The following is a 72,089-nucleotide window of genomic DNA, read 5'->3' as shown; positions in this document are numbered from 1 at the left end:
AGGCTGGGCTGTGTGTTATCACCCACACCCACTACTGTTTCTTGCTCCAACTCATCGTGTTCCGCCTGCAATGCATCATGTTTGGTTTTGAGCAGAGACCGTTTTAGAAGGCAGAGAAGCGGTATGGTGACGCTAATAATGGCGTCATCGCCGCTCACCATCTTGGTGGAGTCCTCAAAGTTTTGGAGGATGGTACATAGGTCGGACATCCATCTCCACTCCTCAGGTGTTATGTGTGGAGTTTGACCCATTTCCCGATGGCTTAGGTGATGCAGGTACTCAACAACTGCCCTCTTCTGCTCACATATCCTGATCAACATGTGCAGAGTTGAATTCCAATGCGTGGGGACATCACACACCAGTCTGTGAGCCGGAAGATGCAAATGACGCTGAAAGCCGGCAAGGCCGGCTGAAGCAGTAGGTGACTTTCGAAAATGTGCAGACAGGCGGCGAACTTTTACCAGCAGATCAGACAGCTCTGGGTATGAGTTTAGAAACCGCTGAACCACGAGGTTGAGCACATGGGCCACGCATGGAACATGTGTCAGCTGGCCTCGCCTCAAAGCCGCCACCAGGTTCCGGCCATTGTCACACACAACCTTTCCTGGCTTTAGGTTCAGAGGTGTGAGCCAGTGATCTGCATGCTGTTTTAGAGCTGTCCACACCTCTTCTGCATTGTGGGGTTTGTCACCTATGCAGATTAGCTGCAGCACAGCCTGTTGCCGCTTCGCCGAGGCAGTGCTGCAGTGCTTCCAGCTTGGGACTGGTGTGGAGGGTAAAGTGGATGAGGATGCGCAGGAGGAGGAGGAGGCTGAAGAGCATGACATTCCGGAGCTGTAGAGTGTGGGTGAAACCCTGACTGAGGTAGGGCCTGCAAACCTTGGTGTGGGAAGGACTTGTTCCGTTCCTCGCTCAAACTGGGTCCCAGCTGGGCTGGGCTGGGTCCCTACCCGGCTGGGTAGGGCGTTGTGGGGGGTTTGTCTATCTCCGTTTGAGGTGAGTTTGTTTAAGTTAGCCTTTTCTTTGGCGTTTTTTGGAGCCCTGCGGGTTGGGGAGTTGGTATCGCCCAGTAAGGCGTTCCCCGGGGGCTTGGATTGGGGTGACATTATGTCAGTGGAAAACGGAGTTGAATTTTGGATTAGGAAATCGAAAACTGATCAGAGAGGTGTGGGTAGACTAGTCCGTTTGGGGATGGTTGTGGCATCTGATATGTGCCCGTTCAAGTGTCTCGGGAATTTTCAACAGATCCGTCCGAAGGTGGATGGCCCCTTATTACATATATCTTTTTATCGAGATACCAATTTGTGAGTGTTTTTAGGGCATGTTTGAAGTCGTTGGGGTTAGATCCGAAGTCTTTCGGATTGGGGCAGCGACGGAGGCCTCTATATGCGGCCTACCGGAGGAGACAGTTAAGCAGATTGGTAGGTGGAAGTCGCAGCGCTTTAAGTCGTATGTACGTCCCCAGGTGGTTGTTGGCAATTGAGGGGAAAAGGGGGGGGGTATTAGGGTATTAGGGTAGCAATGGGGGGGGTGAGAGTGTGTGTTTTTTGTCAATTTGGTTTGGTGAGGCAATAAAATGGTGTCGTCTGTACATTTTGTATTGCAGAAGCACCCCCCCTTCCTTCCCTGGTCTGGATCCTTGGCCACTCTTATGTGTATTGGGGAGCCCGACGAGCGGACGCGAGATGGAACTGGAGACAGCTAGGTTTTAAGAAGGACCTGGCTCTCGTGCGATGGCTCGGTGTTCGGGGGTTAGGGTGCAGGAGGTGCATAGATACGCCCGGTTGGACAGACCTCCTGACATCTTAGTGTTGCATGCCGGGGGGAATGATTTGGGTGGGCGTCCTTTTCGAATCTTGATAAAGGACATCAAACATGATTTGTTACGGTTATGGGCGTCGTTTCCAGGTCTAACGATAGTCTGGTCAGAGATAGTAGCGAGAAAGAGTTGGCAGAAAGCGCGGTCAGTTGACAGGTTGAACAAGGCGCGGGCGAAGGTTAATAGGGCGATCTCGAAGTTTGTTAGTCGGAACGGGGGTATAGCAATACGGCATGTTGAGTTGGAAAGGACGGAAGAGGAATTTTGGTTGGCTGACGGGGTACACCTTAATGCGGTGGGAACTGACTTATGGGCTCTTGGCTTGCAGGGAGGTATTGAGAGGGCCCTTTGCTTGCGGTGGGTCTCAGGCACTTGAAGGGTTTCAAGGTGCCTTCGTTGTGGTGTTGTTTATTGGTGGGTCCTTGAAGTTGGTTTAAAATTGGTTCGGGGATTCATCCGGGTATGGATCCCCTCATTGGCAGAATTGATGGTCCCCTGGTGATTTTGGGGGGGAACCCCGACGGGGTATGTCGGGGCCCCTGGGGGTGTGGTTGGGGTTGACGGAGGATTAACCCTTATAATTTGGTGCTCCTGAGCCAGTGTGGGTAACGGCTGGGAGCAAGTTGAGGTTTTTTATTGCTCGGTTATGGGAATCACCAGGGTTTTGGTAGCTTCAAGGACCTTACCACATTGCAAATTTAATTGGTTATGTATTCTTGTTAATAAAATGGCTGCTATGGCCAAAATTATCCAAAGATAAATTTGTGTCTGTGTAATTACTTTTAAATAAGAAATGGGAATGGAGGTGTGGGGTATGAAAGGAAGACCGGAGTCAACAATTCCAGGGTCAAGCATGTTTATTTGCGTAAGCTTCGTTCCAGGGTAGAAAGGGTAAGAGTGCCTTTCAGAATTCGAAGTGGTCAGACTGTACGGACCACCAAGAACTGCAGGAGAGCTTGAACATCTTCCCATGGATTTGCGACATCCTCCCTCATCAGTTACGTAGGTAAGCAGGTTCTCAGCATTGCAGCCCATTTGTTGTCTTAAGTTAGTTAAGCGGGGTTAACTAACCTGTCAGTTCAGCCTCAGGTCTAAAGCAGAGGCCTGGACTCCACTCCTTACTCCTCACTCCACAACTCTCCTTAAAAACAACTGACTCCTTTTTCCTGCCCCGGGGTCTCCAGACCCCTAGGTGGGCGTTTCCTTCCGTCTGGTCCTGCCCACTGGTGTGCCTGTCTTTCCCTAGGGGAGGTGACTAGGGTTTTCTGGTTGGCTTTGTGTGACTTAGGTGAGGGAAGTTGTTATGCGGGGGCCTATGTGTGACTATCTGCAGTGTCAGGGCGTCACATATGTATGTGTGTATGTCTGCTAAAGGAATCCGCACCGTCATATTTACAAACACAAAATTTTGCAGACACCTCATGTGACTCAGGGAACGTTGTAGACTATGTTTTAACAGGAATATTTAACCTTTACAGTTACTCTCCAAAAAACCTGCCTCCATTAAACTGAATGGAGGTGGGAGCTGCAAGTTATTAATAGCAGCTGTGATTGGTTGCTATAGGAACAAAGGACATTCATAGTATAAGAAGCTTATGTGTGAGATAATATGATGTCAGTGGGGAGACAGATAGAGAGAGACAGACACAGACTGAGAGACAAACAGACAGAGACAGATAGGCATAGACAGACAGGGAAAGAGACAGAGACAAACAGACAGAGGCAGACAGGGAAAGAGACAGACAGAGATAGACAGGGAAAAAAGGCAGACAGACAGAGACAGAGAAAGAGACAGAGGCAGATAGGGAAACAGACAAAGACAAACATACAGAGACAGGCAGGAGAAAAGGCAGACCGACAGGGAAACAGACAGACAGGGGAAGAGACAGACAGAGAGAGACAGACAGATAGAGACAGACAAAGAAATACAGAGATAGACAGGGAAAGAGACAAACGGGGAATGAGTCAGACAGAGAGAGACAAAGAGAGACAGGCAGAGAGAGACAGGGAAAGAGACAGACAGGGGAAGAGACAGACAGAGACAGACAAAGAAATACAGAGACAGACAGGGGAAGAGACAGACAGGGGAAGAGACAGACAGGGGAAGAGACAGACAGACAGGGAAAGAGACAGACCTGGAAAAGAGACAGACCTGGAAAAGAGACAGACAGACATAGAAACAGACAGCCACAAAGAGAGAAAGACAGACAGACACAGAGAGACAGACAGAGATAGAGAGACAGAGAGACATGGATAGAGATAGAGACACACAGAGACAGACAGATGACAGAGACTGGGAGAGAGACAGACAGAAGCATAAATCCCTAACTAAAACTTAACATTTAATGATAGTTTTAAAAGGTAAAAAAACACAAATCATGTAAATAGCATGACTCTCTTCTGTGCATAGAGTCAAAATTTTGTGTTTGTAAATATGACGGTGCGGATTCCTTTAGCAGACATACACACATACATATGTGACGCCCTGACACTGCAGGTAGTCACACATAGGCCCCCGCATAACAACTTCCCTCACCTAAGTCACACAAAGCCAACCAGAAAACCCTAGTCACCTCCCCCAGGGAAAGACAGGCACACCAGTGGGCAGGACCAGACGGAAGGAAACGCCCACCTAAGGGTCTGGAGACCCCGGGGCAGGAAAAAGGAGTCAGTTGTTTTTAAGGAGAGTTGTGGAGTGAGGAGTAAGGAGTGGAGTCCAGGCCTCTGCTTTAGACCTGAGGCTGAACTGACAGGTTAGTTAACCCCGCTTAACTAACTTAAGACAACAAATGGGCTGCAATGCTGAGAACCTGCTTACCTACGTAACTGATGAGGGAGGATGTCGCACATCCATGGGAAGATGTTCAAGCTCTCCTGCAGTTCTTGGTGGTCCGTACAGTCCGACCACTTCGAATTCTGAAAGGCACTCTTACCCTTTCTACCCTGGAACGAAGCTTACGCAAATAAACATGCTTGACCCTGGAATTGTTGACTCCGGTCTTCCTTTCATACCCCACACCTCCATTCCCATTTCTTATTTAAAAGTAATTACACAGACACAAATTTATCTTTGGATAATTTTGGCCATAGCAGCCATTTTATTAACAAGAATACATAACCAATAAAATTTGCAATGTGGTAAGGTCCTTGAAGCTACCAAAACCCTGGTGATTCCCATAACCGAGCAATAAAAAACCTCAACTTGCTCCCAGCCGTTACCCACACTGACTCAGTAGCACCAAATGGTTAGGGTTAATCCTCCGTCAACCCCAACCACACCCCCAGGGGCCCCGACATACCCCGTCGGGGTTCCCCCCCAAAATCACTAGGGGACCATCAATTCTGCCAATGAGGGGATCCATACCCGGATGAATCCCCGAACCAATTTTAAACCAACTTCAAGGACCCACCAATAAACAACACCACAACGAAGGCACCTTGAAACCCTTCAAGTGCCTGAGACCCCCCGCAAGCAAAGGGCCCTCTCAATACCTCCCTGCAAGCCAAGAGCCCATAAGTCAGTTCCCACCGCATTAAGGTGTACCCCGTCAGCCAACCAAAATTCCTCTTCCGTCCTTTCCAACTCAACATGCCGTATTGCTATACCCCCGTTCCGACTAACAAACTTCGAGATCGCCCTATTAACCTTCGCCCGCGCCTTGTTCAACCTGTCAACTGACCGCGCTTTCTGCCAACTCTTTCTCGCTACTATCTCCGACCAGACTATCGTTAGACCTGGAAACGACACCCATAACCGTAACAAATCATGTTTGATGTCCGTTATCAAGATTCGAAAAGGACGCCCACCCAAATCATTCCCCCCGGCATGCAACACTAAGATGTCAGGAGGTCTGTCCAACCGGGCGTATCTATGCACCTCCTGCAACACCCTGTTCCACCCTAACCCCCGAACACCGAGCCATCGCACGAGAGCCAGGTCCTTCTCAAAACCTAGCTGTCTCCCGTTCCATCTCGCGTCCGCTCGTCGGGCTCCCCAATACACATAAGAGTGGCCAAGGATCCAGACCAGGGAAGGAAGGGGGGGTGCTTCTGCAATACAAAATGTACAGACGACACCATTTTATTGCCTCACCAAACCAAATTGACAAAAAACACACACTCTCACCCCCCCCATTGCTACCCTAATACCCCCCCCTTTTCCCCTCAATTGCCAACAACCACCTGGGGACGTACATACGACTTAAAGCGCTGCGACTTCCACCTACCAATCTGCTTAACTGTCTCCTCCGGTAGGCCGCATATAGAGGCCTCCTTCGCTGCCCCAATCCGAAAGACTTCGGATCTAACCCCAACGACTTCAAACATGCCCTAAAAACACTCACAAATTGGTATCTCGATAAAAAGGACCCATCCTCGTGACATAATAAGGGGCCATCCACCTTCGGACGGATCTGTTGAAAATTCCCGAGACACTTGAACGGGCACATATCAGCAATGCGTGGGGACATCACACACCAGTCTGTGAGCCGGAAGATGCAAATGACGCTGAAAGCCGGCAAGGCCGGCTGAAGCAGTAGGTGACTTTCGAAAATGTGCAGACAGGCGGCGAACTTTTACCAGCAGATCAGACAGCTCTGGGTATGAGTTTAGAAACCGCTGAACCACGAGGTTGAGCACATGGGCCACGCATGGAACATGTGTCAGCTGGCCTCGCCTCAAAGCCGCCACCAGGTTCCGGCCATTGTCACACACAACCTTTCCTGGCTTTAGGTTCAGAGGTGTGAGCCAGTGATCTGCATGCTGTTTTAGAGCTGTCCACACCTCTTCTGCATTGTGGGGTTTGTCACCTATGCAGATTAGCTGCAGCACAGCCTGTTGCCGCTTCGCCGAGGCAGTGCTGCAGTGCTTCCAGCTTGGGACTGGTGTGGAGGGTAAAGTACTGATGGGGTGGGTGTCTGTGTGGCCCAATTTTTGGAAAAAAGGGAGACTCCGCTTGGAGTAACCCTTGCTTGCTGTGTTTTTAAAAGAAGCCAAGATGAACAGAGCTGGGATCAGGAAAGACTTTGCTACCTACCCCGGTGTCATCCTGGGGACGGTTAATTATGGCGTATTTTTGAATTTGCTTGATGCAAATCAAAACATCCTGTTTGCAACTAGGGCCCAAGTGCTGCCACTGATGGGGTGGGTGTCTGTGTGGCCCAATTTTTGGAAAAAAGGGAGACTCCGCTTGGAGTAACCCTTGCTTGCTGTGTTTTTAAAATAAGCCAAGATGAACAGAGCTGGGATCAGGAAAGACTTTGCTACCTACCCCGGTGTCATCCTGGGGACGGTTAAGAATAGCGTATTTTTGAATGTGCTTGATGCAAATGTAGCTGTGAAGTGTACAACTGGGGCACAACTGCTGCCACTGAAGGGGTGGGTGTGTGTGGGGCCCAATTTTTGGAAAAAAGGGAGACTCCTCTTGGAGTCACCTTGCGGTGTTTTACATGATTTTAGAATGGCGTGCCATGCCTATATCTGTGTGTCCTCCTCTTTTTCCTTGTCCAGCTGTTTTGTTTTCGCATGAGTATATGTCCTTGTCACTTTCCCATGTGTTTGTGTTGTGTTGTGAGTTGTTTGTCACCTTTTGGACACCTTTGAGGGTGTTTTCTAGGTGTTTTACTGTGTTTGTGATTGCCTGCCATTGTTTCCTATTGGCTCGAGTTCGGTTCGTCGAACGTTCGACGAGCCGAACTCGAACGGGAGCTCCGTTCGGCGAACCGACCTCGAGCCGAACCTGGACCGGTTCGCTCATCTCTACTCCTGGACATACCTACCCCGGTGTCATCCTGGGGACGGTTAAGAATAGCGTATTTTTGAATGTGCTTGATGCAAATGTAGCTGTGAAGTGTACAACTGGGGCACAACTGCTGCCACTGAAGGGGTGGGTGTGTGTGGGGCCCAATTTTTGGAAAAAAGGGAGACTCCGCTTGGAGTAACCCTTGCTTGCTGTGTTTTTAAAAGAAGCCAAGATGAACAGAGCTGGGATCAGGAAAGACTTTGCTACCTACCCCGGTGTCATCCTGGGGACGGTTAATTATGGCGTATTTTTGAATGTGCTTGATGCAAATCAAAACATCCTGTTTGCAACTAGGGCCCAAGTGCTGCCACTGATGGGGTGGGTGTCTGTGTGGCCCAATTTTTGGAAAAAAGGGAGACTCCGCTTGGAGTAACCCTTGCTTGCTGTGTTTTTAAAAGAAGCCAAGATGAACAGAGCTGGGATCAGGAAAGACTTTGCTACCTACCCCGGTGTCATCCTGGGGACGGTTAAGAATAGCGTATTTTTGAATGTGCTTGATGCAAATGTAGCTGTGAAGTGTACAACTGGGGCACAACTGCTGCCACTGAAGGGGTGGGTGTGTGTGGGGCCCAATTTTTGGAAAAAAGGGAGACTCCGCTTGGAGTAACCCTTGCTTGCTGTGTTTTTAAAAGAAGCCAAGATGAACAGAGCTGGGATCAGGAAAGACTTTGCTACCTACCCCGGTGTCATCCTGGGGACGGTTAATTATGGCGTATTTTTGAATGTGCTTGATGCAAATCAAAACATCCTGTTTGCAACTAGGGCCCAAGTGCTGCCACTGATGGGGTGGGTGTCTGTGTGGCCCAATTTTTGGAAAAAAGGGAGACTCCGCTTGGAGTAACCCTTGCTTGCTGTGTTTTTAAAAGAAGCCAAGATGAACAGAGCTGGGATCAGGAAAGACTTTGCTACCTACCCCGGTGTCATCCTGGGGACGGTTAATTATGGCGTATTTTTGAATGTGCTTGATGCAAATCAAAACATCCTGTTTGCAACTAGGGCCCAAGTGCTGCCACTGATGGGGTGGGTGTCTGTGTGGCCCAATTTTTGGAAAAAAGGGAGACTCCGCTTGGAGTAACCCTTGCTTGCTGTGTTTTTAAAAGAAGCCAAGATGAACAGAGCTGGGATCAGGAAAGACTTTGCTACCTACCCCGGTGTCATCCTGGGGACGTTTAAGAATAGCGTATTTTTGAATGTGCTTGATGCAAATGTAGCTGTGAAGTGTACAACTGGGGCACAACTGCTGCCACTGAAGGGGTGGGTGTGTGTGGGGCCCAATTTTTGGAAAAAAGGGAGACTCCGCTTGGAGTAACCCTTGCTTGCTGTGTTTTTAAAAGAAGCCAAGATGAACAGAGCTGGGATCAGGAAAGACTTTGCTACCTACCCCGGTGTCATCCTGGGGACGGTTAATTATGGCGTATTTTTGAATGTGCTTGATGCAAATCAAAACATCCTGTTTGCAACTAGGGCCCAAGTGCTGCCACTGATGGGGTGGGTGTCTGTGTGGCCCAATTTTTGGAAAAAAGGGAGACTCCGCTTGGAGTAACCCTTGCTTGCTGTGTTTTTAAAAGAAGCCAAGATGAACAGAGCTGGGATCAGGAAAGACTTTGCTACCTACCCCGGTGTCATCCTGGGGACGGTTAATTATGGCGTATTTTTGAATGTGCTTGATGCAAATCAAAACATCCTGTTTGCAACTAGGGCCCAAGTGCTGCCACTGATGGGGTGGGTGTCTGTGTGGCCCAATTTTTGGAAAAAAGGGAGACTCCGCTTGGAGTAACCCTTGCTTGCTGTGTTTTTAAAAGAAGCCAAGATGAACAGAGCTGGGATCAGGAAAGACTTTGCTACCTACCCCGGTGTCATCCTGGGGACGGTTAATTATGGCGAATTTTGGAATGTGCTTGATGCAAATCAAAACATCCTGTTTGCAACTAGGGCCCAAGTGCTGCCACTGATGGGGTGGGTGTCTGTGTGGCCCAATTTTTGGAAAAAAGGGAGACTCCGCTTGGAGTAACCCTTGCTTGCTGTGTTTTTAAAAGAAGCCAAGATGAACAAGTCATGGGTCAGCAAAGACTTTATCTACCTACCCCGGTGTCATCCTGGGGACGGATAAGAATGGCGTATTTTTGAATGTGCTTGATGCAAATCAAAACATCCTGTTTGCAACTAGGGCCCAAGTGCTGCCACTGATGGGGTGGGTGTCTGTGTGGCCCAATTTTTGGAAAAAAGGGAGACTCCGCTTGGAGTAACCCTTGCTTGCTGTGTTTTTAAAAGAAGCCAAGATGAACAGAGCTGGGATCAGGAAAGACTTTGCTACCTACCCCGGTGTCATCCTGGGGACGGTTAATTATGGCGTATTTTTGAATGTGCTTGATGCAAATCAAAACATCCTGTTTGCAACTAGGGCCCAAGTGCTGCCACTGATGGGGTGGGTGTCTGTGTGGCCCAATTTTTGGAAAAAAGGGAGACTCCGCTTGGAGTAACCCTTGCTTGCTGTGTTTTTAAAAGAAGCCAAGATGAACAGAGCTGGGATCAGGAAAGACTTTGCTACCTACCCCGGTGTCATCCTGGGGACGGTTAATTATGGCGTATTTTTGAATGTGCTTGATGCAAATCAAAACATCCTGTTTGCAACTAGGGCCCAAGTGCTGCCACTGATGGGGTGGGTGTCTGTGTGGCCCAATTTTTGGAAAAAAGGGAGACTCCGCTTGGAGTAACCCTTGCTTGCTGTGTTTTTAAAAGAAGCCAAGATGAACAAGTCATGGTCAGCAAAAACTTTATCTACCTACCCCGGTGTCATCCTGGGGACGGATAAGAATGGCGTATTTTTGAATGTGCTTGAAGCCAAGATGAACAGAGCTGGGATCAGGAAAGACTTTGCTACCTACCCCGGTGTCATCCTGGGGACGGTTAAGAATAGCGTATTTTTGAATGTGCTTGATGCAAATGTAGCTGTGAAGTGTACAACTGGGGCACAACTGCTGCCACTGAATGGGTGGGTGTGTGTGGGGCCCAATTTTTGGAAAAAAGGGAGACTCCGCTTGGAGTCACCTTGCGGTGTTTTACATGATTTTAGAATGGCGTGCCATGCCTATATCTGTGTGTCCTCCTCTTTTTCCTTGTCCAGCTGTTTTGTTTTCGCATGAGTATATGTCCTTGTCACTTTCCCATGTGTTTGTGTTGTGTTGTGAGTTGTTTGTCACCTTTTGGACACCTTTGAGGGTGTTTTCTAGGTGTTTTACTGTGTTTGTGATTGCCTGCCATTGTTTCCTATTGGCTCGAGTTCGGTTCGTCGAACGTTCGACGAGCCGAACTCGAACGGGAGCTCCGTTCGGCGAACCGACCTCGAGCCGAACCGGGACCGGTTCGCTCATCTCTACTCCTGGACATAGCATTCGAATTACCAGGTCCCTGAAGGCTGAAATGCGTAGTGGCCGGAAATCATGAACAATTACAATGGGCGTATGTGCTGTAGATCCTGCGTCAGTTGTAGCTTGGAACTTTGTCTTTTCACGGATTTGCCCGTCTCTCATGGTGTTGGGCTATTTTCGGATCAAAATGGTGTGTCCCTCCTTGGCCCGTATCATGGGTTATTTCAGGGGCAAATTTAACTCTCTTAGCACTTTTCTCCTTAATTGTGGCCGTTGAATTGTTGGGTCAAGGTCTATCCAACCAGCATATTTGTTGTTTTTCAGACAATTTAGGGCTCGTGCATAGTAATAATAACACAGGTTTCCAAGGGTAAAAATTTTTGAAAGATGTGATTTTTTTCATACTTTTGATCATTGGACTCAGTAAAAATATTGAAAAAATATCATCACGTACAGTTTTTTCACAAACACTGATTCTATAGGTGTTAGGGCCAGGTGGACGGGCAGACCCAGGAGGTGGATCCACTGGGCCGAACACCTTAATGAAGGCAAGGGGTCCGGTAGCCGGAGCACTACGGGTAGCAGGACAGTCCGTGCAAAAGAGTGGAATGGAGAAGTCCCTGGGACCACGGAGTCACTGATGGTAGTCCGGGTGACGGAGCTCAGGTTCGGAGGCCGAGATGTCAGGCAGAGTCCGGAACCGATGGAGCGAGAGGACGGGTCACCACAGGGATCAGAGATGGTACGGACTGACGGGATGGCAGATAGTCAGCGTTCGGGGTTCGGGAATCGGCAGGACCGGATGGCGAGGCAGGAGCGGCTCTAGAAGAGAGATAGGTAAGTATATCACAGAGACACAAGGAGACCTGACTCCTAGCTTAGGAAACACGAAGAACAGGCCCCGCCCACTTGGACATTAAACCCCTTTATACCCTGTACCTGTGTGTTCAATTTCCTGTCAGTGGACGCTGGCCCTTTAAGAGAGGGTCAATGACCGCGCGCGCGCCCTAATGCGCATGCGCGAGGCCCGGGTGCCAGAAGCCAGGGCAGGGAGCGGTGTATAGGAAGCAGGGGAGCCGGCCTGGAGCAGGGCTGCCGACGGGCGCCGGGAGTGGGGACCGGGCCGCCTGGGGACCACAGGTGGTGGAGGCTGGAGACCGTGGAGCGGGGGATGTCTGCCAGAGGAGCCGGGGAGCGAAGCAGGGAAGCCGGGGAGCGTGGCAGGTGAGCCGGGGGGCAGAGCAGGGGACCCGGAGAGCGTGACAATAGGTTTCCAAAAGGTTAGAATTCTGAAAAGATTCCCTCCATACTTTTCTGAAGATGGTGCTCTAGTGTATTCAAGCGATGTTCCTGTGCTGATGGAAAATGTAACATTAAGTACAATGTGAGCGAGTGGAGACACGTCATTGTTTCATCCAAAAAGTCTGAAAGCTGTGCTACTGCTCAATGGCAGTAAGTATTCTTCAGTGTGTGTAGGGCATGTGTCGCGGGCAGAGGGGCCACGCACGCTACGCTCGGGTTCGGGGACTTCTGCTGCTGCTGCTGCTCGGTGGCTCGAGCGGAGGGCCAGATCCGGGGACTCGAGCAGCGCTCCTCGCCCACGAGTGAAAAGGGGGTGGTTTGTTTGGGGAGATAGTTAGTGACGTCACCCACAGGTCGTGGTGATAATGGGCACCACCACTGCTGGTGACGGGGATCCCGGGAGCGATGGCAGGGAGCAGCTAGGATGTTGGTTCCCCCTCCGTGGGTAGGGGTTGGTGATCCCGGGGCCCGGTGGCGGTACGGGGAGGCTGGATGGCTGGGGTGTACATACCGAGGGAGCCCGTTTGCCCGCAGGCGCTGGCCCTTGGATCTCTAGCCTATGGCGGTGGCTTTTTATCCTCACGGTGTGGACGGTTGCCTTCTGTCGGGTCTTGGGTGTTAGGGAACCCCTGGGATTCCGGTCACTCTCGGATTTGACCATTGTCGGCGGCTCCTAGCCTGGTCAGGGTCCAATGGCCCTGCCTTTGTGCTTGGTACAGATCCGCTCACCGGTTCAGTTCCCTTCGGGTCACCGCCCGTCCCCGGTCCTACGGTTCAGCTGACTTGTACCACCTCCTGCAGACGGCCACCACCGTCTGCCGACCTTGCTGACAGTGCCTGGGCTCCTACCCAGACACTAACAGTTTCTGTCCTCTCACTTTCCACTACAAAACTAAACTAACTGCTTTTTCCCGCCTCCAGGCCTGTGAACTCCTCGGTGGGTGGGGCCAACCGCCTGGCTCCGCCCCACCTGGTGTGGACATCAGACCCTGGAGGAGGCAACAAGGATTTTGTGTGACTGATGTAGACTATCCAGGGGAGGGGGTGTGTGTGATTTTGTGTTTGTGACTACCTGGCTAGTCCAGGGCGTCACACATGCTATGCACTTGGAAGAAAGCTGTGAGAATTTAGACTTTATTCTCAAGAAACTTAACTACAAGGAGCATGGATGGTCAATATGTGGTGGTCTAAAAATGTTCTCATTGCTTCTTGGGCAGCAAGGAGGATATATTAAATACCCATGCTGTTCTGCCTCATGGCAGCCTGCTAATAGTCATTCATTAAAATTTCTGTTACAACCCCTAGAGGTCATTGTTATTCTTTTGAATTGCTGAGTTTCCCTTTAAGCTAAATGTATTCTGGGTAAGGAATGCCTCCCTGAGCTGAGAAGAAGCCTGCAGCCATTTTCTCTTTGGATTTGTCAGGAAAGGACATGCCGACTTACCTCTCTGTACATTCACCCCTGCCTAGTGTAATCCGGTGAGCAAAGCAAATACATGTGTTAGTGATAGAATCCTAGATGGAAGAGTGTAGTAAATGCATTGTACATTGTACTTCTACACCTTTAGTGTCATCCCTGTCTTGTTTGTCTAGATAAGATTTCTATGTATTGCAGATGCAGTGACCTTTCACCTACATTCTCGTAAGAACTGCATCTCATGTACTGTTATGCTATGTTAACTCTGTATTAACACTGTACTGACTGTAATCATTTTCTTGTTATAGTTTTTACCCGTATAAAACAGTATCTTGGATATACCGTATTCTGTCTTCAACTGCATCTTGGATATTCCTATATTCACTGTATATTCCATGTATACTGCAATCAAGTTCACGTTACCAGCTAATAAATCAAGGCTATTGAACTCCACAGTCTGTTTATTTGAAATGTGAACTAGGGTTTAGCTGTATGCTAGAGATTCACAGCATTACGTAAAAGAAGGCAGAACACATGCTTTTTGTGTGAATTGGAAAGCCAGGTTAGGACTCTTCACTGGAGCAAAAAAAATTGGCCAACAAGAACATCTTTGTAACCGGGACTCAAGAACATTGTTGCATAAAGCTTAGTTGATCCCACCTAAAGTTCTCTTGCCACCACTCCACTGTAAGCTTGGACTGATGAAGCTGTTTGTGAAAGCGCTACTGAAAGAAGGAGAGATGTTTAAGTACCTGTGTACCAAGTTTCAGGGACTGTCAGAATCAAGTCTGAAGGAAGGTGTGATGCCCTGGCAAAACCAGGTAGTTACAGATAGGCCCCCGCACAACACCTTTCCTCACTTAGGAAACACACAGCCGACCTGAAACCCTAGTCACCTAGGACCCTGAAGCCAGGACCGAAAACAGCGGCCTAGCTAATTAAATGATTGAGGGCAGGATTATAGGTCCTATCCCACCTAAAGTCCCTCAAAGAAGACAACAGCCCACTGATAGGGATAAGGCCACCGCCAGGGCCCTTAGATCCCACGGGCCAGCGCCTGCGGGCACGGCTCCTTAGGCCATATCCAGCCGGGAGCGGACTCCTGAGTTCCAGACCAGGCAGTCCACCATACACAAAAACAAGTGCAGAGTAAAGGACAGCGACCACCAGCCTGGGTGGGGGACCTGAATGCAACCGGCCGGGGCGGCAGGCCACCAGCACCTTTGGTTTACCGAAAGACTCGTGTGATTCATTTACTGTGAGTAACCAAACATCCCCCTGCTTGCTCAGGCGCGCCGGCCCTTGCCATCACCATACCCTGCACAAAGACACTGGGCCCCGGGGCAATCATCCCTACACACGGAGGGGTTAACATCCAGCTGCCACTACATCTCTCCCGGGTATCCCATAACGGCAGCGGTGGTGTCCCACCTCACCACACACCGTTGGTGGCGTCACAAACTTAATACGGCCTAGCCCATACATCTACATTCCTCCTTTTATTCGACATGTCCGCGAGACCCCCGGGTCGAGCCACTCTCTTAGAAGGTCTGGATCCGACCAACGGCGGCTGCTGGCACAGGGGCAGCACAAAAGCATTTTTGTGGGTTCGGATATTCAGAAACCCATGAATGAAGGATGACGTGTTTTAAACAATAATGAAAACTGTTGAAAAAAGGGCTTGGGACTCTTTGAAAGAAGCAATAAATACGTTTCTAGGTAACAACAAAGAATCAAAATTTAAGTCCATCGTGGAGAACATGCTGAAACGTTTCAAAGCCTTGGGTTGTCTAATGAATTTGAAGTTACATTTTTTACATTCCTATTTGGACTACTTGTCTGAAAACCTTGGTGCTGGTGGGAAGAACAAGAAGGTTTTCATCGGAATATCAAGGAGATGGAACGACGATACCAAAGTAAATGAAACGTGAACATGATTGCCGGATGCTTCACAGAGAAGATCCACAGGCCTTCTATAAGAGAAAAGGGGGATCTAGAGAAAAGGAAAAAGTGCAAGAATAAATTTCTAATAAAGTTGCAGAATGACTGTACAATAAATAAATGTATTTTATATATAAAATTGTGAATATTTTTGGTTACAATAAGTATTTTTCTTGTTCATGTCACTTGTATGTAACTTCACACATGGATTGTACAAAATCAATATTTGATGGTTAAAAAAAAATATTTATTTTTTTTTTTAAATCAGGACATTAGAAAACATAATAATCAGTCACTGGATTTGAAGTTTCATAAACCAAAATTTTACATAGCTGTGTAATTTGTCGGGCACCCACCGACAATAGAATAGCGCCAGATTTAGGAAGCTGGCTGAGGTCTGCAAAGTCTGTAGCCAGGTGACAAAATTGTCCAACCTGGGTTTCTTCCTTAAGTAGTCTCTGGTATGATGATATGGTATAATCCTGGCAGCCGGAGTCGAAATCCCTAGATTGCGGTTATGATCTCCAATCGGAATTGGAGCCCCTAGATTGAAGCCATGTAGCCAAGTGATCCTCTAGTTGAAGCCAAAGTCCCTAGACCGAGTCCACAAGGCATCCTGGTTCTGATCCCCTAGCCAGCTCCTAAGAGCTTAGACTAGATCATGCAACATCCATCAACAACCTGGTGACTCCAAGAAGTCCCCTTTTATAGCCATAACCTTCCCTTAGGATATACTGTGCCCTTATCAGATTGGTTGTACAAGGTTGCTTCTCTTATTGGATGGATTTCAAGCTGCATGGATAATGTTCATTTAAATGATGTGGATAGAAAGACTGAAGATATCTACATGTAGTCTGAAATCCATCATGAATCAATACTATTTTACACAGTCATAAGCAGCCCATGGGCATTCACCTGCATTCAAACCAATAACAGCTCATAGACCAGACAATCCATCTACCACTGGACCAAAGACAGGAAGTTAAATCCACTGCCTGCGGTAACCAACTTAATCCTATAGGCTACTCACACAACAAACCCAACAGAAAGGAAAAAAACATGGCTTCGATTATCCATCCAATGAAAACGCATAACCATTGTGAGCCATTGGACAATGCAATTGGACACTTGGTGACATGGTGCACGGCCCAATGAATCAAGTCTTTACTTCATATTCACGGTTTAAGCCCTTGGGTTCTAATATGCCCAGAGTACATATCCAGAAAGATTCTCTTTCTTTGAGCTAAACACAAGTCAACAATACATTGTAAGCAGATTCTATTACCAGTCCCACACCATTTTGTGACGCATAATCACACAGTGATCCAATTAAGATTCCAAGTCATCGAACATGTCCAAGCCATACGCAGAGGAGGCAATAGAATTAGGAAGCTCAAAGAAAGGGAATCTTTCTGGATATATACTCTGGGCACATTGGAACCCAAAGGCTTAAACCATGAATATGAAGTACAGACTTGATTCATTGGGCCATGCATGGACATAATGGACATAATTCTAATAGGCAGGACAGGTAATAAGGAGCACAAGTTATATGCTAAAATGTGTTGTGTGACAAGACAGACACAGGAAAGGACATGATAACAGGTGTAGGGACCAACAAGGTGAGACAAGGGGTATCAGGATAGGGTCAAGTAGGTATGAATGTAGTAATGGGGCAGGCATAGAGAATTGTATGTGAATGTGAATTACAATAAATCACTAAGGAAAGGAATATGTGAGTGTGTGCCTAATGTAAACTAATATTGTACTGGCAAAATTATAGATGGAAAGGGAGAAGGGGAGGGGGGAGAGAGGAGGCTGTAATTGACTACAAGGGTATGAGTTATGAGTGATCATAGGGATAGTGTTACATAAGTGGAAATACCTATGGAGGACCGGATGTGTAAGCGCATACCTTATACAAACCTATAGAGTGCTGATGGGTGAGAGTGTGATGTTAGATATAAGACATCCTATAGTGAATAGTGAGCCGTAATCAAGTGCAACAGGGATATTTCACGTGACTATGGGAACCTGGAAGGTAAAGAAAGGGGAGAAAAAACTGTTAGACAAGGTAATCAGACATAATGTAACCAGTTGATCAGACATGATCACCTGGTTTGAGACCCCCTGCCTTACACTATATAGATATCATGTTTATTCCCCATCTATCTTGCTCAGGAGAGCATCTCCCTCCCCCGGCACCAAGAGCAGCTCATACTGAATTGTTACATTGACTAGTAACACTGCACACAGAAATGCACCTTAATATTCCACTGTTAACCCTTTCCTCCCAGCAGTAACACACAACTCCTCACCTTGATATCATGGTGATTTATGGTCAGAATGACTTCAATGCGATCAGTGATTTCTATTCTAGCTCTGCTCACATAGATTTTATATCCACACTCAACTATAGGCCGTTCTTCATATTTTGGGGGCTTTTAGTCAGATATACTAGTTTGTGCCTGTATAGTATTGGTGTAGATGGGAGTGTAGGGCATGGGTTACATGGCACTGTGGTGGAATACTGATGGGAGGTATTGGTGCTGTGTTTGATGCTTCTACTGGGTATTTTCCTACAAATACTGGAACAGCTCACTGCTTAGAATGATCCTTCCCAGCTCTATAATATATTATATATACCCCACAATGCAGGCTCACACACACATTTGTCTCAAGTGTGTTGTAGGGACACAGATACAGTCTTGGTCATGTGACTAAAGGCTACTTTACACACTGCGATATCGGTCCCGATATCGCTAGTGTGGGTACCTGCCCCCATCTGTTGCGCGACACGGGCAAATCGTTGCCCATGCCGCACAACACCGACCAGACCCGTCACACATACTTACCTGCCCGGCGACGTCGCTGTGTCCGGCGAACCGCCTCCTTTCTAAGGGGGCGGTCCGTGCGGCGTCACAGCGACGTCACTGAGCGACGGCCCAATAGCAGCGGAGGGGCGGAGATGAGTGGCCGGAACATCCCGCCCACCTCCTTCCTTCCTCATAGCGGCTGGGAGGCAGGTAAGGAGAGGTTCCTCGTTTCTGCGGTGTCACACGGAGCGATGTGTGCTACCGCAGGAGCGACGAACTACATCGTTACTGCTGCAGTAACGATAATCGAGAATGGAGACCCATGTCACCGATGAGCGATTTTGCACGTTTTTGCAACGATGCAAAATCGCTCATCGGTATCACACGCAGCAACATCGCTAATGCGGCCGGATGTGCGTCACAAATTCCGTGACCCCAACGACTCCGCATTAGCGATGTCGCAGCGTGTAAAGCCCCCTTTAGTGGGAGTGGTGTACAGGGTCTTAGCAGTAAAGAGTATTCCATATTTCTGCCAGATACCCACAGAGATATTGAAATCTGAAAAAAGAGACTTCTGCTCATTGAAGGTAAGAACTACTCACATAGCGTTCAACTCCACAGCAAACGAGTGCTCTAGCACTGGCATCTCAGCAGGGATATTCCCCTACTACACATGTGTGTCTAGGTCACTGTGACAGTTTACAGGACATAACTCAGGGCACCTAGACAGAAGGCAGAGGGACTACTTTCTATTTCTGGTGTAGAGCATATATATATATTTATACTATTACATGGGACACATGTACCTTGTATTACCATTATTCGCTGTATATGAACCCCTTTTCTCCGGGCATTATTTGTCTATAGCATTTTTCACGAACCTGAGGCAACTGAGAACCCTTCAGTGAAGGAATTCCACTAACCCTCACAATACCTACCAGGGGCCTCCCTGCAGTAACTCAGGTAGTTGTACCCATTCTCTTTCCGCATTCTATGTGTTCTTCTTCTTTCTTCTTTTTTTTCTTTTTTCTTCTTTTTATTTCTATCATGTAGTTCAGGGGTTTATAGATATATGTCCTGCATCTCATATTTCCTTTAGTGGTGCTTCTTACCCATTCTCATATCATTTACCCTAGTATTTCATGATCCTGAGGCGACTGAGAACCCTTTAATAAAGGAATCCTTTTTCACCTGAATTGTCAAGTGATACTTACCAGTGACTATCACGTAATGTTACAGGTAGTTCCATTTTCTTCCTCTTCTTTCTCTCCTTTCTTCTTTGTCACACGGTCCATTGTGTTATAGCCCACGTGTCATGATAACACTTGTACCATCTTTTCATTTAGATTCCACCTACAATTATTTACCGATTCCAGTTCTGGAATAGGCTTTCATCATCTACTCACTAGAATTCTCAAGTTCATAAGGTACTGAGACATATACATGTTCACACCATTATAAAGAACAAAGTATAAACATTGAGGTTTTTCTCACACCCATGTTCCTGTGTTCTTTGATATGATATGTGTTCATTTCCTTCACTATATAGGATTGCAAGTTTTCCATTTGTACCTTAATGGCAATGACGCTATACAATTGAACACATATCATCCTGTTATCCATATAGGTGTGTATTTACCTGCTTGACTATTTTTGGTTGTTTGATCCAGAATGTTTCTCCAGATAGGTCATGTGGAAATTTTCTTTCCTCAGTACAAATGTTTTCACTATGGCTTTGGAAAATTTTTTTGTATGTGCATCATGGTCATTTGACCCATTGTACTCTCAAGTAGCAATATATTGTACTGTTATGTTGTACTATGTACTAATTACGTGTTTATATGGTTTTGTAACCCTTTATGATCTTAGATAACTTTATCCTTGATAAAGACCTAAAAACAAGCTCGAAACGTTGGATGAATTATCCTTTTGCACAAATAAAGAATTTTCAGCATTCTAAGAGTTCTTTTCTTACGTTATTGATCACTATAGTGTGCCAGAGCTATTTCTATTGAATTGACTCTTATTTTTTCTGAGCACCTGCTATATACACAGTGAGCCAGACATATTCAATTTTCATTCAGAAGGCAGAGGGAAGCCTTAGCAGCTGAGCCTATATCTTGGCTTGTGAGCATTAGAACAGGCCGGCGATTACAGGGTAACATGAAAAATGTCCAGCTTGCATTATGACTAGAACATGACAATATCCTTTTAAGTACTAACCTATGATGCGTTCCTAAGCAGTTGATGTTATATGTTCTACATTTCATTTTCTGCATACTTTACAAGTAGTAGAATTTGCTTTGATATAGGCAACTGGATTTTCATTTTTTTTCTGTTTATCAGTAGGACTTCAAAATAACAAAGGTGATCGCCTCCCGTTGCCTGGGAACCGTCCAGGCACAAGAGGGCTATGTGTCACCAGAAGGCGCACACACTCCCTCAAGGCCGGCAGACGTGCAATCCCAGGCACCTTCCAGTACCGACCAAGGTAGCGTCCTCCGAAACTACACTTGATCTTAGCCAAAAGGCCGAGAAGCTATAACCCGAATTGGTTACGGCCTTGAGTGGCACCCTGGCCTATACCGGACACATCTTAGGGAGAGGGAGACAAACCCACGCCTACAGAAGACATTTTGTCACCCAAGCCAAACCCTTGAAAAGGCTGTTTTGCAGAGCAAAAACAAGGAGAATGGTGCTTTTTGCAGCCGCCGCCCACTGCAATGAATCTGAATAACTCCTCCTTTTGGGCACAAGCACCTCCCCTCCCCCTTGCAGTCTTTCCAATTCATGATACAAAAAGACGGACGGACAGGACAGGACAGGACCATCTGCCTGACTTTCCGTCACTGCCACCCTTTGCCATCCTTGCCCGTAGAAAGCCCTTTCATCATCCCCAAACCCTAATCTTTTCCCTTCCCTTCCCAGCTGCGTCTCACTCCCTTTCATTAGGAAGTGAGCGCAGCCTTTTCTCCGTTCTGCACATGCGCGACGTTAAACACAAATGCGCAGGCGTGCGTTCCATTAGCCTCACTGCATTCCACTCCCATACAGGAAGTGGGCACAGCTATTACTACGGTCGCACATAAAAGAACCCACGGCCACCACTGCACATAGCTGACTCCACCACAGGACACCCACTTCTACACCAACGCAGGTAAGACAGGATCGGCACCTCTATGCTCCCGTTACAATCAGGCTCAGTCACCATGTGATAACGCTCTCAACTCTTTAGTTGCAGGCTCCCCTTGCTTCACCTCCACTGGCTGTGCTGCCATTTCCTCTCCCACCTGGAAGGTATACTTTATTCCACTATTTTCCTGTTTCTCTCTTCCCCCTTTTCCCATAACCTACTTTTATCTGCATTTGTGGGGTATCTATATGCTATTTACATCATAGTTTTATTCATTAATATGGAAGGGAAGAGTGCCCATGAGAGTGTTGAACTGCGGAGAGCAAAAGATTAAGCTGCTCCGATTTGCCACCATTGATAAGCTGTTCTCAGTAGATACACATGCTATCCAAACAGCAGCATCCACCATTGCTTCAGCCCACCCATTCAGTGACAGCTCACCAAGTCAGCCAGAGGAGTGGTGTAAGGAATTACACGTAGGCACTGACTCCACACCTTCACATCACAAGAAGGGGGTCTACAGGCTAGTGCAAGAATACGAGCAAGTCTTCAGCAAACATCCGCTAGACTTTTGAAAAATAAAAGGGGTCAAACACTACATCCCCACAAGTGCACACCCACCCATCAAAGAGAGATATAAGCCAAATCTACCTGCACATTACCAGTGTACCAAGGACATGTTGAGCAACATGAAGGAGGCTGGGGTTATCCGTGACAGTTGTAGCCTCTGGGCAGCTCCGTTGGTCCTGTTAAAGAAGAAGGACAGCACCACTCCCCTGTATTGAGGAATAGCTAGCTGCATTGACAACTGCAAATTATTTTTCTACCCTTGATCTCACTAGTCACTATTGGCAAGTGTCCGTTGCTGAGGCAGACCGGGAGAAGACCGCCTTTGCCACCCCGATGGGTCTCTGCGAGTTCAAAAGCATGCCCTTCGAGCTGTGCAATTTGCCAGGAACCTTCCAGAGGCTGATGGAATGCTGCTTGGGACACCGAAACTTTGAAACGGTACTGCTATACCTTTATGATGTTATTGTTTATTCTAACGCAAACAAGATTTTAGGGTGTATAAAAAGGGAGATTAGATCCGATGATCCCAACGTATTGTTACCCCTCTATAAATCACTTGTAAGGCCACATCTGGAATATGGGGTAAAGTCCTGAGCAGGTTGATAACCATTGGTTTGAGCATGGTAGGGTGTAGTACGCATCTTCCTGCATCGGTAAAAGCTGCAGAAGTCCTTGAAGATTTCCGCTTCAAAGGCAGTGCCTTGATCTGTGAGGACTCTCTCTGAGTAGCCATGAGGTCTGCATAAGTGTGCTTGGAAGACCTTCGCTGCAGTATGGGCCATTAGATCTTTGACTTGTACCACAACCATAAATCTCGAGTAGTTGTCTACCATCGTAAGTGCATACGTGAGCTCACCTCGATATTCTGCAACAAAACTCCCTTTTTCGATTTCAGTTTCAGCAAACACTCCTCTTCCTGTAGAAAATATTTATCATTACCTAAGACAGTCATTCTAATGCATGACAATATTAAGGCAATTTAGTTAAAACTTGTTTTAACTCACCTTTAAGGGGATTGATGTATTTCATGGTCAATCCAGGTTTGTCAGTGATGGCACTGACATAATGTATGGCGTCTTTTTCGGGCGTTATCCTTTGCCTTTTCATTGTGAAAATCCAGTTGCCTATATCAAAGCAAATTCTACTACTTGTAAAGTATGCAGAAAATGAAATGTAGAACATATAACATCAACTGCTTAGGAACGCATCATAGGTTAGTACTTAAAAGGATATTGTCATGTTCTAGTCATAATGCAAGCTGGACATTTTTCATGTTACCCTGTAATCGCCGGCCTGTTCTAATGCTCACAAGCCAAGATATAGGCTCAGCTGCTAAGGCTTCCCTCTGCCTTCTGAATGAAAATTGAATATGTCTGGCTCACTGTGTATATAGCAGGTGCTCAGAAAAAATAAGAGTCAATTCAATAGAAATAGCTCTGGCACACTATAGTGATCAATAACGTAAGAAAAGAACTCTTAGAATGCTGAAAATTCTTTATTTGTGCAAAAGGATAATTCATCCAACGTTTCGAGCTTGTTTTTAGGTCTTTATCAAGGATAAAGTTATCTAAGATCATAAAGGGTTACAAAACCATATAAACACGTAATTAGTACATAGTACAACATAACAGTACAATATATTGCTACTTGAGAGTACAATGGGTCAAATGACCATGATGCACATACAAAAAAATTTTCCAAAGCCATAGTGAAAACATTTGTACTGAGGAAAGAAAATTTCCACATGACCTATCTGGAGAAACATTCTGGATCAAACAACCAAAAATAGTCAAGCAGGTAAATACACACCTATATGGATAACAGGATGATATGTGTTCAATTGTATAGCGTCATTGCCATTAAGGTACAAATGGAAAACTTGCAATCCTATATAGTGAAGGAAATGAACACATATCATATCAAAGAACACAGGAACATGGGTGTGAGAAAAACCTCAATGTTTATACTTTGTTCTTTATAATGGTGTGAACATGTATATGTCTCAGTACCTTATGAACTTGAGAATTCTAGTGAGTAGATGATGAAAGCCTATTCCAGAACTGGAATCGGTAAATAATTGTAGGTGGAATCTAAATGAAAAGATGGTACAAGTGTTATCATGACACGTGGGCTATAACACAATGGACCGTGTGACAAAGAAGAAAGGAGAGAAAGAAGAGGAAGAAAATGGAACTACCTGTAACATTACGTGATAGTCACTGGTAAGTATCACTTGACAATTCAGGTGAAAAAGGATTCCTTTATTAAAGGGTTCTCAGTCGCCTCAGGATCATGAAATACTAGGGTAAATGATATGAGAATGGGTAAGAAGCACCACTAAAGGAAATATGAGATGCAGGACATATATCTATAAACCCCTGAACTACATGATAGAAATAAAAAGAAGAAAAAAGAAAAAAAAGAAGAAAGAAGAAGAACACATAGAATGCGGAAAGAGAATGGGTACAACTACCTGAGTTACTGCAGGGAGGCCCCTGGTAGGTATTGTGAGGGTTAGTGGAATTCCTTCACTGAAGGGTTCTCAGTTGCCTCAGGTTCGTGAAAAATGCTATAGACAAATAATGCCCGGAGAAAAGGGGTTCATATACAGCGAATAATGGTAATACAAGGTACATGTGTCCCATGTAATAGTATAAATATATATATATTGTACTAAGCTCTACACCAGAAATAGAAAGTAGTCCCTCTGCCTTCTGTCTAGGTGCCCTGAGTTATGTCCTGTAAACTGTCACAGTGACCTAGACACACATGTGTAGTAGGGGAATATCCCTGCTGAGATGCCAGTGCTAGAACACTCGTTTGCTGTGGAGTTGAACGCTATGTGAGCAGTTCTTACCTTCAATGAGCAGAAGTCTCTTTTTTCAGATTTCAATATCTCTGTGGGTATCTGGCAGAAATATGGAATACTCTTTACTGCTAAGACCCTGTACACCACTCCCACTAAAGGGGGCTTTACACGCTGCGACATCGCTAATGCGGAGTCGTTGGGGTCACGGAATTTGTGACGCACATCCAGCCGTATTAGCGATGTTGCTGCGTGTGATACCGATGAGCGATTTTGCATCGTTGCAAAAACGTGCAAAATCGCTCATCGGTGACATGGGTCTCCATTCTCGATTATCGTTACTGCAGCAGTAACGATGTAGTTCGTCGCTCCTGCGGTAGCACACATCGCTCCGTGTGACACCGCAGAAACGAGGAACCTCTCCTTACCTGCCTCCCAGCCGCTATGAGGAAGGAAGGAGGTGGGCGGGATGTTCCGGCCACTCATCTCCGCCCCTCCGCTGCTATTGGGCGGTCGCTCAGTGACGTCGCTGTGACGCCGCACGGACCGCCCCCTTAGAAAGGAGGCGGTTCGCCGGACACAGCGACGTTGCCGGGCAGGTAAGTATGTGTGACGGGTCTGGTCGGTGTTGTGCGGCATGGGCAGCGATTTGCCCGTGTCGCGCAACAGATGGGGGCGGGTACCCACACTAGCGATATCGGGACCGATATCGCAGTGTGTAAAGTAGCCTTTAGTCACATGACCAAGACTGTATCTGTGTCCCTACAACACACTTGAGACAAATGTGTGTGTGAGCCTGCATTGTGGGGTATATATAATATATTATAGAGCTGGGAAGGATCATTCTAAGCAGTGAGCTGTTCCAGTATTTGTAGGAAAATACCCAGTAGAAGCATCAAACACAGCACCAATACCTCCCATCAGTATTCCACCACAGTGCCATGTAACCCATGCCCTACACTCCCATCTACACCAATACTATACAGGCACAAACTAGTATATCTGACTAAAAGCCCCCAAAATATGAAGAACGGCCTATAGTTGAGTGTGGATATAAAATCTATGTGAGCAGAGCTAGAATAGAAATCACTGATCGCATTGAAGTCATTCTGACCATAAATCACCATGATATCAAGGTGAGGAGTTGTGTGTTACTGCTGGGAGGAAAGGGTTAACAGTGGAATATTAAGGTGCATTTCTGTGTGCAGTGTTACTAGTCAATGTAACAATTCAGTATGAGCTGCTCTTGGTGCCGGGGGAGGGAGATGCTCTCCTGAGCAAGATAGATGGGGAATGAACATGATATCTATATAGTGTAAGGCAGGGGGTCTCAAACCAGGTGATCATGTCTGATCAACTGGTTACATTATGTCTGATTACCTTGTCTAACAGTTTTTTCTCCCCTTTCTTTACCTTCCAGGTTCCCATAGTCACGTGAAATATCCCTGTTGCACTTGATTACGGCTCACTATTCACTATAGGATGTCTTATATCTAACATCACACTCTCACCCATCAGCACTCTATAGGTTTGTATAAGGTATGCGCTTACACATCCGGTCCTCCATAGGTATTTCCACTTATGTAACACTATCCCTATGATCACTCATAACTCATACCCTTGTAGTCAATTACAGCCTCCTCTCTCCCCCCTCCCCTTCTCCCTTTCCATCTATAATTTTGCCAGTACAATATTAGTTTACATTAGGCACACACTCACATATTCCTTTCCTTAGTGATTTATTGTAATTCACATTCACATACAATTCTCTATGCCTGCCCCATTACTACATTCATACCTACTTGACCCTATCCTGATACCCCTTGTCTCACCTTGTTGGTCCCTACACCTGTTATCATGTCCTTTCCTGTGTCTGTCTTGTCACACAACACATTTTAGCATATAACTTGTGCTCCTTATTACCTGTCCTGCCTATTAGAATTATGTCCATTATGTCCATGCATGGCCCAATGAATCAAGTCTGTACTTCATATTCATGGTTTAAGCCTTTGGGTTCCAATGTGCCCAGAGTATATATCCAGAAAGATTCCCTTTCTTTGAGCTTCCTAATTCTATTGCCTCCTCTGCGTATGGCTTGGACATGTTCGATGACTTGGAATCTTAATTGGATCACTGTGTGATTATGCGTCACAAAATGGTGTGGGACTGGTAATAGAATCTGCTTACAATGTATTGTTGACTTGTGTTTAGCTCAAAGAAAGAGAATCTTTCTGGATATGTACTCTGGGCACATTAGAACCCAAGGGCTTAAACCGTGAATATGAAGTAAAGACTTGATTCATTGGGCCGTGCACCATGTCACCAAGTGTCCAATTGCATTGTCCAATGGCTCACAATGGTTATGCGTTTTCATTGGATGGATAATCGAAGCCATGTTTTTTTCCTTTCTGTTGGGTTTGTTGTGTGAGTAGCCTATAGGATTAAGTTGGTTACCGCAGGCAGTGGATTTAACTTCCTGTCTTTGGTCCAGTGGTAGATGGATTGTCTGGTCTATGAGCTGTTATTGGTTTGAATGCAGGTGAATGCCCATGGGCTGCTTATGACTGTGTAAAATAGTATTGATTCATGATGGATTTCAGACTACATGTAGATATCTTCAGTCTTTCTATCCACATCATTTAAATGAACATTATCCATGCAGCTTGAAATCCATCCAATAAGAGAAGCAACCTTGTACAACCAATCTGATAAGGGCACAGTATATCCTAAGGGAAGGTTATGGCGGATGCAGGAAGATGCGCACTACACCCTACCATGCTCAAACCAATGGTTATCAACCTGCTCAGGACTTTACCCCATATTCCAGATGTGGCCTTACAAGTGATTTATAGAGGGTTAACAATACGTTGGGATCACCGGATCTAATCTCCCTTTTTATACACCCTAAAATCTTGTTTGCTTTAGAATAAACAATAACATCATAAAGGTATAAGATGACGCCATTATTAGCGTCACCATACCGCTACTCTGCCTTCTAAAACGGTCTCTGCTCAAAACCAAACATGATGCATTGCAGGCGGAGCGCGATGAGTTGCAGCAAGAAACAGTAGTGGGTGTGGGTGATAACACACAGCCCAGCCTCGTCTCATCACAACGTGCAGTGGAGGACTATGACGAGGAGGAGGATGAAGACATGGAGCAAATCTCCGGCCAAATTGAGGATATGACATGCACACCAGTCATATCCTCGGTTCAGCGTGGCTGGCCAGAGGACAGGGTAGATGAGGAGGAGGAGGAGGAGGAGGAGGACAGCATGTTCAGTCAACGTGTTGGTCAGGCTACTGAAGTCCTGGCTGTTAAGAGTCTGGCGCACATGGCTGACTTTATGGTAAGCTGCCTGTCTCGTGACCCTCGCTTTAAGAACATCTTGGCCGACAATCATTACTGGTTGGTAACACTGTTAGACCCACGCTACAAGGAGAACTTTATGTCTCTTATTCCCGAGGCGGAGAGGTCAACCAAAATGCAGCAGTTCCGGAAGGCCATAGTCACGGAAGTAGGCAAAGCATTCCCCTCACAAAACGCTAGCGGCATAGGTCAGGAATCAGTGGACAACCAAGGCGTACAGCCGAGAGAGGCACAAGTCCAATCCGCCAGAGGTAGGGGAACAGTCTTTAAGATGTGGGACAGTTTTCTCAGCCCCTCACGTACCACAGCCCCTGAGGTGCGGGGTAGTGCCACAAGAAATCCTAAGTTTGCCCAGATGCTCAAGGAGTACCTTGCAGATCGAACAACTGTACTCCGACATTCCTCTGTGCCTTACAATTATTGGGTATCCAAGGTGGACACGTGGCATGAATTGGCTCTCTACGCCTTGGAAGTCCTGGCCTGCCCTGCCGCTAGCGTTTTGTCAGAGCGTGTTTTTAGTGCCGCAGGTGGAATCATTACAGATAAACGCACCCGCCTGTCAACTGAAAATGCTGACAGGCTGACTCTGATCAAGATGAACAAGGGTTGGATTGGGCCAGACTTCACCACACCACCAGCAAATGAGAGCGGAATTTAAAGTTTGTAACGGGAATTTGCCATGTACCTCCAGTCACCCATGGGTACACACTTCTGGACTTTGGATAATCGCTGGACTGCTCCTCCTTCTCCTCATGCGCCACCATGATGACCGTTACAAGAGTTAGGCCTTTGTTTCAGGTATACCCCCAGTGGTAAATTTTTTCGCCCATTCTTTGCAGAATGGACATTACAACGACAGGAGACCCGCTCCTTTGCAATGGGAACAATGTTTTGAGGCCCTCATGCACGTCTCTATGCAGGGACAACGTGGAGCCTCCCAATTTTTGGCTGCCCTGCCAAAGGGCTATACTATAATACACCCACTTCCTGACAATGGACACTTAATGTTTTGAGGCCCTCATGCACGTCTCTATCCAGGGACAACGTGGAGCCTCCCAATTTTTGGCTGCCCTGCCAAAGGGCTATACTACAAAAGACCCACTTCCTGACAATGGACACTTAATGTTTTGAGGCCCTCATGCACGTCTCTATCCAGGGACAACGTGGAGCCTCCCAATTTTTGGCTGCCCTGCCTAAGGGCTATACTATAATACACCCACTTCCTGACAATGGACACTTAATGTTTTGAGGCCCTCATGCACGTCTCTATCCAGGGACAACGTGGAGCCTCCCAATTTTTGGCTGCCCTGCCAAAGGGCTATACTACAAAAGACCCACTTCCTGACAATGGACACTTAATGTTTTGAGGCCCTCATGCACGTCTCTATCCAGGGACAACGTGGAGCCTCCCAATTTTTGGCTGCCCTGCCTAAGGGCTATACTATAATACACCCACTTCCTGACAATGGACACTTAATGTTTTGAGGCCCTCATGCACGTCTCTATCCAGGGACAACGTGGAGCCTCCCAATTTTTGGCTGCCCTGCCAAAGGGCTATACTATAATACACCCACTTCCTGACAATGGACACTTAATGTTTTGAGGCCCTCATGCACGTCTCTATCCAGGAACAACGTGGAGCCTCCCAATTTTTGGCTGCCCTGCCAAAGGGCTATACTACAAAAGACCCACTTCCTTCCAATGGGCACTTCAGGTTTACAGGCCCTCATGCACGTCTCTATCCAGGGACAACGTGGAGCCTCCCAATTTTTGGCTGCCCTGCCTAAGGGCTATACTATAATACACCCACTTCCTGACAATGGACACTTAATGTTTTGAGGCCCTCATGCATGTCTCTATCCAGGGACAACGTGGAGCCTCCCAATTTTTGGCTGCCCTGCCAAAGGGCTATACTACAAAAGACCCACTTCCTTCCAATGGGCACTTCAGGTTTACAGGCCCTCATGCACGTCTCTATCCAGGGACAACGTGGAGCCTCCCAATTTTTGGCTGCCCTGCCAAAGGGCTATACTACAAAAGACCCACTTCCTTCCAATGGGCACTTCAGGTTTACAGGCCCTCATGCACGTCTCTATCCAGGGACAACGTGGAGCCTCCCAATTTTTGGCTGCCCTGCCTAAGGGCTATACTATAATACACCCACTTCCTGACACTGGACACTTAATGTTTTGAGGCCCTCATGCACGTCTCTATCCAGGGACAACGTGGAGCCTCCCAATTTTTGGCTGCCCTGCCTAAGGGCTATACTACAATAGACCCACTTCCTTACAATGGGCACTTCAGGTTTACAGGCCATCATGCACGTCTGTATGCAGGGGCATTGGTGAACCTCACAATTTTGGACTGCCCTGGCAAAGGAAAATACTACAAAGACTCAGTTCCTCAAAATGGGCACATTAGACTCAGAGGCCTTTATGTACGTCTCTTCTCAGGGACATCGGAGTGCCACACAATGTTTTACGTAAAATCTTTCATGTATTGATCTCAAAAAGTAACATACATTAGCTCTATCTCACTATTGGGTATGTGCCCTTAACATTTCCGCTATGAAAAATCATTTTGGTGTCATTTTGGAAGGTTTTCTGGTGAGTCCGTAAAAATGGCGTAAAACGTGGACAAAATTATTCACAGCTGTGACTTTTGAGTGATAAATGCTTCAAGGGGTCTTCCCCATGCTGTTGCCATGTCATTTGAGCACTCTTCGGAGACTTTTGTGCCATTTTTAGGGTTTCTACATGCTGCCGGTGGTCATTTCACAAAAATACTCGGGTCTCCCATAGGATAACATTGGGCTCGGTGCTCGGGCCGAGTACACGAGTATCTTGGGAGGCTCGGCCCGAGCTTCGAGCACCCGAGCTTTTTAGTACTCGCTCATCACTACTAATAAACCTAAAAAATAAAAATAAATTGAATAAAAATCATGAATGTTGTGTTATAACAGGAAATTCGGTGTAAGAATGAATATCCGGGATGAGAGTTCAGCGAATGAGTTATAGAAATTGTTACAAAAAGGAGTGTGTACGGTTTATGCGTAAATTTTCAGAATGCGTACATGAAAATTATATGTATGTGAGAATGTCCCCCATGCTTTGTAAAAAGTTATTTATGAAAATGTAAATAAAATATATAAAAATGCCTAATTATTTATAATTTATGAGAAAGATATATATGTATGGAAGAATGTTATAAGGTGTCCAAGAACCATAAAGAAAAAGGGTGCATATATAATGTTAGAGGTCTAGAGTTCCACCAGGCTATATCACCCCTAAAGAAATAGAAAGAAGACCTTACTACCTGTGTACCCCAAAAAAAGCTATATTTCTTAGCCAGGATTATGGTGGAGATATGCACAAGTGAAATAAGAATATAAAGTAATACAATAAGATTATAAAACCAATATGTGTGCATTCATGCACCACCCGGTACGCTACCCTTACCAAATTGTTCACTCTAGATCCCCACACGATCCATGAAGCCGTTCCCCCGGTCACACCGCCTGCTGCCGGTTCCCACTCATCCCTGGGGGAGTTAGGCGAGTGGTATCGAGAGCTACATGTCGGCACTGATGATACCCCCATACACCACAAGGAAGGGGTATACCGGGTGGTACAGGAGTATGAGCGGGTTTTTAGCAAGCACCCTCTAGATTTTGGGCAGATTAAAGGGGTTCAACACCACATCCCTACCGGTACACACTCCCCTATTAAAGAGAGATACAGGCCTATTCCCCCTGCGCACTACCAATGCGCCAAAGACATGTTGAGGAACATGAAGGAGGCAGAGGTTATTAGGGACAGCTGTAGTCCCTGGGCCGCTCCGTTGGTGCTGGTTAAGAAGAAGGATGGCACCATGCGGATGTGAGTGGATTACCGGAAGATTAACCAGATAACGCATAAGGATGCTTACCCTCTGCCCCGCATCAAAGAGTCCCTGGCCTCGCTGAGAACCGCTAACTACTTCTCCACCCTTGACCTCACCAGCGGGTACTGGCAGCTGGCCGTGGCACCGGAGGACCGAGAGAAGACTGCCTATGGGACCGTTTTGCTGTACTTGGATGATGTGATTGTGTACTCACAGACGTATGAAGCCCACCTGGAGCACCTAGCCGAGGTGTTCGCGTCCCTTGCCAAGTATGGGATGAAGTTGAAGCCCTCAAAGTGTCATCTGCTGAAACCCAGAGTGCAGTACCTAGGACATGTGGTTGGTGCGGAAGGTGTCGCCCCCAACCCCGGCCATTCACTGAGAAGGTGCACGTCTACCAACAACGGGTGAACCTGGATCCGCTGCCCCGACAGGACTGGCAGGAAGCTCAGGACCAGGCACCTGCTGTCCGCCTGGTCAAGACTCTAGTGGAACAGGGTTCTGCTGGGATAGACCCTGCTGCCCCTGCCGAAGCCCAACGTCTGTGGCAAGAACGGACCCGGCTATACCTACACCAGGGGAAGTTGTATCGCGAGCTGATTAATCCAAAGACTCACGAGAAGATCCGCCAGCTGGTGATTCCCCAGGCTAAAGTGCCCACCGTCCTGCAAGCATACCATGATGGTGCAGTGCACTTCGGGTGGAAGAAGCTAGAGATGTTGTTAAGAGAGCGGTTCTATTGGAGTGGAATGCGGGAATCTGTGGAGGCCTGGTGCCGAGAATGTGGCCCTTGCGCATTGAGAAGGAAGGACGAGGCCAGCCAGAAGGCACCCCTACACCCGATCATTACACACCAACCGCTGGAGCTGGTTGCCCTTGACCATGTAAAGTTCACCCCCAGCCGAAGTGGGTACACCTACGCTCTGACCATCGTAGACCACTACTCGAGGTTCCTGGTGGTTGTCCCAGTTAAGGACTTAACCGGCCGCACCGCTGCTAAGGCTTTCCAGGCTTATTTCTGTTGACCGCATTGGTACCCGGAGAGGGTGCTTACCGACCAGGGTCCGGCCTTTGAAGCAGAGGTATTCCAGGAATTCTGCCAGTTGTACGGCTGCAAGAAAATCCGGACCACGCCTTACCACGCCCAAACCAATGGCATTTGTGAAAAGATGAACCACTTGGTCCTGGGCCTCCTCAAGACGTTACCACTGGAAGAGCGGAACCTGTGGCTGGAGAAGCTACCTGACCTGGTCAATATGTACAACAACATCCCTTCCAGCTCTACGAAATGCACTCCAGCATACCTGATGAGAGCTCGTCCCGGCCGGCAACCAGTGGATCTGGAAATGGGCTTGGAAGCTTCAGAAGCACTCCTGTCGACAGCTGAATGGGACACTCGGCGGAGGACACAGTACCGACAGGTCCAGGAGTATGTTGAAAAGAACTTGTGCCGGAGTCGGGGACAACAGGAGCAGTGCTTCAACAAGAAGGCGCCTGCCGGTTCCTTCCAACCTGGGGATGTAGTGCTGAAACGGAAAAGAAGGGCCCACAAGCTGGATGATCAATGGGAAAAAACCCCGTATGTAGTCCAGCCCACAGGATGGGAGAATGGGAAGGCCTACCAGATCAGCCGTGACCAGGGGGGGACTTTGGCCACGGTTTCCCGAGACCACCTGAAGAAGTGCCCACCAGCATTGAGAGTAGCGGATGAGGCTCCAGTTCCCAGTCCAGTGGAGAAGGAAAAAGAGGTAATCCACACCATGATGGGTGATTTTCCAGCAGACTGGCCTACACAGAACGGTGCGGTGATCCTTCCAGTGATACTGTTCCCACAACCCGTGGATGAAGAAATGATGGAAACGGTTAACCGCGAGCCAGTGCCCAGGGATGTACCTGTACCCAGCTCCCCTACGCCTCCGCCTGCCCCACATGATAGCAGGGAGGAGGAACTGACTGTTCCCTCTGCCCCACTGCCTGTCACCACTGACACCGGACCCCGAAGGTCCACTCGCTCCAACCTAGGTAGACCCCCACTTAGGTACAGGGAAACTACTCTTTAAAAGGGGGGGGCTTTATGTGTTGAGTGTACCAGTTTGAAAGTTTTAAATGATAAGTAAAGATGATCAACCTCTATAAATCACTTGTAAGGCTACATCTGGAATATGGGAACCAGTTTTGGGCTCCACATTTTAAAAAGGACATTCAGAAGTTAGAGTCAGTTCAAAGGTGGGCAACTAGACTACTACAAGGAATGGAAGGCCTCCCATATGATGACAAGTTGAAAAAGTTATTAAGTGATTATTGGCTGCAATGGGGCTTTCTGGCTGGTGCCAGCCTCTCTTCTTAGCACACAGGAACCACAATCCCTACACCATGCTTCAATGGATTCTCTCATCCCAGCCCAGTAAAACTACATATTTTACACAGTCATAAGCAGCCCATGGGCATTCACCTGCATTCAAACCAATAACAGCTCATAGACCAGACAATCCATCTACCACTGGACCAAAGACAGGAAGTTAAATCCACTGCCTGCGGTAACCAACTTAATCCTATAGGCTACTCACACAACAAACCCAACAGAAAGGAAAAAAACATGGCTTCGATTATCCATCCAATGAAAACGCATAACCATTGTGAGCCATTGGACAATGCAATTGGACACATGGTGACATGGTGCACGGCCCAATGAATCAAGTCTTTACTTCATATTCACGGTTTAAGCCCTTGGGTTCTAATGTGCCCAGAGTACATATCCAGAAAGATTATCTTTCTTTGAGCTAAACACAAGTCAACAATACATTGTAAGCAGATTCTATTACCAGTCCCACACCATTTTGTGACGCATAATCACACAGTGATCCAATTAAGATTCCAAGTCATCGAACATGTCCAAGCCATACGCAGAGGAGGCAATAGAATTAGGAAGCTCAAAGAAAGGGAATCTTTCTGGATATATACTCTGGGCACATTGGAACCCAAAGGCTTAAACCATGAATATGAAGTACAGACTTGATTCATTGGGCCATGCATGGACATAATGGACATAATTCTAATAGGCAGGACAGGTAATAAGGAGCACAAGGGATATGCTAAAATGTGTTGTGTGACAAGACATACACAGGAAAGGAGATGATAACAGGTGTAGGGACCAACAAGGTGAGACAAGGGGTATCAGGATAGGGTCAAGTAGGTATGAATGTAGTAATGGGGCAGGCATAGAGAATTGTATGCGAATGTGAATTACAATAAGTCACTAAGGAAAGGAATATGTGAGTGTGTGCCTAATGTAAACTAATATTGTACTGGCAAAATTATAGATGGAAAGGGAGAAGGGGAGAGGGGAGAGAGGAGGCTGTAATTGACTACAAGGGTATGAGTTATGAGTGATCATAGGGATAGTGCTACATAAGTGGAAATACCTATGGAGGACCGGATGTGTAAGCGCATACCTTATACAAACCTATAGAGTGCTGATGGGTGAGAGTGTGATGTTAGATATAAGACATCCTATAGTGAATAGTGAGCCGTAATCAAGTGCAACAGGGATATTTCACGTGACTATGGGAACCTGGAAGGTAAAGAAAGGGGAGAAAAAACTGTTAGACAAGGTAATCAGACAAACATGACAAATAAAAAACAAGGAAGAATGGAACTCCATACATACTGGAACCATATATAGTGTGAACACGAAAAAGAACCGGGCGTTAGAAAAAATGTGCACGGCCCAATGAATCAAGTCGGTTCTTCATATTCATGGTTTAAGCCCTTGGGTTCCAACGTGCCCAGAGTATATATCCAGAAAGATTCCCTTTCTTTGAGCTTCCTAATTCTATCGCCTCCTCTGCGTATGGCTGGGACATGTTCGATGACTTGGAATCTTAATTGGGCCACTGTGCGATTATGCGTCACAAAATGGTGTGGGACTGGTAATAGAATCTGCTTACAACGTATTGTTGACTTGTGCTTAGCACAAAGAAAGGGAATCTTTCTGGATATGTACTCTGGACACATTAGAACCCAAGGGCTTAAACCGTGAATATGAAGTACAGACTTGATTCATTGGGCCGTGCACCATGTCACCATGTGTGCAATTGCATTGTCCAATGGCTCACAATGGTTATGCGTTTTCATTGGATGGATAATCGAAGCCATGTTTTTTTCCTTTCTCTTGGGTTTGTTGTGTGAGTAGACTATAGGATTAAGTTAGTTACCGCAGGCAGTGGATTTAGCTTCCTGTCTTTGGTCCAGTGGTAGATTGATTGTTTGGTCTATGAGCTGTTATGGGTTTTAATCCAGGTGAATGCCCATGGGCTGCTTATAACTGTGTGAAATATGTAGTTTTACTGGGCTGGGATGAGAGAATCCATCGAAGCATGGTGTAGGGATTGTGGTTCCTGTGTGCTAAGAAGAAAGGCTGGCACCAGCCAGAAAGCCCCATTACAGCCAATAATCAACCGCTAGCCGCTGGAACTCGTTGCTCTAGATCATGTCAAACTCACACCAAGCAGGAATAGATACATTAGCCCACCATCCCACCCAAAGAGCAACTTCTGCTGCGCAGCTGGCTTTCTAGGCAGCAGCGCTATCGTGATGTCAGCGGGGGACATTGTGACAAGCCAGTGTTCCGTCACTTCATGTTGTGCACTGTTCAAACGGAAAATACATCAACAGGCAGACTACAGAAAAGCTTACTAACAAAGGTTAGAGAGGGGCTTTCTCAGAGGGCTTTTTACAGTTTGTCTATTCCCAATTAGCCGTTTAAGTATGCTTAATGAAAGTACTAATTCTTTCATAGGCCGCCCATTCTTAGTATTTGACGTTCCTTATATTGCGGTATCAGGCTTCGCAGCAGGTTGCAAAACATTCATCACCCATGACTGTCCCCAATTGGGCTCAGAAGCTAAATGTCTATCATGACCTCTCTTTTTGAAAGTCCAAGAGCAAGCAAACTCTTCCTCCAGGAGAGGGAGCCAACAGATCACTAAAGACATCATCATTGCTCAAAGAAAACACCGAAAAACAATGGAAGCTTTAATTGGAGTGGAATCTGATAGACAGCACCTGATGCCAAGTCTGCATCTTCTAACACCTGCAGTCACTGCAGCAGCTGAATCCAATGTGTCCAAAAGGGATCTATTCTATTCAATTGCAAATGATCTAGATAAGACTGAGAATAAGATACTGCACCGGACATAGCAGAGTTGGTCAAGTTGAGTGGAGATGAGTTTGCTATTTGGCACAGCTTTTGCATCAATAAAGCAAGTAAAAGGTGTGAAAGATAAAAAAAAGGGTGAAAGTGTGAAAAGTGAATTGGCCAAATTGAGGTGCATATAAAGTTTTTGCTTTCTTTCAATTCACTAATGGGGCTCATTTGAATCAGGTGAATTGAGTTCTGCTTTTGGAAACTGGGTTAAGAAGGGGTGCACCGGTCCTGGAGGTACTGCAATACCAGGTCAATGCGTGGAGTGGACAGAGCAAGATTTTTTCCATCTCCTTGTTCTAAAAATCCATTTAATATATGGTCCCCAGAGAGGGGACGTATCAGATATTAAACTGATAAGAACAGATTTAATTTTTTTTTTTTTCTGTTTATCAGTAGGACTTCAAAATAACAAAGGTGATCGCCTCCCGTTGCCTGGGAACCGTCCAGGCACAAGAGGGCTATGTGTCACCAGAAGGCGCACACACTTCCTCAAGGCCGGCAGACGTGCAATCCCAGGCACCTTCCAGTACCGACCAAGGTAGCGTCCTCCGAAACTACACTTGATCTTAGCCAAAAGGCCGAGAAGCTATAACCCGAATTGGTTACGGCCTTGAGTGGCACCCTGGCCTATACCGGACACATCTTAGGGAGAGGGAGACAAACCCACGCCTACAGAAGACATTTTGTCACCCAAGCCAACCCTTGAAAAGGCTGTTTTGCAGAGCAAAAACAAGAAGAATGATGCTTTTTGCAGCCGCCGCCCACTGCAATTAATCTGAATAACTCCTCCTCCTCCAAGCACCTCCCCTCCCCCTTGCAGTCTTTCCAATTCATGATACAAAAAGACGGACGGACAGGACAGGACAGGACAGGCTGCCTGACTTTCCGTCACTGCCACCCTTTGCCATCCTTGCCCGTAGAAAGCCCTTTCATCATCCCCAAACCCTAATCTTTTCCCTTCCCTTCCCAGCTGCGTCTCACTCCCTTTCATTAGGAAGTGAGCGCAGCCTTTTCTCCGTTCTGCACATGCGCGACGTTAAACACAAATGCGCAGGCGTGCGTTCCATTAGCCTCACTGCATTCCACTCCCATACAGGAAGTGGGCGCAGCTATTACTACGGTCGCACATAAAAGAACCCACGGCCACCACTGCACACAGCTGACTCCACCACAGGACACCCACTTCTACACCAACGCAGGTAAGACAGGATCGGCACCTCTATGCTCCCGTTACAATCAGGCTCAGTCACCATGTGATAACGCTCTCAACTCTTTAGTTGCAGGCTCCCCTTGCTTCACCTCCACTGGCTGTGCTGCCATTTCCTCTCCCACCTGGAAGGTATACTTTATTCCACTATTTTCCTGTTTCTCTCTTCCCCCTTTTCCCATAACCTACTTTTATCTGCATTTGTGGGGTATCTATATGCTATTTACATCATAGTTTTATTCATTAATATGGAAGGGAAGAGTGCCCATGAGAGTGTTGAACTGCGGAGAGCAAGAGATTAAGCTGCTCCGATTTGCCACCATTGATAAGCTGTTCTCAGTAGATACACATGCTATCCAAACAGCAGCATCCACCATTGCTTCAGCCCACCCATTCAGTGACAGCTCACCAAGTCAGCCAGAGGAGTGGTGTAAGGAATTACACGTAGGCACTGACTCCACACCTTCACATCACAAGAAGGGGGTCTACAGGCTAGTGCAAGAATACGAGCAAGTCTTCAGCAAACATCCGCTAGACTTTTGAAGAATAAAAGGGGTCAAACACTACATCCCCACAAGTGCACACCCACCCATCAAAGAGAGATATAAGCCAAAACTACCTGCACATTACCAGTGTACCAAGGACATGTTGAGCAACATGAAGGAGGCTGGGGTTATCCGTGACAGTTGTAGCCTCTGGGCAGCTCCGTTGGTCCTGTTAAAGAAGAAGGACAGCACCACTCCCCTGTATTGAGGAATAGCTAGCTGCATTGAGAACTGCAAATTATTTTTCTACCCTTGATCTCACTAGTCGCTATTGGCAAGTGTCCGTTGCTGAGGCAGACCGGGAGAAGACCGCCTTTGCCACCCCGATGGGTCTCTGCGAGTTCAAAAGCATGCCCTTCGAGCTGTGCAATTTGCCAGGAACCTTCCAGAGGCTGATGGAATGCTGCTTGGGACACCGAAACTTTGAAACGGTACTGCTATACCTTTATGATGTTATTGTTTATTCTAAAGCAAACAAGATTTTAGGGTGTATAAAAAGGGAGATTAGATCCGGTGATCCCAACGTATTGTTAACCCTCTATAAATCACTTGTAAGGCCACATCTGGAATATGGGGTAAAGTCCTGAGCAGGTTGATAACCATTGGTTTGAGCATGGTAGGGTGTAGTGCGCATCTTCCTGCATCGGTAAAAGCTGCAGAAGTCCTTGAAGATTTCCGCTTCAAAGGCAGTGCCTTGATCTGTGAGGACTCTCTCTGAGTAGCCATGAGGTCTGCATAAGTGTGCTTGGAAGACCTTCGCTGCAGTATGGGCCATTAGATCTTTGACTTGTACCACAACCATAAATCTCGAGTAGTTGTCTACCATCGTAAGTGCATACGTGAGCTCGCCTCGATATTCTGCAACAAAACTCCCTTTTTCGATTTCAGTTTCAGCAAACACTCCTCTTCCTGTAGAAAATATTTATCATTACCTAAGACAGTCATTCTAATGCATGACAATATTAAGGCAATTTAGTTAAAACTTGTTTTAACTCACCTTTAAGGGGATTGATGTATTTCATGGTCAATCCAGGTTTGTCAGTGATGGCACTGACATAATGTATGGCGTCTTTTTCGGGCGTTATCCTTTGCCTTTTCATTGTGAAAATCCAGTTGCCTATATCAAAGCAAATTCTACTACTTGTAAAGTATGCAGAAAATGAAATGTAGAACATATAACATCAACTGCTTAGGAACGCATCATAGGTTAGTACTTAAAAGGATATTGTCATGTTCTAGTCATAATGCAAGCTGGACATTTTTCATGTTACCCTGTAATCGCCGGCCTGTTCTAATGCTCACAAGCCAAGATATAGGCTCAGCTGCTAAGGCTTCCCTCTGCCTTCTGAATGAAACTTGAATATGTCTGGCTCACTGTGTATATAGCAGGTGCTCAGAAAAAATAAGAGTCAATTCAATAGAAATAGCTCTGGCACACTATAGTGATCAATAACGTAAGAAAAGAACTCTTGGAATGCTGAAAATTCTTTATTTGTGCAAAAGGATAATTCATCCAACGTTTCGACCTTGTTTTTAGGTCTTTATCAAGGATAAAGTTATCTAAGATCATAAAGGGTTACAAAACCATATAAACACGTAATTAGTACATAGTACAACATAACAGTACAATATATTGCTACTTGAGAGTACAATGGGTCAAATAACCATGATGCACATACAAAAAATTTTTCCAAAGCCATAGTGAAAACATTTGTACTGAGGAAAGAAAATTTCCACATGACCTATCTGGAGAAACATTCTGGATCAAACAACCAAAAATAGTCAAGCAGGTAAATACACACCTATATGGATAACAGGATGATATGTGTTCAATTGTATAGCGTCATTGCCATTAAGGTACAAATGGAAAACTTGCAATCCTATATAGTGAAGGAAATGAACACATATCATATCAAAGAACACAGGAACATGGGTGTGAGAAAAACCTCAATGTTTATACTTTGTTCTTTATAATGGTGTGAACATGTATATGTCTCAGTACCTTATGCACTTGAGAATTCTAGTGAGTAGATGATGAAAGCCTATTTCAGAACTGGAATCGGTAAATAATTGTAGGTGGAATCTAAATGAAAAGATGGTACAAGTGTTATCATGACACGTGGGCTATAACACAATGGACCGTGTGACAAAGAAGAAAGGAGAGAAAGAAGAGGAAGAAAATGCAACTACCTGTAACATTACGTGATAGTCACTGGTAAGTATCACTTGACAATTCAAGTGAAAAAGGATTCCTTTATTAAAGGGTTCTCAGTCGCCTCAGGATCATGAAATACTAGGGTAAATGATATGAGAATGGGTAAGAAGCACCACTAAAGGAAATATGAGATGCAGGACATATATCTATAAACCCCTGAACTACATGATAGAAATAAAAAGAAGAAAAAAGAAAAAAAAGAAGAAAGAAGAAGAACACATAGAATGCGGAAAGAGAATGGGTACAACTACCTGAGTTACTGCAGGGAGGCCCCTGGTTGGTATTGTGAGGGTTAGTGGAATTCCTTCACTGAAGGGTTCTCAGTTGCCTCAGGTTCGTGAAAAATGCTATAGACAAATAATGCCCGGAGAAAAGGGGTTCATATACAGCGAATAATGGTAATACAAGGTACATGTGTCACATGTAATAGTATATATATATATATTGTACTAAGATCTACACCAGAAATAGAAAGTAGTCCCTCTGCCTTCTGTCTAGGTGCCCTGAGTTATGTCCTGTAAACTGTCACAGCGACCCAGACACACATGTGTAGTAGGGGAATATCCCTGCTGAGATGCCAGTGCTAGAGCACACGTTTGCTGTGGAGTTGAACGCTATGTGAGCAGTTCTTACCTTCAATGAGCAGAAGTCTCTTTTTTCAGATTTCAATATCTCTGTGGGTATCTGGCAGAAATATGGAATACTCTTTACTGCTAAGACCCTGTACACCACTCCCACTAAAGGGGGCTTTACACGCTGCGACATCGCTAATGCGGAGTCGTTGGGGTCACGGAATTTGTGACGCACATCCGGCCGCATTAGCGATGTTGCTGCGTGTGACACCGATGAGCGATTTTGCATCGTTGCAAAAACGTGCAAAATCGCTCATCGGTGACATGGGTCTCCATTCTCGATTATCGTTACTGCAGCAGTAACGATGTAGTTCGTCGCTCCTGCGGCAGCACACATTGCTCCGTGTGACACCGCAGAAACGAGGAACCTCTCCTTACCTGCCTCAAAGCCGCTATGAGGAAGGAAGGAGGTGGGCGGGATGTTCCGGCCACTCATCTCCGCCCCTCCACTGCTATTGGGCGGTCGCTCAGTGACGTTGCTGTGACGCCGCACGAACCGCCCCCTTAGAAAGGAGGCGGTTCGCCGGTCACAGCGACGTCGCCGGGCAGGTAAGTATGTGTGACTGGTTCTGTTCGGTGTTGTGCAGCATGGGCAGCAATTTGCCCGTGTCGCGCAACAGATGGGGGCGGGTACCCACACTAGCGATATCAGGACCGATATCGCAGTGTGTAAAGTAGCCTTTAGTCACATGACCAAGACTGTATCTGTGTCCCTACAACACACTTGAGACAAATGTGTGTGTGAGCCTGCATTGTGGGGTATATATAATATATTATAGAGCTGGGAAGGATCATTCTAAGCAGTGAGCTGTTCCAGTATTTGTAGGAAAATACCCAGTAGAAGCCTCAAACACAGCACCAATACCTCCCATCAGTATCCCACCACAGTGCCATGTAACCCATGCCCTACACTCCCATCTACACCAATACTATACAGGCACAAACTAGTATATCTGACTAAAAACCCCCAAAATATGAAGAACGGCCTATAGTTGAGTGTGGATATAAAATCTATGTGAGCAGAGCTAGAATAGAAATCACTGATCGCATTGAAGTCATTCTGACCATAAATCACCATGATATCAAGGTGAGGAGTTGTGTGTTACTGCTGGGAGGAAAGGGTTAACAGTGGAATATTAAGGTGCATCTCTGTGTGCAGTGTTACTAGTCAATGTACAAATTGTCTCTCCAGTAAAGGAGACAAACTCTAGCACAGCGCCACCTATTGGAAGTAGCGATCCTAAAAGTCACAAGTGGATTTTCAACAATCCATTGCAATATGACTCAGGATATATAAGCCAGATCAGAATCCCAATTTGCAGACACGGTGTTTCGGGGTGCTTGCCCCTCGTCAGTGCAAAGTATGGGGGTGTCAATGTAGTCATTGTAACAATTCAGTATGAGCTGCTCTTGGTGCCGGGGGAGGGAGATGCTCTCCTGAGCAAGATAGATGGGGAATGAACATGATATCTATATAGTGTAAGGCAGGGGGTCTCAAACTCGGCTGGGTGTATGGGCCGCACAGAGGAAAAAAATAATGTGGGGGGCTGCATTCTTTGCAGGACAAAGTGACATTTTTATTGGTACCATATATATATTTTTTTTTCACACACCTTTGGATGACTGATTTTCAACATTTTTCACTTGTTTATTATAACAAATGTGCACATTCTTTGGTTAAATCTAAAAAAAAAAAATTGATGTTAAAAAAAAGTTATGCCTTATTTTGTTTTTTTTACAGTTTATCCCTTTCTTTTAACTAATAGTGTTACAATTATGACGCTAGCGTTTTGTGAAGGGAATGCTTTGCCTACTTCCGTGACTATGGCCTTCCAGAACTGCTGCATTTTGGCTGACCTCTCCGCCTCGGGAATAAGAGACATAAAGTTCTCCTTGTAGCGTGGGTCTAACAGTGTTACCAACCAGTAATGATTGTCGGCCAAGATGTTCTTAACGCGAGGGTCACGAGACAGGCAGCTTACCATAAAGTCATCCATGTGCGCCAGACTCTTAACAGCCATCACTTCAATATCCAGACCAACACGATGACTGAACATGCTGTCCTCCTCCTTCTCCTCCTCCTCCTCCTCATCTACCCTGTCCTCTGGCCAGCCACGCTGAACTGAGCATATGACTGGTATGCATGTCATATCCTCAATTTGGTCGGAGAGTTGCTCCATGTCTTCATCTTCCTCCTCGTCATAGTCCTCCACTGCACGTTGTGATGAGACGAGGCTGGGCTGTGTGTTATCACCCACACCCACTACTGTTTCTTGCTCCAACTCATCGTGTTCCGCCTGCAATGCATCATGTTTGGTTTTGAGCAGAGACCGTTTTAGAAGGCAGAGAAGCGGTATGGTGACGCTAATAATGGCGTCATCGCCGCTCACCATCTTGGTGGAGTCCTCAAAGTTTTGGAGGATGGTACATAGGTCGGACATCCATCTCCACTCCTCAGGTGTTATGTGTGGAGTTTGACCCATTTCCCGATGGCTTAGGTGATGCAGGTACTCAACAACTGCCCTCTTCTGCTCACATATCCTGATCAACATGTGCAGAGTTGAATTCCAATGCGTGGGGACATCACACACCAGTCTGTGAGCCGGAAGATGCAAATGACGCTGAAAGCCGGCAAGGCCGGCTGAAGCAGTAGGTGACTTTCGAAAATGTGCAGACAGGCGGCGAACTTTTACCAGCAGATCAGACAGCTCTGGGTATGAGTTTAGAAACCGCTGAACCACGAGGTTGAGCACATGGGCCACGCATGGAACATGTGTCAGCTGGCCTCGCCTCAAAGCCGCCACCAGGTTCCGGCCATTGTCACACACAACCTTTCCTGGCTTTAGGTTCAGAGGTGTGAGCCAGTGATCTGCATGCTGTTTTAGAGCTGTCCACACCTCTTCTGCATTGTGGGGTTTGTCACCTATGCAGATTAGCTGCAGCACAGCCTGTTGCCGCTTCGCCGAGGCAGTGCTGCAGTGCTTCCAGCTTGGGACTGGTGTGGAGGGTAAAGTGGATGAGGATGCGCAGGAGGAGGAGGAGGCTGAAGAGCATGACATTCCGGAGCTGTAGAGTGTGGGTGAAACCCTGACTGAGGTAGGGCCTGCAAACCTTGGTGTGGGAAGGACTTGTTCCGTTCCTCGCTCAAACTGGGTCCCAGCTGGGCTGGGCTGGGTCCCTACCCGGCTGGGTAGGGCGTTGTGGGGGGTTTGTCTATCTCCGTTTGAGGTGAGTTTGTTTAAGTTAGCCTTTTCTTTGGCGTTTTTTGGAGCCCTGCGGGTTGGGGAGTTGGTATCGCCCAGTAAGGCGTTCCCCGGGGGCTTGGATTGGGGTGACATTATGTCAGTGGAAAACGGAGTTGAATTTTGGATTAGGAAATCGAAAACTGATCAGAGAGGTGTGGGTAGACTAGTCCGTTTGGGGATGGTTGTGGCATCTGATATGTGCCCGTTCAAGTGTCTCGGGAATTTTCAACAGATCCGTCCGAAGGTGGATGGCCCCTTATTACATATATCTTTTTATCGAGATACCAATTTGTGAGTGTTTTTAGGGCATGTTTGAAGTCGTTGGGGTTAGATCCGAAGTCTTTCGGATTGGGGCAGCGACGGAGGCCTCTATATGCGGCCTACCGGAGGAGACAGTTAAGCAGATTGGTAGGTGGAAGTCGCAGCGCTTTAAGTCGTATGTACGTCCCCAGGTGGTTGTTGGCAATTGAGGGGAAAAGGGGGGGGGTATTAGGGTATTAGGGTAGCAATGGGGGGGGTGAGAGTGTGTGTTTTTTGTCAATTTGGTTTGGTGAGGCAATAAAATGGTGTCGTCTGTACATTTTGTATTGCAGAAGCACCCCCCCTTCCTTCCCTGGTCTGGATCCTTGGCCACTCTTATGTGTATTGGGGAGCCCGACGAGCGGACGCGAGATGGAACTGGAGACAGCTAGGTTTTGAGAAGGACCTGGCTCTCGTGCGATGGCTCGGTGTTCGGGGGTTAGGGTGCAGGAGGTGCATAGATACGCCCGGTTGGACAGACCTCCTGACATCTTAGTGTTGCATGCCGGGGGGAATGATTTGGGTGGGCGTCCTTTTCGAATCTTGATAAAGGACATCAAACATGATTTGTTACGGTTATGGGCGTCGTTTCCAGGTCTAACGATAGTCTGGTCAGAGATAGTAGCGAGAAAGAGTTGGCAGAAAGCGCGGTCAGTTGACAGGTTGAACAAGGCGCGGACGAAGGTTAATAGGGCGATCTCGAAGTTTGTTAGTCGGAACGGGGGTATAGCAATACGGCATGTTGAGTTGGAAAGGACGGAAGAGGAATTTTGGTTGGCTGACGGGGTACACCTTAATGCGGTGGGAACTGACTTATGGGCTCTTGGCTTGCAGGGAGGTATTGAGAGGGCCCTTTGCTTGCGGGGGGTCTCAGGCACTTGAAGGGTTTCAAGGTGCCTTCGTTGTGGTGTTGTTTATTGGTGGGTCCTTGAAGTTGGTTTAAAATTGGTTCGGGGATTCATCCGGGTATGGATCCCCTCATTGGCAGAATTGATGGTCCCCTGGTGATTTTGGGGGGGAACCCCGACGGGGTATGTCGGGGCCCCTGGGGGTGTGGTTGGGGTTGACGGAGGATTAACCCTTATAATTTGGTGCTCCTGAGCCAGTGTGGGTAACGGCTGGGAGCAAGTTGAGGTTTTTTATTGCTCGGTTATGGGAATCACCAGGGTTTTGGTAGCTTCAAGGACCTTACCACATTGCAAATTTAATTGGTTATGTATTCTTGTTAATAAAATGGCTGCTATGGCCAAAATTATCCAAAGATAAATTTGTGTCTGTGTAATTACTTTTAAATAAGAAATGGGAATGGAGGTGTGGGGTATGAAAGGAAGACCGGAGTCAACAATTCCAGGGTCAAGCATGTTTATTTGCGTAAGCTTCGTTCCAGGGTAGAAAGGGTAAGAGTGCCTTTCAGAATTCGAAGTGGTCAGACTGTACGGACCACCAAGAACTGCAGGAGAGCTTGAACATCTTCCCATGGATTTACGACATCCTCCCTCATCAGTTACGTAGGTAAGCAGGTTCTCAGCATTGCAGCCCATTTGTTGTCTTAAGTTAGTTAAGCGGGGTTAACTAACCTGTCAGTTCAGCCTCAGGTCTAAAGCAGAGGCCTGGACTCCACTCCTTACTCCTCACTCCACAACTCTCCTTAAAAACAAATGACTCCTTTTTCCTGCCCCGGGGTCTCCAGACCCCTAGGTGGGCGTTTCCTTCCGTCTGGTCCTGCCCACTGGTGTGCCTGTCTTTCCCTAGGGGAGGTGACTAGGGTTTTCTGGTTGGCTTTGTGTGACTTAGGTGAGGGAAGTTGTTATGCGGGGGCCTATGTGTGACTATCTGCAGTGTCAGGGCGTCACATATGTATGTGTGTATGTCTGCTAAAGGAATCCGCACCGTCATATTTACAAACACAAAATTTTGCAGACACCTCATGTGACTCAGGGAACGTTGTAGACTATGTTTTAACAGGAATATTTAACCTTTACAGTTACTCTCCAAAAAACCTGCCTCCATTAAACTGAATGGAGGTGGGAGCTGCAAGTTATTAATAGCAGCTGTGATTGGTTGCTATAGGAACAAAGGACATTCATAGTATAAGAAGCTTATGTGTGAGATAATATGATGTCAGTGGGGAGACAGATAGAGAGAGACAGACACAGACTGAGAGACAAACAGACAGAGACAGATAGGCATAGACAGACAGGGAAAGAGACAGAGACAAACAGACAGAGGCAGACAGGGAAAGAGACAGACAGAGATAGACAGGGAAAAAAGGCAGACAGACAGAGACAGAGAAAGAGACAGAGGCAGATAGGGAAACAGACAAAGACAAACATACAGAGACAGGCAGGAGAAAAGGCAGACCGACAGGGAAAAAGACAGACAGGGGAAGAGACAGACAGAGAGAGACAGACAGATAGAGACAGACAAAGAAATACAGAGATAGACAGGGAAAGAGACAAACGGGGAATGAGTCAGACAGAGAGAGACAAAGAGAGACAGGCAGAGAGAGACAGGGAAAGAGACAGACAGGGGAAGAGACAGACAGAGACAGACAAAGAAATACAGAGACAGACAGGGGAAGAGACAGACAGGGGAAGAGACAGACAGGGGAAGAGACAGACAGACAGGGAAAGAGACAGACCTGGAAAAGAGACAGACCTGGAAAAGAGACAGACAGACATAGAAACAGACAGCCACAAAGAGAGAAAGACAGACAGACACAGAGAGACAGACAGAGATAGAGAGACAGAGAGACATGGATAGAGATAGAGACACACAGAGACAGACAGATGACAGAGACTGGGAGAGAGACAGACAGAAGCATAAATCCCTAACTAAAACTTAACATTTAATGATAGTTTTAAAAGGTAAAAAAACACAAATCATGTAAATAGCATGACTCTCTTCTGTGCATAGAGTCAAAATTTTGTGTTTGTAAATATGACGGTGCGGATTCCTTTAGCAGACATACACACATACATATGTGACGCCCTGACACTGCAGGTAGTCACACATAGGCCCCCGCATAACAACTTCCCTCACCTAAGTCACACAAAGCCAACCAGAAAACCCTAGTCACCTCCCCCAGGGAAAGACAGGCACACCAGTGGGCAGGACCAGACGGAAGGAAACGCCCACCTAAGGGTCTGGAGACCCCGGGGCAGGAAAAAGGAGTCAGTTGTTTTTAAGGAGAGTTGTGGAGTGAGGAGTAAGGAGTGGAGTCCAGGCCTCTGCTTTAGACCTGAGGCTGAACTGACAGGTTAGTTAACCCCGCTTAACTAACTTAAGACAACAAATGGGCTGCAATGCTGAGAACCTGCTTACCTACGTAACTGATGAGGGAGGATGTCGCACATCCATGGGAAGATGTTCAAGCTCTCCTGCAGTTCTTGGTGGTCCGTACAGTCCGACCACTTCGAATTCTGAAAGGCACTCTTACCCTTTCTACCCTGGAACGAAGCTTACGCAAATAAACATGCTTGACCCTGGAATTGTTGACTCCGGTCTTCCTTTCATACCCCACACCTCCATTCCCATTTCTTATTTAAAAGTAATTACACAGACACAAATTTATCTTTGGATAATTTTGGCCATAGCAGCCATTTTATTAACAAGAATACATAACCAATAAAATTTGCAATGTGGTAAGGTCCTTGAAGCTACCAAAACCCTGGTGATTCCCATAACCGAGCAATAAAAAACCTCAACTTGCTCCCAGCCGTTACCCACACTGACTCAGTAGCACCAATGGTTAGGGTTAATCCTCCGTCAACCCCAACCACACCCCCAGGGGCCCCGACATACCCCGTCGGGGTTCCCCCCCAAAATCACTAGGGGACCATCAATTCTGCCAATGAGGGGATCCATACCCGGATGAATCCCCGAACCAATTTTAAACCAACTTCAAGGACCCACCAATAAACAACACCACAACGAAGGCACCTTGAAACCCTTCAAGTGCCTGAGACCCCCCGCAAGCAAAGGGCCCTCTCAATACCTCCCTGCAAGCCAAGAGCCCATAAGTCAGTTCCCACCGCATTAAGGTGTACCCCGTCAGCCAACCAAAATTCCTCTTCCGTCCTTTCCAACTCAACATGCCGTATTGCTATACCCCCGTTCCGACTAACAAACTTCGAGATCGCCCTATTAACCTTCGCCCGCGCCTTGTTCAACCTGTCAACTGACCGCGCTTTCTGCCAACTCTTTCTCGCTACTATCTCCGACCAGACTATCGTTAGACCTGGAAACGACACCCATAACCGTAACAAATCATGTTTGATGTCCGTTATCAAGATTCGAAAAGGACGCCCACCCAAATCATTCCCCCCGGCATGCAACACTAAGATGTCAGGAGGTCTGTCCAACCGGGCGTATCTATGCACCTCCTGCAACACCCTGTTCCACCCTAACCCCCGAACACCGAGCCATCGCACGAGAGCCAGGTCCTTCTCAAAACCTAGCTGTCTCCCGTTCCATCTCGCGTCCGCTCGTCGGGCTCCCCAATACACATAAGAGTGGCCAAGGATCCAGACCAGGGAAGGAAGGGGGGGTGCTTCTGCAATACAAAATGTACAGACGACACCATTTTATTGCCTCACCAAACCAAATTGACAAAAAACACACACTCTCACCCCCCCCATTGCTACCCTAATACCCCCCCCTTTTCCCCTCAATTGCCAACAACCACCTGGGGACGTACATACGACTTAAAGCGCTGCGACTTCCACCTACCAATCTGCTTAACTGTCTCCTCCGGTAGGCCGCATATAGAGGCCTCCTTCGCTGCCCCAATCCGAAAGACTTCGGATCTAACCCCAACGACTTCAAACATGCCCTAAAAACACTCACAAATTGGTATCTCGATAAAAAGGACCCATCCTCGTGACATAATAAGGGGCCATCCACCTTCGGACGGATCTGTTGAAAATTCCCGAGACACTTGAACGGGCACATATCAGCAATGCGTGGGGACATCACACACCAGTCTGTGAGCCGGAAGATGCAAATGACGCTGAAAGCCGGCAAGGCCGGCTGAAGCAGTAGGTGACTTTCGAAAATGTGCAGACAGGCGGCGAACTTTTACCAGCAGATCAGACAGCTCTGGGTATGAGTTTAGAAACCGCTGAACCACGAGGTTGAGCACATGGGCCACGCATGGAACATGTGTCAGCTGGCCTCGCCTCAAAGCCGCCACCAGGTTCCGGCCATTGTCACACACAACCTTTCCTGGCTTTAGGTTCAGAGGTGTGAGCCAGTGATCTGCATGCTGTTTTAGAGCTGTCCACACCTCTTCTGCATTGTGGGGTTTGTCACCTATGCAGATTAGCTGCAGCACAGCCTGTTGCCGCTTCGCCGAGGCAGTGCTGCAGTGCTTCCAGCTTGGGACTGGTGTGGAGGGTAAAGTACTGATGGGGTGGGTGTCTGTGTGGCCCAATTTTTGGAAAAAAGGGAGACTCCGCTTGGAGTAACCCTTGCTTGCTGTGTTTTTAAAAGAAGCCAAGTTGAACAGAGCTGGGATCAGGAAAGACTTTGCTACCTACCCCGGTGTCATCCTGGGGACGGTTAATTATGGCGTATTTTTGAATTTGCTTGATGCAAATCAAAACATCCTGTTTGCAACTAGGGCCCAAGTGCTGCCACTGATGGGGTGGGTGTCTGTGTGGCCCAATTTTTGGAAAAAAGGGAGACTCCGCTTGGAGTAACCCTTGCTTGCTGTGTTTTTAAAATAAGCCAAGATGAACAGAGCTGGGATCAGGAAAGACTTTGCTACCTACCCCGGTGTCATCCTGGGGACGGTTAAGAATAGCGTATTTTTGAATGTGCTTGATGCAAATGTAGCTGTGAAGTGTACAACTGGGGCACAACTGCTGCCACTGAAGGGGTGGGTGTGTGTGGGGCCCAATTTTTGGAAAAAAGGGAGACTCCTCTTGGAGTCACCTTGCGGTGTTTTACATGATTTTAGAATGGCGTGCCATGCCTATATCTGTGTGTCCTCCTCTTTTTCCTTGTCCAGCTGTTTTGTTTTCGCATGAGTATATGTCCTTGTCACTTTCCCATGTGTTTGTGTTGTGTTGTGAGTTGTTTGTCACCTTTTGGACACCTTTGAGGGTGTTTTCTAGGTGTTTTACTGTGTTTGTGATTGCCTGCCATTGTTTCCTATTGGCTCGAGTTCGGTTCGTCGAACGTTCGACGAGCCGAACTCGAACGGGAGCTCCGTTCGGCGAACCGACCTCGAGCCGAACCTGGACCGGTTCGCTCATCTCTACTCCTGGACATACCTACCCCGGTGTCATCCTGGGGACGGTTAAGAATAGCGTATTTTTGAATGTGCTTGATGCAAATGTAGCTGTGAAGTGTACAACTGGGGCACAACTGCTGCCACTGAAGGGGTGGGTGTGTGTGGGGCCCAATTTTTGGAAAAAAGGGAGACTCCGCTTGGAGTAACCCTTGCTTGCTGTGTTTTTAAAAGAAGCCAAGATGAACAGAGCTGGGATCAGGAAAGACTTTGCTACCTACCCCGGTGTCATCCTGGGGACGGTTAATTATGGCGTATTTTTGAATGTGCTTGATGCAAATCAAAACATCCTGTTTGCAACTAGGGCCCAAGTGCTGCCACTGATGGGGTGGGTGTCTGTGTGGCCCAATTTTTGGAAAAAAGGGAGACTCCGCTTGGAGTAACCCTTGCTTGCTGTGTTTTTAAAAGAAGCCAAGATGAACAGAGCTGGGATCAGGAAAGACTTTGCTACCTACCCCGGTGTCATCCTGGGGACGGTTAAGAATAGCGTATTTTTGAATGTGCTTGATGCAAATGTAGCTGTGAAGTGTACAACTGGGGCACAACTGCTGCCACTGAAGGGGTGGGTGTGTGTGGGGCCCAATTTTTGGAAAAAAGGGAGACTCCGCTTGGAGTAACCCTTGCTTGCTGTGTTTTTAAAAGAAGCCAAGATGAACAGAGCTGGGATCAGGAAAGACTTTGCTACCTACCCCGGTGTCATCCTGGGGACGGTTAATTATGGCGTATTTTTGAATGTGCTTGATGCAAATCAAAACATCCTGTTTGCAACTAGGGCCCAAGTGCTGCCACTGATGGGGTGGGTGTCTGTGTGGCCCAATTTTTGGAAAAAAGGGAGACTCCGCTTGGAGTAACCCTTGCTTGCTGTGTTTTTAAAAGAAGCCAAGATGAACAGAGCTGGGATCAGGAAAGACTTTGCTACCTACCCCGGTGTCATCCTCGGGACGGTTAATTATGGCGTATTTTTGAATGTGCTTGATGCAAATCAAAACATCCTGTTTGCAACTAGGGCCCAAGTGCTGCCACTGATGGGGTGGGTGTCTGTGTGGCCCAATTTTTGGAAAAAAGGGAGACTCCGCTTGGAGTAACCCTTGCTTGCTGTGTTTTTAAAAGAAGCCAAGATGAACAGAGCTGGGATCAGGAAAGACTTTGCTACCTACCCCGGTGTCATCCTGGGGACGGTTAAGAATAGCGTATTTTTGAATGTGCTTGATGCAAATGTAGCTGTGAAGTGTACAACTGGGGCACAACTGCTGCCACTGAAGGGGTGGGTGTGTGTGGGGCCCAATTTTTGGAAAAAAGGGAGACTCCGCTTGGAGTAACCCTTGCTTGCTGTGTTTTTAAAAGAAGCCAAGATGAGCAGAGCTGGGATCAGGAAAGACTTTGCTACCTACCCCGGTGTCATCCTGGGGACGGTTAATTATGGCGTATTTTTGAATGTGCTTGATGCAAATCAAAACATCCTGTTTGCAACTAGGGCCCAAGTGCTGCCACTGATGGGGTGGGTGTCTGTGTGGCCCAATTTTTGGAAAAAAGGGAGACTCCGCTTGGAGTAACCCTTGCTTGCTGTGTTTTTAAAAGAAGCCAAGATGAACAGAGCTGGGATCAGGAAAGACTTTGCTACCTACCCCGGTGTCATCCTGGGGACGGTTAATTATGGCGAATTTTGGAATGTGCTTGATGCAAATCAAAACATCCTGTTTGCAACTAGGGCCCAAGTGCTGCCACTGATGGGGTGGGTGTCTGTGTGGCCCAATTTTTGGAAAAAAGGGAGACTCCGCTTGGAGTAACCCTTGCTTGCTGTGTTTTTAAAAGAAGCCAAGATGAACAAGTCATGGGTCAGCAAAGACTTTATCTACCTACCCCGGTGTCATCCTGGGGACGGATAAGAATGGCGTATTTTTGAATGTGCTTGATGCAAATCAAAACATCCTGTTTGCAACTAGGGCCCAAGTGCTGCCACTGATGGGGTGGGTGTCTGTGTGGCCCAATTTTTGGAAAAAAGGGAGACTCCGCTTGGAGTAACCCTTGCTTGCTGTGTTTTTAAAAGAAGCCAAGATGAACAGAGCTGGGATCAGGAAAGACTTTGCTACCTACCCCGGTGTCATCCTGGGGACGGTTAATTATGGCGTATTTTTGAATGTGCTTGATGCAAATCAAAACATCCTGTTTGCAACTAGGGCCCAAGTGCTGCCACTGATGGGGTGGGTGTCTGTGTGGCCCAATTTTTGGAAAAAAGGGAGACTCCGCTTGGAGTAACCCTTGCTTGCTGTGTTTTTAAAAGAAGCCAAGATGAACAGAGCTGGGATCAGGAAAGACTTTGCTACCTACCCCGGTGTCATCCTGGGGACGGTTAATTATGGCGTATTTTTGAATGTGCTTGATGCAAATCAAAACATCCTGTTTGCAACTAGGGCCCAAGTGCTGCCACTGATGGGGTGGGTGTCTGTGTGGCCCAATTTTTGGAAAAAAGGGAGACTCCGCTTGGAGTAACCCTTGCTTGCTGTGTTTTTAAAAGAAGCCAAGATGAACAAGTCATGGTCAGCAAAAACTTTATCTACCTACCCCGGTGTCATCCTGGGGACGGATAAGAATGGCGTATTTTTGAATGTGCTTGAAGCCAAGATGAACAGAGCTGGGATCAGGAAAGACTTTGCTACCTACCCCGGTGTCATCCTGGGGACGGTTAAGAATAGCGTATTTTTGAATGTGCTTGATGCAAATGTAGCTGTGAAGTGTACAACTGGGGCACAACTGCTGCCACTGAATGGGTGGGTGTGTGTGGGGCCCAATTTTTGGAAAAAAGGGAGACTCCGCTTGGAGTCACCTTGCGGTGTTTTACATGATTTTAGAATGGCGTGCCATGCCTATATCTGTGTGTCCTCCTCTTTTTCCTTGTCCAGCTGTTTTGTTTTCGCATGAGTATATGTCCTTGTCACTTTCCCATGTGTTTGTGTTGTGTTGTGAGTTGTTTGTCACCTTTTGGACACCTTTGAGGGTGTTTTCTAGGTGTTTTACTGTGTTTGTGATTGCCTGCCATTGTTTCCTATTGGCTCGAGTTCGGTTCGTCGAACGTTCGACGAGCCGAACTCGAACGGGAGCTCCGTTCGGCGAACCGACCTCGAGCCGAACCGGGACCGGTTCGCTCATCTCTACTCCTGGACATAGCATTCGAATTACCAGGTCCCTGAAGGCTGAAATGCGTAGTGGCCGGAAATCATGAACAATTACAATGGGCGTATGTGCTGTAGATCCTGCGTCAGTTGTAGCTTGGAACTTTGTCTTTTCACGGATTTGCCCGTCTCTCATGGTGTTGGGCTATTTTCGGATCAAAATGGTGTGTCCCTCCTTGGCCCGTATCATGGGTTATTTCAGGGGCAAATTTAACTCTCTTAGCACTTTTCTCCTTAATTGTGGCCGTTGAATTGTTGGGTCAAGGTCTATCCAACCAGCATATTTGTTGTTTTTCAGACAATTTAGGGCTCGTGCATAGTAATAATAACACAGGTTTCCAAGGGTAAAAATTTTTGAAAGATGTGATTTTTTTCATACTTTTGATCATTGGACTCAGTAAAAATATTGAAAAAATATCATCACGTACAGTTTTTTCACAAACACTGATTCTATAGGTGTTAGGGCCAGGTGGACGGGCAGACCCAGGAGGTGGATCCACTGGGCCGAACACCTTAATGAAGGCAAGGGGTCCGGTAGCCGGAGCACTACGGGTAGCAGGACAGTCCGTGCAAAAGAGTGGAATGGAGAAGTCCCTGGGACCACGGAGTCACTGATGGTAGTCCGGGTGACGGAGCTCAGGTTCGGAGGCCGAGATGTCAGGCAGAGTCCGGAACCGATGGAGCGAGAGGACGGGTCACCACAGGGATCAGAGATGGTACGGACTGACGGGATGGCAGATAGTCAGCGTTCGGGGTTCGGGAATCGGCAGGACCGGATGGCGAGGCAGGAGCGGCTCTAGAAGAGAGATAGGTAAGTATATCACAGAGACACAAGGAGACCTGACTCCTAGCTTAGGAAACACGAAGAACAGGCCCCGCCCACTTGGACATTAAACCCCTTTATACCCTGTACCTGTGTGTTCAATTTCCTGTCAGTGGACGCTGGCCCTTTAAGAGAGGGTCAATGACCGCGCGCGCGCCCTAATGCGCATGCGCGAGGCCCGGGTGCCAGAAGCCAGGGCAGGGAGCGGTGTATAGGAAGCAGGGGAGCCGGCCTGGAGCAGGGCTGCCGACGGGCGCCGGGAGTGGGGACCGGGCCGCCTGGGGACCGCAGGTGGTGGAGGCTGGAGACCGTGGAGCGGGGGATGTCTGCCAGAGGAGCCGGGGAGCGAAGCAGGGAAGCCGGGGAGCGTGGCAGGTGAGCCGGGGGGCAGAGCAGGGGACCCGGAGAGCGTGACAATAGGTTTCCAAAAGGTTAGAATTCTGAAAAGATTCCCTCCATACTTTTCTGAAGATGGTGCTCTAGTGTATTCAAGCGATGTTCCTGTGCTGATGGAAAATGTAACATTAAGTACAATGTGAGCGAGTGGAGACACGTCATTGTTTCATCCAAAAAGTCTGAAAGCTGTGCTACTGCTCAATGGCAGTAAGTATTCTTCAGTGTGTGTAGGGCATGTGTCGCGGGCAGAGGGGCCACGCACGCTACGCTCGGGTTCGGGGACTTCTGCTGCTGCTGCTGCTCGGTGGCTCGAGCGGAGGGCCAGATCCGGGGACTCGAGCAGCGCTCCTCGCCCACGAGTGAAAAGGGGGTGGTTTGTTTGGGGAGATAGTTAGTGACGTCACCCACAGGTCGTGGTGATAATGGGCACCACCACTGCTGGTGACGGGGATCCCGGGAGCGATGGCAGGGAGCAGCTAGGATGTTGGTTCCCCCTCCGTGGGTAGGGGTTGGTGATCCCGGGGCCCGGTGGCGGTACGGGGAGGCTGGATGGCTGGGGTGTACGTACCGAGGGAGCCCGTTTGCCCGCAGGCGCTGGCCCTTGGATCTCTAGCCTATGGCGGTGGCTTTTTATCCTCACGGTGTGGACGGTTGCCTTCTGTCGGGTCTTGGGTGTTAGGGAACCCCTGGGATTCCGGTCACTCTCGGATTTGACCATTGTCGGCGGCTCCTAGCCTGGTCAGGGTCCAATGGCCCTGCCTTTGTGCTTGGTACAGATCCGCTCACCGGTTCAGTTCCCTTCGGGTCACCGCCCGTCCCCGGTCCTACGGTTCAGCTGACTTGTACCACCTCCTGCAGACGGCCACCACCGTCTGCCGACCTTGCTGACAGTGCCTGGGCTCCTACCCAGACACTAACAGTTTCTGTCCTCTCACTTTCCACTACAAAACTAAACTAACTGCTTTTTCCCGCCTCCAGGCCTGTGAACTCCTCGGTGGGTGGGGCCAACCGCCTGGCTCCGCCCCACCTGGTGTGGACATCAGACCCTGGAGGAGGCAACAAGGATTTTGTGTGACTGATGTAGACTATCCAGGGGAGGGGGTGTGTGTGATTTTGTGTTTGTGACTACCTGGCTAGTCCAGGGCGTCACACATGCTATGCACTTGGAAGAAAGCTGTGAGAATTTAGACTTTATTCTCAAGAAACTTAACTACAAGGAGCATGGATGGTCAATATGTGGTGGTCTAAAAATGTTCTCATTGCTTCTTGGGCAGCAAGGAGGATATATTAAATACCCATGCTGTTCTGCCTCATGGCAGCCTGCTAATAGTCATTCATTAAAATTTCTGTTACAACCCCTAGAGGTCATTGTTATTCTTTTGAATTGCTGAGTTTCCCTTTAAGCTAAATGTATTCTGGGTAAGGAATGCCTCCCTGAGCTGAGAAGAAGCCTGCAGCCATTTTCTCTTTGGATTTGTCAGGAAAGGACATGCCGACTTACCTCTCTGTACATTCACCCCTGCCTAGTGTAATCCGGTGAGCAAAGCAAATTACATGTGTTAGTGATAGAATCCTAGATGGAAGAGTGTAGTAAATGCATTGTACATTGTACTTCTACACCTTTAGTGTCATCCCTGTCTTGTTTGTCTAGATAAGATTTCTATGTATTGCAGATGCAGTGACCTTTCACCTACATTCTCGTAAGAACTGCATCTCATGTACTGTTATGCTATGTTAACTCTGTATTAACACTGTACTGACTGTAATCATTTTCTTGTTATAGTTTTTACCCGTATAAAACAGTATCTTGGATATACCGTATTCTGTCTTCAACTGCATCTTGGATATTCCTATATTCACTGTATATTCCATGTATACTGCAATCAAGTTCACGTTACCAGCTAATAAATCAAGGCTATTGAACTCCACAGTCTGTTTATTTGAAATGTGAACTAGGGTTTAGCTGTATGCTAGAGATTCACAGCATTACGTAAAAGAAGGCAGAACACATGCTTTTTGTGTGAATTGGAAAGCCAGGTTAGGACTCTTCAGTGGAGCAAAAAAAATTGGCCAACAAGAACATCTTTGTAACCGGGACTCAAGAACATTGTTGCATAAAGCTTAGTTGATCCCACCTAAAGTTCTCTTGCCACCACTCCACTGTAAGCTTGGACTGATGAAGCTGTTTGTGAAAGCGCTACTGAAAGAAGGAGAGATGTTTAAGTACCTGTGTACCAAGTTTCAGGGACTGTCAGAATCAAGTCTGAAGGAAGGTGTGATGCCCTGGCAAAACCAGGTAGTTACAGATAGGCCCCCGCACAACACCTTTCCTCACTTAGGAAACACACAGCCGACCTGAAACCCTAGTCACCTAGGACCCTGAAGCCAGGACCGAAAACAGCGGCCTAGCTAATTAAATGATTGAGGGCAGGATTATAGGTCCTATCCCACCTAAAGTCCCTCAAAGAAGACAACAGCCCACTGATAGGGATAAGGCCACCGCCAGGGCCCTTAGATCCCACGGGCCAGCGCCTGCGGGCACGGCTCCTTAGGCCATATCCAGCCGGGAGCGGACTCCTGAGTTCCAGACCAGGCAGTCCACCATACACAAAAACAAGTGCAGAGTAAAGGACAGCGACCACCAGCCTGGGTGGGGGACCTGAATGCAACCGGCCGGGGCGGCAGGCCACCAGCACCTTTGGTTTACCGAAAGACTCGTGTGATTCATTTACTGTGAGTAACCAAACATCCCCCTGCTTGCTCAGGCGCGCCGGCCCTTGCCATCACCATACCCTGCACAAAGACACTGGGCCCCGGGGCAATCATCCCTACACACGGAGGGGTTAACATCCAGCTGCCACTACATCTCTCCCGGGTATCCCATAACGGCAGCGGTGGTGTCCCACCTCACCACACACCGTTGGTGGCGTCACAAACTTAATACGGCCTAGCCCATACATCTACATTCCTCCTTTTATTCGACATGTCCGCGAGACCCCCGGGTCGAGCCACTCTCTTAGAAGGTCTGGATCCGACCAACGGCGGCTGCTGGCACAGGGGCAGCACAAAAGCATTTTTGTGGGTTCGGATATTCAGAAACCCATGAATGAAGGATGACGTGTTTTAAACAATAATGAAAACTGTTGAAAAAAGGGCTTGGGACTCTTTGAAAGAAGCAATAAATACGTTTCTAGGTAACAACAAAGAATCAAAATTTAAGTCCATCGTGGAGAACATGCTGAAACGTTTCAAAGCCTTGGGTTGTCTAATGAATTTGAAGTTACATTTTTTACATTCCTATTTGGACTACTTGTCTGAAAACCTTGGTGCTGGTGGGAAGAACAAGAAGGTTTTCATCGGAATATCAAGGAGATGGAACGACGATACCAAAGTAAATGAAACGTGAACATGATTGCCGGATGCTTCACAGAGAAGATCCACAGGCCTTCTATAAGAGAAAAGGGGGATCTAGAGAAAAGGAAAAAGTGCAAGAATAAATTTCTAATAAAGTTGCAGAATGACTGTACAATAAATAAATGTATTTTATATATAAAATTGTGAATATTTTTGGTTACAATAAGTATTTTTCTTGTTCATGTCACTTGTATGTAACTTCACACATGGATTGTACAAAATCAATATTTGATGGTTAAAAAAAAATATTTATTTTTTTTTTTAAATCAGGACATTAGAAAACATAATAATCAGTCACTGGATTTGAAGTTTCATAAACCAAAATTTTACATAGCTGTGTAATTTGTCGGGCACCCACCGACAATAGAATAGCGCCAGATTTAGGAAGCTGGCTGAGGTCTGCAAAGTCTGTAGCCAGGTGACAAAATTGTCCAACCTGGGTTTCTTCCTTAAGTAGTCTCTGGTATGATGATATGGTATAATCCTGGCAGCCGGAGTCGAAATCCCTAGATTGCGGTTATGATCTCCAATCGGAATTGGAGCCCCTAGATTGAAGCCATGTAGCCAAGTGATCCTCTAGTTGAAGCCAAAGTCCCTAGACCGAGTCCACAAGGCATCCTGGTTCTGATCCCCTAGCCAGCTCCTAAGAGCTTAGACTAGATCATGCAACATCCATCAACAACCTGGTGACTCCAAGAAGTCCCCTTTTATAGCCATAACCTTCCCTTAGGATATACTGTGCCCTTATCAGATTGGTTGTACAAGGTTGCTTCTCTTATTGGATGGATTTCAAGCTGCATGGATAATGTTCATTTAAATGATGTGGATAGAAAGACTGAAGATATCTACATGTAGTCTGAAATCCATCATGAATCAATACTATTTTACACAGTCATAAGCAGCCCATGGGCATTCACCTGCATTCAAACCAATAACAGCTCATAGACCAGACAATCCATCTACCACTGGACCAAAGACAGGAAGTTAAATCCACTGCCTGCGGTAACCAACTTAATCCTATAGGCTACTCACACAACAAACCCAACAGAAAGGAAAAAAACATGGCTTCGATTATCCATCCAATGAAAACGCATAACCATTGTGAGCCATTGGACAATGCAATTGGACACTTGGTGACATGGTGCACGGCCCAATGAATCAAGTCTTTACTTCATATTCACGGTTTAAGCCCTTGGGTTCTAATATGCCCAGAGTACATATCCAGAAAGATTCTCTTTCTTTGAGCTAAACACAAGTCAACAATACATTGTAAGCAGATTCTATTACCAGTCCCACACCATTTTGTGACGCATAATCACACAGTGATCCAATTAAGATTCCAAGTCATCGAACATGTCCAAGCCATACGCAGAGGAGGCAATAGAATTAGGAAGCTCAAAGAAAGGGAATCTTTCTGGATATATACTCTGGGCACATTGGAACCCAAAGGCTTAAACCATGAATATGAAGTACAGACTTGATTCATTGGGCCATGCATGGACATAATGGACATAATTCTAATAGGCAGGACAGGTAATAAGGAGCACAAGTTATATGCTAAAATGTGTTGTGTGACAAGACAGACACAGGAAAGGACATGATAACAGGTGTAGGGACCAACAAGGTGAGACAAGGGGTATCAGGATAGGGTCAAGTAGGTATGAATGTAGTAATGGGGCAGGCATAGAGAATTGTATGTGAATGTGAATTACAATAAATCACTAAGGAAAGGAATATGTGAGTGTGTGCCTAATGTAAACTAATATTGTACTGGCAAAATTATAGATGGAAAGGGAGAAGGGGAGGGGGGAGAGAGGAGGCTGTAATTGACTACAAGGGTATGAGTTATGAGTGATCATAGGGATAGTGTTACATAAGTGGAAATACCTATGGAGGACCGGATGTGTAAGCGCATACCTTATACAAACCTATAGAGTGCTGATGGGTGAGAGTGTGATGTTAGATATAAGACATCCTATAGTGAATAGTGAGCCGTAATCAAGTGCAACAGGGATATTTCACGTGACTATGGGAACCTGGAAGGTAAAGAAAGGGGAGAAAAAACTGTTAGACAAGGTAATCAGACATAATGTAACCAGTTGATCAGACATGATCACCTGGTTTGAGACCCCCTGCCTTACACTATATAGATATCATGTTTATTCCCCATCTATCTTGCTCAGGAGAGCATCTCCCTCCCCCGGCACCAAGAGCAGCTCATACTGAATTGTTACATTGACTAGTAACACTGCACACAGAAATGCACCTTAATATTCCACTGTTAACCCTTTCCTCCCAGCAGTAACACACAACTCCTCACCTTGATATCATGGTGATTTATGGTCAGAATGACTTCAATGCGATCAGTGATTTCTATTCTAGCTCTGCTCACATAGATTTTATATCCACACTCAACTATAGGCCGTTCTTCATATTTTGGGGGCTTTTAGTCAGATATACTAGTTTGTGCCTGTATAGTATTGGTGTAGATGGGAGTGTAGGGCATGGGTTACATGGCACTGTGGTGGAATACTGATGGGAGGTATTGGTGCTGTGTTTGATGCTTCTACTGGGTATTTTCCTACAAATACTGGAACAGCTCACTGCTTAGAATGATCCTTCCCAGCTCTATAATATATTATATATACCCCACAATGCAGGCTCACACACACATTTGTCTCAAGTACACAGGGACACAGATACAGTCTTGGTCATGTGACTAAAGGCTACTTTACACACTGCGATATCGGTCCCGATATCGCTAGTGTGGGTACCTGCCCCCATCTGTTGCGCGACACGGGCAAATCGTTGCCCATGCCGCACAACACCGACCAGACCCGTCACACATACTTACCTGCCCGGCGACGTCGCTGTGTCCGGCGAACCGCCTCCTTTCTAAGGGGGCGGTCCGTGCGGCGTCACAGCGACGTCACTGAGCGACGGCCCAATAGCAGCGGAGGGGCGGAGATGAGTGGCCGGAACATCCCGCCCACCTCCTTCCTTCCTCATAGCGGCTGGGAGGCAGGTAAGGAGAGGTTCCTCGTTTCTGCGGTGTCACACGGAGCGATGTGTGCTACCGCAGGAGCGACGAACTACATCGTTACTGCTGCAGTAACGATAATCGAGAATGGAGACCCATGTCACCGATGAGCGATTTTGCACGTTTTTGCAACGATGCAAAATCGCTCATCGGTATCACACGCAGCAACATCGCTAATGCGGCCGGATGTGCGTCACAAATTCCGTGACCCCAACGACTCCGCATTAGCGATGTCGCAGCGTGTAAAGCCCCCTTTAGTGGGAGTGGTGTACAGGGTCTTAGCAGTAAAGAGTATTCCATATTTCTGCCAGATACCCACAGAGATATTGAAATCTGAAAAAAGAGACTTCTGCTCATTGAAGGTAAGAACTACTCACATAGCGTTCAACTCCACAGCAAACGAGTGCTCTAGCACTGGCATCTCAGCAGGGATATTCCCCTACTACACATGTGTGTCTAGGTCACTGTGACAGTTTACAGGACATAACTCAGGGCACCTAGACAGAAGGCAGAGGGACTACTTTCTATTTCTGGTGTAGAGCATATATATATATTTATACTATTACATGGGACACATGTACCTTGTATTACCATTATTCGCTGTATATGAACCCCTTTTCTCCGGGCATTATTTGTCTATAGCATTTTTCACGAACCTGAGGCAACTGAGAACCCTTCAGTGAAGGAATTCCACTAACCCTCACAATACCTACCAGGGGCCTCCCTGCAGTAACTCAGGTAGTTGTACCCATTCTCTTTCCGCATTCTATGTGTTCTTCTTCTTTCTTCTTTTTTTTCTTTTTTCTTCTTTTTATTTCTATCATGTAGTTCAGGGGTTTATAGATATATGTCCTGCATCTCATATTTCCTTTAGTGGTGCTTCTTACCCATTCTCATATCATTTACCCTAGTATTTCATGATCCTGAGGCGACTGAGAACCCTTTAATAAAGGAATCCTTTTTCACCTGAATTGTCAAGTGATACTTACCAGTGACTATCACGTAATGTTACAGGTAGTTCCATTTTCTTCCTCTTCTTTCTCTCCTTTCTTCTTTGTCACACGGTCCATTATGTTATAGCCCACGTGTCATGATAACACTTGTACCATCTTTTCATTTAGATTCCACCTACAATTATTTACCGATTCCAGTTCTGGAATAGGCTTTCATCATCTACTCACTAGAATTCTCAAGTTCATAAGGTACTGAGACATATACATGTTCACACCATTATAAAGAACAAAGTATAAACATTGAGGTTTTTCTCACACCCATGTTCCTGTGTTCTTTGATATGATATGTGTTCATTTCCTTCACTATATAGGATTGCAAGTTTTCCATTTGTACCTTAATGGCAATGACGCTATACAATTGAACACATATCATCCTGTTATCCATATAGGTGTGTATTTACCTGCTTGACTATTTTTGGTTGTTTGATCCAGAATGTTTCTCCAGATAGGTCATGTGGAAATTTTCTTTCCTCAGTACAAATGTTTTCACTATGGCTTTGGAAAATTTTTTTGTATGTGCATCATGGTCATTTGACCCATTGTACTCTCAAGTAGCAATATATTGTACTGTTATGTTGTACTATGTACTAATTACGTGTTTATATGGTTTTCTAACCCTTTATGATCTTAGATAACTTTATCCTTGATAAAGACCTAAAAACAAGCTCGAAACGTTGGATGAATTATCCTTTTGCACAAATAAAGAATTTTCAGCATTCTAAGAGTTCTTTTCTTACGTTATTGATCACTATAGTGTGCCAGAGCTATTTCTATTGAATTGACTCTTATTTTTTCTGAGCACCTGCTATATACACAGTGAGCCAGACATATTCAATTTTCATTCAGAAGGCAGAGGGAAGCCTTAGCAGCTGAGCCTATATCTTGGCTTGTGAGCATTAGAACAGGCCGGCGATTACAGGGTAACATGAAAAATGTCCAGCTTGCATTATGACTAGAACATGACAATATCCTTTTAAGTACTAACCTATGATGCGTTCCTAAGCAGTTGATGTTATATGTTCTACATTTCATTTTCTGCATACTTTACAAGTAGTAGAATTTGCTTTGATATAGGCAACTGGATTTTCATTTTTTTTCTGTTTATCAGTAGGACTTCAAAATAACAAAGGTGATCGCCTCCCGTTGCCTGGGAACCGTCCAGGCACAAGAGGGCTATGTGTCACCAGAAGGCGCACACACTCCCTCAAGGCCGGCAGACGTGCAATCCCAGGCACCTTCCAGTACCGACCAAGGTAGCGTCCTCCGAAACTACACTTGATCTTAGCCAAAAGGCCGAGAAGCTATAACCCGAATTGGTTACGGCCTTGAGTGGCACCCTGGCCTATACCGGACACATCTTAGGGAGAGGGAGACAAACCCACGCCTACAGAAGACATTTTGTCACCCAAGCCAAACCCTTGAAAAGGCTGTTTTGCAGAGCAAAAACAAGGAGAATGGTGCTTTTTGCAGCCGCCGCCCACTGCAATGAATCTGAATAACTCCTCCTTTTGGGCACAAGCACCTCCCCTCCCCCTTGCAGTCTTTCCAATTCATGATACAAAAAGACGGACGGACAGGACAGGACAGGACCATCTGCCTGACTTTCCGTCACTGCCACCCTTTGCCATCCTTGCCCGTAGAAAGCCCTTTCATCATCCCCAAACCCTAATCTTTTCCCTTCCCTTCCCAGCTGCGTCTCACTCCCTTTCATTAGGAAGTGAGCGCAGCCTTTTCTCCGTTCTGCACATGCGCGACGTTAAACACAAATGCGCAGGCGTGCGTTCCATTAGCCTCACTGCATTCCACTCCCATACAGGAAGTGGGCACAGCTATTACTACGGTCGCACATAAAAGAACCCACGGCCACCACTGCACATAGCTGACTCCACCACAGGACACCCACTTCTACACCAACGCAGGTAAGACAGGATCGGCACCTCTATGCTCCCGTTACAATCAGGCTCAGTCACCATGTGATAACGCTCTCAACTCTTTAGTTGCAGGCTCCCCTTGCTTCACCTCCACTGGCTGTGCTGCCATTTCCTCTCCCACCTGGAAGGTATACTTTATTCCACTATTTTCCTGTTTCTCTCTTCCCCCTTTTCCCATAACCTACTTTTATCTGCATTTGTGGGGTATCTATATGCTATTTACATCATAGTTTTATTCATTAATATGGAAGGGAAGAGTGCCCATGAGAGTGTTGAACTGCGGAGAGCAAAAGATTAAGCTGCTCCGATTTGCCACCATTGATAAGCTGTTCTCAGTAGATACACATGCTATCCAAACAGCAGCATCCACCATTGCTTCAGCCCACCCATTCAGTGACAGCTCACCAAGTCAGCCAGAGGAGTGGTGTAAGGAATTACACGTAGGCACTGACTCCACACCTTCACATCACAAGAAGGGGGTCTACAGGCTAGTGCAAGAATACGAGCAAGTCTTCAGCAAACATCCGCTAGACTTTTGAAAAATAAAAGGGGTCAAACACTACATCCCCACAAGTGCACACCCACCCATCAAAGAGAGATATAAGCCAAATCTACCTGCACATTACCAGTGTACCAAGGACATGTTGAGCAACATGAAGGAGGCTGGGGTTATCCGTGACAGTTGTAGCCTCTGGGCAGCTCCGTTGGTCCTGTTAAAGAAGAAGGACAGCACCACTCCCCTGTATTGAGGAATAGCTAGCTGCATTGACAACTGCAAATTATTTTTCTACCCTTGATCTCACTAGTCACTATTGGCAAGTGTCCGTTGCTGAGGCAGACCGGGAGAAGACCGCCTTTGCCACCCCGATGGGTCTCTGCGAGTTCAAAAGCATGCCCTTCGAGCTGTGCAATTTGCCAGGAACCTTCCAGAGGCTGATGGAATGCTGCTTGGGACACCGAAACTTTGAAACGGTACTGCTATACCTTTATGATGTTATTGTTTATTCTAACGCAAACAAGATTTTAGGGTGTATAAAAAGGGAGATTAGATCCGATGATCCCAACGTATTGTTACCCCTCTATAAATCACTTGTAAGGCCACATCTGGAATATGGGGTAAAGTCCTGAGCAGGTTGATAACCATTGGTTTGAGCATGGTAGGGTGTATTACGCATCTTCCTGCATCGGTAAAAGCTGCAGAAGTCCTTGAAGATTTCCGCTTCAAAGGCAGTGCCTTGATCTGTGAGGACTCTCTCTGAGTAGCCATGAGGTCTGCATAAGTGTGCTTGGAAGACCTTCGCTGCAGTATGGGCCATTAGATCTTTGACTTGTACCACAACCATAAATCTCGAGTAGTTGTCTACCATCGTAAGTGCATACGTGAGCTCACCTCGATATTCTGCAACAAAACTCCCTTTTTCGATTTCAGTTTCAGCAAACACTCCTCTTCCTGTAGAAAATATTTATCATTACCTAAGACAGTCATTCTAATGCATGACAATATTAAGGCAATTTAGTTAAAACTTGTTTTAACTCACCTTTAAGGGGATTGATGTATTTCATGGTCAATCCAGGTTTGTCAGTGATGGCACTGACATAATGTATGGCGTCTTTTTCGGGCGTTATCCTTTGCCTTTTCATTGTGAAAATCCAGTTGCCTATATCAAAGCAAATTCTACTACTTGGAAAGTATGCAGAAAATGAAATGTAGAACATATAACATCAACTACTTAGGAACGCATCATAGGTTAGTACTTAAAAGGATATTGTCATGTTCTAGTCATAATGCAAGCTGGACATTTTTCATGTTACCCTGTAATCACCGGCCTGTTCTAATGCTCACAAGCCAAGATATAGGCTCAGCTGCTAAGGCTTCCCTCTGCCTTCTGAATGAAAATTGAATATGTCTGGCTCACTGTGTATATAGCAGGTGCTCAGAAAAAATAAGAGTCAATTCAATAGAAATAGCTCTGGCACACTATAGTGATCAATAACGTAAGAAAAGAACTCTTAGAATGCTGAAAATTCTTTATTTGTGCAAAAGGATAATTCATCCAACGTTTCGAGCTTGTTTTTAGGTCTTTATCAAGGATAAAGTTATCTAAGATCATAAAGGGTTACAAAACCATATAAACACGTAATTAGTACATAGTACAACATAACAGTACAATATATTGCTACTTGAGAGTACAATGGGTCAAATGACCATGATGCACATACAAAAAAATTTTCCAAAGCCATAGTGAAAACATTTGTACTGAGGAAAGAAAATTTCCACATGACCTATCTGGAGAAACATTCTGGATCAAACAACCAAAAATAGTCAAGCAGGTAAATACACACCTATATGGATAACAGGATGATATGTGTTCAATTGTATAGCGTCATTGCCATTAAGGTACAAATGGAAAACTTGCAATCCTATATAGTGAAGGAAATGAACACATATCATATCAAAGAACACAGGAACATGGGTGTGAGAAAAACCTCAATGTTTATACTTTGTTCTTTATAATGGTGTGAACATGTATATGTCTCAGTACCTTATGAACTTGAGAATTCTAGTGAGTAGATGATGAAAGCCTATTCCAGAACTGGAATCGGTAAATAATTGTAGGTGGAATCTAAATGAAAAGATGGTACAAGTGTTATCATGACACGTGGGCTATAACACAATGGACCGTGTGACAAAGAAGAAAGGAGAGAAAGAAGAGGAAGAAAATGGAACTACCTGTAACATTACGTGATAGTCACGTGATACTTACCGTATCACTTGACAATTCAGGTGAAAAAGGATTCCTTTATTAAAGGGTTCTCAGTCGCCTCAGGATCATGAAATACTAGGGTAAATGATATGAGAATGGGTAAGAAGCACCACTAAAGGAAATATGAGATGCAGGACATATATCTATAAACCCCTGAACTACATGATAGAAATAAAAAGAAGAAAAAAGAAAAAAAAGAAGAAAGAAGAAGAACACATAGAATGCGGAAAGAGAATGGGTACAACTACCTGAGTTACTGCAGGGAGGCCCCTGGTAGGTATTGTGAGGGTTAGTGGAATTCCTTCACTGAAGGGTTCTCAGTTGCCTCAGGTTCGTGAAAAATGCTATAGACAAATAATGCCCGGAGAAAAGGGGTTCATATACAGCGAATAATGGTAATACAAGGTACATGTGTCCCATGTAATAGTATAAATATATATATATTGTACTAAGCTCTACACCAGAAATAGAAAGTAGTCCCTCTGCCTTCTGTCTAGGTGCCCTGAGTTATGTCCTGTAAACTGTCACAGTGACCTAGACACACATGTGTAGTAGGGGAATATCCCTGCTGAGATGCCAGTGCTAGAACACTCGTTTGCTGTGGAGTTGAACGCTATGTGAGCAGTTCTTACCTTCAATGAGCAGAAGTCTCTTTTTTCAGATTTCAATATCTCTGTGGGTATCTGGCAGAAATATGGAATACTCTTTACTGCTAAGACCCTGTACACCACTCCCACTAAAGGGGGCTTTACACGCTGCGACATCGCTAATGCGGAGTCGTTGGGGTCACGGAATTTGTGACGCACATCCAGCCGTATTAGCGATGTTGCTGCATGTGATACCGATGAGCGATTTTGCATCGTTGCAAAAACGTGCAAAATCGCTCATCGGTGACATGGGTCTCCATTCTCGATTATCGTTACTGCAGCAGTAACGATGTAGTTCGTCGCTCCTGCGGTAGCACACATCGCTCCGTGTGACACCGCAGAAACGAGGAACCTCTCCTTACCTGCCTCCCAGCCGCTATGAGGAAGGAAGGAGGTGGGCGGGATGTTCCGGCCACTCATCTCCGCCCCTCCGCTGCTATTGGGCGGTCGCTCAGTGACGTCGCTGTGACGCCGCACGGACCGCCCCCTTAGAAAGGAGGCGGTTCGCCGGACACAGCGACGTTGCCGGGCAGGTAAGTATGTGTGACGGGTCTGGTCGGTGTTGTGCGGCATGGGCAGCGATTTGCCCGTGTCGCGCAACAGATGGGGGCGGGTACCCACACTAGCGATATCGGGACCGATATCGCAGTGTGTAAAGTAGCCTTTAGTCACATGACCAAGACTGTATCTGTGTCCCTACAACACACTTGAGACAAATGTGTGTGTGAGCCTGCATTGTGGGGTATATATAATATATTATAGAGCTGGGAAGGATCATTCTAAGCAGTGAGCTGTTCCAGTATTTGTAGGAAAATACCCAGTAGAAGCATCAAACACAGCACCAATACCTCCCATCAGTATTCCACCACAGTGCCATGTAACCCATGCCCTACACTCCCATCTACACCAATACTATACAGGCACAAACTAGTATATCTGACTAAAAGCCCCCAAAATATGAAGAACGGCCTATAGTTGAGTGTGGATATAAAATCTATGTGAGCAGAGCTAGAATAGAAATCACTGATCGCATTGAAGTCATTCTGACCATAAATCACCATGATATCAAGGTGAGGAGTTGTGTGTTACTGCTGGGAGGAAAGGGTTAACAGTGGAATATTAAGGTGCATTTCTGTGTGCAGTGTTACTAGTCAATGTAACAATTCAGTATGAGCTGCTCTTGGTGCCGGGGGAGGGAGATGCTCTCCTGAGCAAGATAGATGGGGAATGAACATGATATCTATATAGTGTAAGGCAGGGGGTCTCAAACCAGGTGATCATGTCTGATCAACTGGTTACATTATGTCTGATTACCTTGTCTAACAGTTTTTTCTCCCCTTTCTTTACCTTCCAGGTTCCCATAGTCACGTGAAATATCCCTGTTGCACTTGATTACGGCTCACTATTCACTATAGGATGTCTTATATCTAACATCACACTCTCACCCATCAGCACTCTATAGGTTTGTATAAGGTATGCGCTTACACATCCGGTCCTCCATAGGTATTTCCACTTATGTAACACTATCCCTATGATCACTCATAACTCATACCCTTGTAGTCAATTACAGCCTCCTCTCTCCCCCCTCCCCTTCTCCCTTTCCATCTATAATTTTGCCAGTACAATATTAGTTTACATTAGGCACACACTCACATATTCCTTTCCTTAGTGATTTATTGTAATTCACATTCACATACAATTCTCTATGCCTGCCCCATTACTACATTCATACCTACTTGACCCTATCCTGATACCCCTTGTCTCACCTTGTTGGTCCCTACACCTGTTATCATGTCCTTTCCTGTGTCTGTCTTGTCACACAACACATTTTAGCATATAACTTGTGCTCCTTATTACCTGTCCTGCCTATTAGAATTATGTCCATTATGTCCATGCATGGCCCAATGAATCAAGTCTGTACTTCATATTCATGGTTTAAGCCTTTGGGTTCCAATGTGCCCAGAGTATATATCCAGAAAGATTCCCTTTCTTTGAGCTTCCTAATTCTATTGCCTCCTCTGCGTATGGCTTGGACATGTTCGATGACTTGGAATCTTAATTGGATCACTGTGTGATTATGCGTCACAAAATGGTGTGGGACTGGTAATAGAATCTGCTTACAATGTATTGTTGACTTGTGTTTAGCTCAAAGAAAGAGAATCTTTCTGGATATGTACTCTGGGCACATTAGAACCCAAGGGCTTAAACCGTGAATATGAAGTAAAGACTTGATTCATTGGGCCGTGCACCATGTCACCAAGTGTCCAATTGCATTGTCCAATGGCTCACAATGGTTATGCGTTTTCATTGGATGGATAATCGAAGCCATGTTTTTTTCCTTTCTGTTGGGTTTGTTGTGTGAGTAGCCTATAGGATTAAGTTGGTTACCGCAGGCAGTGGATTTAACTTCCTGTCTTTGGTCCAGTGGTAGATGGATTGTCTGGTCTATGAGCTGTTATTGGTTTGAATGCAGGTGAATGCCCATGGGCTGCTTATGACTGTGTAAAATAGTATTGATTCATGATGGATTTCAGACTACATGTAGATATCTTCAGTCTTTCTATCCACATCATTTAAATGAACATTATCCATGCAGCTTGAAATCCATCCAATAAGAGAAGCAACCTTGTACAACCAATCTGATAAGGGCACAGTATATCCTAAGGGAAGGTTATGGCGGATGCAGGAAGATGCGCACTACACCCTACCATGCTCAAACCAATGGTTATCAACCTGCTCAGGACTTTACCCCATATTCCAGATGTGGCCTTACAAGTGATTTATAGAGGGTTAACAATACGTTGGGATCACCGGATCTAATCTCCCTTTTTATACACCCTAAAATCTTGTTTGCTTTAGAATAAACAATAACATCATAAAGGTATAAGATGACGCCATTATTAGCGTCACCATACCGCTACTCTGCCTTCTAAAACGGTCTCTGCTCAAAACCAAACATGATGCATTGCAGGCGGAGCGCGATGAGTTGCAGCAAGAAACAGTAGTGGGTGTGGGTGATAAC

General features: G+C 46.4%; 1 pseudogene; it reads right to left on the bottom strand.

Moving 5' to 3' along the window:
- Window positions 1-37,641: 37,641 nt before the first annotated feature.
- On the bottom strand, window positions 37,642-37,848 carry LOC142255465 (U2 spliceosomal RNA; annotated as a pseudogene).
- Between the last annotated feature and the right edge of the window lie 34,241 nt (window positions 37,849-72,089).

The sequence above is a fragment of the Anomaloglossus baeobatrachus genome, chromosome 10 (genome assembly GCF_048569485.1).
Source record: "Anomaloglossus baeobatrachus isolate aAnoBae1 chromosome 10, aAnoBae1.hap1, whole genome shotgun sequence".
In the NCBI taxonomy this organism is placed as follows: Eukaryota; Metazoa; Chordata; class Amphibia; order Anura; family Aromobatidae; genus Anomaloglossus; species Anomaloglossus baeobatrachus.
Note: the sequence above shows the minus strand (reverse complement) of the source record. Positions and strands in the feature narration are given on the sequence as shown.